Here is a 72,089-nt window from a genome sequence, read left to right as displayed (position 1 = left end):
ATTGTTCCATATGAATTTTGTTGTTATTTTTTCTAGATCAATAAAATATTTTCTTGGAAGTCTGATTGGTATAGCACTAAATAAATAGATTAGTTTAGGGAGTATTGTCATCTTTATTATGTTCGCTCAGCCGATCCAAGAGCACTTAATATTTTTCCAATTATTTAAGTCTGACTTTATTTGTGTGGAGACTTTTTTATAATTTTGCTCATATAATTCCTGACTTTCCTTTGGTAGATAGATTCCCAAATATTTTATGGTATCAACAGTTATTCTGAATGGAATTTCTCTTTGTATCTCTTGCTGTTGGGTTTTGTTGGTGATGTATAAAAATGCTGAGGATTTATGGGGATTTATTTTGTAGCCAGCTACTTTGCTAAAATTATGAATTATTTCTAATAGCTTTTTAGTAGAATCTCTGGGGTTCTCTAGGTATACCATCATATCATCTGCAAAGAGTGATAGTTTGGTTTCCTCATTGCCTACTCTAATTCCTTTAATATCTTTCTCGACTCTTATTGCCGAGGCTAGTGTTTCTAATACGATATTAAATAATAATGGTGATAGTGGGCAACCTTGCTTCACTCCAGATCTTACTGGGAAAGGTTCCAGTTTTTCCCCATTGCATATGATGCTTACTGATGGTTTTAAATATATGCTCCTGACTATTTTAAGGAAAAGTCCATTTATTCCTATGCTCTCAAGTGTTTTTATTAGGAATGGATGTTGGATTTTATCAAATGCTTTTTCTGCATCTATTGAGATGATCATATGGTTTTTGTTTGTTTGGTTATTGATATAGTCAATTATGCTAATAGTTTTCCTAATATTGAACCAGCCCTGCATTCCTGGTATAAATCCTACTTGGTCATAGTGTATTATCCTGGTGACGATTTTCTGTAATCTTTTTGCTAATGTTTTATTTAAGATTTTAGCATCAATATTCATTAGGGAGATTGGTCTATAATTTTCTTTCTCTGTTTTCAGCCTACCTGGTTTAGGTATCAGTACCATGTCTGTGTCATAAAAGGAGTTTGGTAGGACTCCTTCAATCCCTATTTTTTCAAATAGTTTATATAACATTGGAGTTAATTGTTCTTTAAATGTTTGGTAGAATTCACATGTAAATCCATCTGGTCCTGGGGATTTTTTCTTAGGGAGTTGATTGATAGTTTGTTCTATTTCTTTTTCTGAGATGGGACTGTTTAGGATATTTACTTCTTCCTCTGTTAGTTTGGGCAAGCTATATTTTTGGAGGTATTTTTCTATTTCAATAAGTTGTCGAATTTATTGGCATAAAGTTGGGCAAAGTAACTCCTAATTATTGCTCTAATTTCCTCTTTGTTAGTGGTGAGTTCTCCCTTTTCATTTTTAAGACTAACAATTTGATTTTCCTCTTTCCTTTTTTTAATCAGATTTACTAAGGGTTTGTCTATTTTGTTGGTTTTTTCATAGAACCAACTCTTAGTTTTATTAATCAATTCAATAGTTTTTTTACTTTCAATTTTATTGATCTCACCTTTTATTTTTAGAATTTCAAGTTTAGTGTTTGACTGGGGTTTTTAATTTGTTCCTTTTCTAGCATTTTTAATTGCAAACCCAATTCATTGACCTTCTCTTTCTCTATTTTATACAAATAGGCCTCTAGAGATATGAAATTTCCCCTTATTACCGCTTTGGCTGCATCCCATACATTTTGGTATGATGTCTCATTATTATCGTTTTCTTGGGTGAAGTTATTAATTATGTCTATGATTTGCTGTTTCACCCAATCATTCTTTAGTATGAGATTATTTAGTTTCCAATTATTTTTTGGTCTACTTCCCCCTGGTTTTTTGTTGAATGTAATTTTCATTGCATCGTGGTCTGAAAAGGATGCATTTACTATTTCTGCCTTACTGCATTTGAGTTTGAGGTTTTTATGTCCTAATATATGGTCAATTTTTGTATAGGTTCCATGAACTGCTGAAAAGAAAGTGTATTCCTTTCTGTCTCCATTACATTTTCTCCAGAGATCTATCATATCTAACTTTTCTAGTATTCTATTTACCTCTTTGACTTCTTTCTTATTTATTTTGTGGTTTGATTTATCTAATTCTGAGAGTGCAAGGTTAAGATCTCCCACTATTATAGTTTTACTGTCTATTTCTTCTTGCAGCTCTCTTAGTTTCTCTTTTAAGAATTTAGATGCTACCCCACTTGGTGCATATATGTTTAATATAGATAGTGCTTCATTATCCATGCTACCCTTTAGCAAGATATAGTGCCCTTCCTTATCTCTTTTAATTAGATCAATTTTTGCTTTAGCTTGATCTGAGATCAGGATGGCTACCCCTGCTTTTTTGACTTCACCTGAAGCATAGTAGATTTTGCTCCAACCTTTTACCTTTAACCTGCATGTATCTCCCCGCTTCAGGTGTGTTTCCTGTAAACAACATATTGTAGGATTCTGGCTTTTAATCCATTCTGATAACTGCTTCCTCTTTATGGGGGAGTTTACCCCGTTCACGTTTATGGTTAGAATGACCAATTCTGTATTACTTGCCATCTTGTTAACCCCGGTTTATGCTTTTCTCCCTTCTTTCCCCTTTCCCCCCCTTCCCAGTATTAAGCTTGTGAGCACCACTTGCTTCTCACAGCCCTCCCTTTTTAGTATCCCTCCCCCCGCCTTAGAGTTCTTCCCCCTATCTTACCCCTTTCCCTCCCAGTCCCCGTATTCCCTTCTGCTTAGCTTATTCCTTCCCTTTTCACTTTTCCCTTCTCACTTTTCAATGAGGTGGGAGAAGTTTCACCATAGATTGAATATGTCTTAAGATTTTTCACTTAAAGGCAATTCTGAAGGCAGTAAGATACCCACTATATTCATCCCTCTCCATTCTTTCTCTCAGATATAATAGGTTTCCTATGCCTCTTCATGAGATGTTCTACCCCCACTTTACCCTTTTTCTGATATAATGTCCTTTCCACATCAATTTCTAGAACAAGGTATACATGTATTCTTTATACATCTATATAGTCAAAATATAGTTCCCAAGATTAATCTTTACCTTTTTAGATTTCTCTTGAGTTCTATATTTGTAGATCAAACTTTTTGTTAAGTTCTGGTTTTTTCATCAGAAATAGATGAAATTCGCTTACTTCGTTGAATGTCCATCTTCTTCCCTGGAAAAAAATGCTCATTCTCGCTGGGTAAGTTATTTTTGGTTGCATACCAAGTTCCTTAGCCTTTCGGAATATCATATTCCAGGCCCTTCGATCTTTTAATGTGGATGCTGCCAGATCCTGGGTGATCCTTATTGTGGCTCCTTGATACTTGAATTGGGTTTTTCTAGCCGCTTGCAATATTTTTTCCTTCATCTGAGGGTTCTGGCATTTGACCACTATATTCCTTGGTGTTTTGATTTTAGGATCCCTTTCAGTGGGTGATCGATGCATCCTTTCAATGTTTATTTTTTCCTCTGTTCCTATGACTTCAGGGCAGTTCTCTTTGATAATTTCCTAGAAAATAGTATCCAGGCTCTTTTTTTCATCATGTTTTTCTGGAAGTCCAATGATTCTCAGATTGTCTCTCCTGGATCTGTTTTCCAGGTCTGTTGTCTTCCCCAGAAGGTATTTCACATTTTTCTCCATTGTTTGATTTTTTTGGATTTGCTTGACTGATTCTTCTTGTCTCCTCGAGTCATTCAATTCCACTTGTTCAATTCTGATTTTCAGTGAAGTATTCTCTTCACTCACTTTTTAAAAATCTTTTTCTAATTGTCCAATTGAGTTCTTTTGTTCTGTGGAATTTTTTTCCATTTCGCCAATTTTGTTTTTTAGAGAGCTGTTTTCTGTTTCCAGTTCACTAATCCTATTTTTCAAGGATTTTACTTCTTTATCCACTCTCTCTTTAACTTTCTCCAGGCTCTTTTGCCAAGCCTCCCTCTCCTTTTCCCAAGCTTCCCTCTCCTTTTGCCAAGCCTCACTCTGCTTTCCCCATTTTTCTTCTAGCTCCCTTGTGAGAGCCTTTTTAATCACTTCTATGAGGTTCATCTGTGCTGAGGAACAGATGATCTCCTCCTTTGGGGATTCACCTGGGGACTGTCTGTTTTTAGTCTCCTCAGGATTTAGAGTCTGCTCTCTATCTGTGTAGAAGCTGTCAAGGGTTAAAGTCCTCTTCAGCTTCTTGCTCATTCTGTCTAATAATCAAAGACAAACTACCAAAGAAAAACAGAAAAAACTGGAGCCTTTCTTTGGGGGAGGGGCTGTGTATGTTATCGAGCTTCCTCTACAGACTGCAGGGGGCAGCAGTGAGGCACTAGCAGGAATGTGTGCGCGTGCGCTCTGAGATCCCAAAGCGTGCTGAGTCACTGTGGTGGGGGGAAGGGGGGGACGGCCAGGTCCCGAGAGACTCCAGCTGTTTGGGGTTGTATTCTTCAACCCGGGTGTTTTTAGCTTCTCTGCTGGGTTGCTGACTTGCTGCCGGAGCAAAGTATCCAAACCTGTAGCGAAGCTCTCCCCTCAGAGATGGCTGCGATCACTCCCCACCCCCTCTCCAGTCTGCTCCCATGCTCTCACTGCCGCTGCCCTCAGCCTGCGCCGGATCTAAAACCGCCCCAGCCCTCCAGTAAAGACAGACCTTTCTTGGCGGATCTCAAGGATGGCTTCTCTTGGTAACTATTTGTGGGTTTTTTTCAGTCAAGCATTAATTCAGAGGCTTGTAATGAAATGGATAGTGAGAGAAAGCGTGGAGTTTATGCAGCTGTGAGCCTCCTCTCCGCCATCTTAACCAGAAGTCCCGCAAGAAATTGCAAAACTGCTAATTGTACCCACTACAGATTTCTCCATATACTCACAATTGGACTCTCATTATACCTGAGCAATCTTTCTACTGTTCTCTAATTATTCCACCTTTCTCAGAAGCTATTCCAAGTATTCTAATTTCTTCTCAAATCTTCTGGAAAATCTCTTGGCCTAGCTCTTCAGTTTTACCCCATACTTCTCATATTTCACAGAAAAAAAATGCAGTTGTTTTCCATGAGTTTCTTCTTCTTTCTTACCAACTTCACATTATTCAGATGTTTTCCAAAACTTTACCATTCTCTCCTACGTCAGTACAAATAGAAATGAATGATTGATTAGGACATCAAGAATTAGTCAAGCAAAAACCAAAGAAATGAAAAATTAGAAAAAAAAAAAGGTTAAATATCTACTTGGAAAAACAATGGACCTGGAAAATAGATCTAGGAGAGATAATCTGAGGATTATTGGACTTCCCAAAAATTATGATGAAAAAAAGAGCCTAGATACTATTTTACAGGAAATCATCAAAGAGAACTGCCCAAATGTAATAGAATCAGAAGGTAAAATAGGCATTGAAATAATTCATCCAACACCTTCTGAAAAAGACCCTAAAATAAAAACTCCAAGGAATATTGTGGCCAAATTTCAGAACTATCAGATTAAGGAAAAAATAGTACAAGAAGCCAGGAAAAAAAAAAAAAAACAATTCAGATACCTATGTGCCACAATAAGGATCACTCAAGATCTGGCTGCCTCCACATTAAAGGATCGAAGGGCCTGGAACCTGATATTCTGAAAGGCAAAATAACTTGGAATGCAGCCAATAATAAACTACCCAGCTAAATTGAGCATTTTCTTCCATGGAAGAAGATGGACATTCAAGGAAACAATTGAATTCCATTTGTTTCTAAGGATAAAACCAGATCTAAACAAAAAATTTCATCTTGAAACAAAGGACTCAAAAGAAACAGAAAAAAGTAAAAGGAACTCTTGAGAACTGTATTATGCCACATGCATAATCTGATTTTACTTATATAGTATAAAAAAGGGAATAGAAATGGAAAGGGGATAATGTCAGAAAAAAGGAAAAAAAGAGACAAAAAGAGGGAAACTACATCCCATGAAGAGACAAAGGAAAATTTTCATATCTGAAGGAACTGAGAGAGTGGGAGGAACATTGTGTGAATCTTACTTTCATCAGAGTTGGCTCAAAGAGAAAATAATTGACATATTTGTTTTACAGAAAATCTTCTCATCTCATTAAAAAGTAGTAGATGAAAAGGGAAAAGGAAAACAGTAATAAGGGAAAAGTACAAGAAAGGGAAAGGCATTCAAAGGAAGGAAGGAGGGATCCTAAAGAGGGAGAACTGTGTGATGCAAGTGGGGCCCATAAGTTTAATACTAGGAAAGGAGGTAAGAGGGAGCAAGAAAAAGAAAAGCATAATCTGGGTTAATAAGATAGCAGGAAATACAGAATTAGTAATTTTAACCATAAATGTGAATAGGAAGAACTCTCCCATAAAGTAGAGGTGGATAGCAGACTGGATCAAAAGTCAGAATCCTACAATATGTTGTTTACAGGAAACACATTTAAAGCAGGGAGATTCATACATAGTAAATGTAAAAGGCTGGAGCAAAATCTATTATAATTCAGGTGAAGTTAAAAAAGCAGGGGTAGCCATCCTTATCTCCGATCAAGCAAAAGCAAAAATTGATCTAATTAAAAGAGATAAAGAAGGAAACTATATCTTGCTAAAGGGTAGCATAGACAATGAAGCAATATCAATACTAAACATATATACACCAAGTGGCATAGCATCTAACATCCTAAAGGAGAAGTTGAGTTGCAAGAAGAAAAGGACAGCAAAAGTATAATAGTGGGAGATCTCAATCTTGCACTCTCAGAATTAGATAAACCAAACCACAAAACAAACAAGAAAGACATCAAAGAGGTAAGTAGAGTATTAGAAAAATTAGGTATGATAGATCTCTGGAGAAAACTGAATAGTGATAGAAAGGAGTATACTTTCTTCTTAGCAGTTCATGGAACCTATACAAAAAGTGACCATATAATAGGACATAAAGACCTGAAAATAAAAATGCAGGAAGGCAGAAATAGTAAATACTTTTTTTTTCACATAACAATGCAATAAAAAATACATTCAATAAAAAAAATTAGGGGTAAATAGACCAAAAAGTAATTGGAAATGAAATAATCTCATTTTAATGAATGATTGGGTGAAACAGCAAATTATAGACACAATAAATAATTTTACTCAAGATAATAACAGATACTGGAAACTGAGTGGATGCCCATCAATTGAAGAATGGCTAAATAAATTGTCACATATGAATATCATGGAATATTTTTGTGCTGTAAGAAATAACCAGCAGGATGGTTTCAGAAAGGCCTGGAGACACTTACATGAACTGATGCTGAGTGAAATGAGCAGGACCAGGAGATCATTATATACTTCAACTACACTACTCTATATTATCAATTATGATGAACGTGGTCCTCTTCAACAATGAGATGAACCAAATCAGGTCCAATAGAGCAGTAATGAATTGAACCAGCTACACTCAAGGAAAGATTTCTGGGAGATGACTATGAACCACTACATAAAATTCCCAATCCCTCTATTTTTGTCTGCCTGCCTTTTTTATTTCCTTCACAGGCTGTGCACTGTTTCAAAGTTCACTTCTTTTTGTACCACAAAATAACTGTTTGGACATGTATACATATATTGTATTTAATTTATACTTTAACATATTTAACATGTATTAGTCAACCTGCCATCTGGGGGAAGGGATGGGGGGGAAGTAGGCTAAAATTTGGAACAAAAGATTTTGCAATTGTCAATGCTGAAAAATTACCCATATATATCTTGTAAATAAAAAGCTATAATAAAAAAAATGATAGCCATTATTTGATTAAAGGCTAAGAAACCCTGTTCTGTAAAAGTTATTTTATTTTGTGATCTAATGAGTTTGAGGGGTTCAGGTATGATCTCCATGAAGTAATATACATATTCATATATCCAGTCACATCTCTCTTTGGAGCTTCTTGCAGTGTCTTTTGATCAACTTATTTTTTAAGGGAATGTCGACTATTTTGTTTATATTGAAAATATTTAAAGATTGTATCCGTTCAAGAAAAAATGAAAAATAAAGAAAAACCCTAACAGAAATCTATTTTTCCTCTAATTTTCTTAGCCAATTTAATAAAGAGAAAAGAAAAATAAATTTATTATATTAAATATACATAATTAAGCAAAACAAATTCACTCATTGTACACAAACATGTGTTTTATTCTTTTCATAAAATCTATTGCCTCTTTTTTAGAAGGTGAATAATATGCTTTTTCATTAATACTTTGGAATAATTGATTATCAGTGTTCTTACCCCTTTAAAACTTGTTTTTGTTTAATTTTTTGCTGGTATTGTATAAACTCTCCCAGTTCTACTAATTTAAGTCCTTATCAGTTTATAAAAGGATTGCCTATTTCCATTTTGTTTATATTGTTTTACTATTTTCTCACTTAATCAGCTCACATCTTGCTACTTCTCTTTGAAATCATCTATTGCCTTATAGCTTACGGAATAATAATACTGCAAACTATTCATATACCACAATTCCTCTTAAAATGGATGTCTTAAAGTAACCTCAAACTAATTTCGTATTTTCCCCCTTATTTTCATATTTTTTTTTCCCAAACCACCACCTTTTCTAAATATTCTTTTTTTCTGGAAAAATAGCAATTTCTTTTTGTTCTTTTTATTCTTATTTCCTGTATCTATTATCAATTCATTTTTTCTTATTTCTATTACTATCATAGAAATAACCATTCTCCCATTTATCCACATTTAGAAATTAAATATTTTCCATAATTTCTTACTCTCCCCTCACATATCTAATCTGTTGCCATATTTTGATATATTTAACTTCATGCTATCTTGAATATATTATGTTCTCTACACATATACAGCCCCAACTTTACTTCAGGCCTTCATCATTTCTTGTCTGAACTGAGGTTAATAATCTCCAAATTAGTCTCCATTTTTCAAGTATCCTTCACTCAGCTGCCAAAATGATTTTTTCTCAGTTCCCATCAAGACATCCTCCTTCTAAATGAAATCTGTCTCCTTAAAACTTTACAATCAAATATAAGATTTTTCTGTTAGACATTCATGTCTCTTCATAACTTAGTTCCTTCTTATATTTATAATCATTCTTTACTCCCTTACTAACACAAGGAGATTCAAAACAACCTACTCTAATTGTTCTTTATACATGGCACTCCCTTGTTTCCATATCTGCCCTTAACTGTCCGCTATTCCTAGAATGGTCTTCCTCTTCATCTCTGCCTTTCTATTTCCCAACTTGACCATTCTTCAAATCTTTCCCTCTTCAGGAGGTTGCCCTTGGTTTCTCAAATAATATGATTCTTTCTGTAATTACCTTCCATCTACTTTATAGATTTCATGCACACATAGTTCTTTTTACATGTTGTCTCTACAACTCTTAAAATTACAATTTGAGCTTTATGATGGGTGAAGTTTATTTTATCTTTGTTACTACCCAATTTACTATGTGAAATATGAGAAGCTTTTAGAAGTGGATCATTCTTTTCTTGCTGGAATTATTCTATATTTGCTATTTATGATTGTGTCGTATTCTTACAGTAGATTGTAAAACTTTTGAAAGTAAAGGCAATTTTATTTTTGTCTTTCTGTTCCCATAGCCTAAAACTTTGGCAAAAAAAAAAAAAAAAGAAAGTAGCTGTCAATAGTCAATTTAAGGTGGAAAATGGGGAGGACTTTAGGAAAAGATAAGAAATTCAATTTTCAACATTTTGAGTTTGAGAAGCATTTGGGATTGAAAATGACTTAGAATCTAGGTACCTTATAAATGCTTGTTGAATTGAATTAAAGATTAGTAAATAACTGCATTTGCAATCTATATGCAGGGTTATTTCAGTGCATAGAATGGTAACTTCTTCTTTCTAGAATTTATTTTCTTTATGAGTTGTGGTTGAGATAAACCTCTGGAGCATGACCACATCAGCAAAGACAAAAGACTGATCCAAAGACATTTTATTGTTGACCATTAACTCTTTTATATCTAGTTGCATAATGACAAAATGATAGTGAACAAAAGGGAAACAAGTAAATGATATTGAGTAACAAGTGAAGAGAATCTGAGAAGTAAAACACTGAGAATAGAAAAGAAGAAATAGATTGGGAGAATGAAGTAAAAGCAAATGTAACAACAAGAAAAAATGACTCATTTGGGCAGAATGAATAAGTGATTTAAAAAAAAATGAGGAGAGATTTCAGAGTTTATGATGAGATATGCAGAGATTGCTAACTTTTTATATATATCTATATATAAAATCTTCATGAAAAAGCCAGGTTACAGTTAATACAAGGAAACAAAAGGAATATTATAGGAAAAGACTAAAGATGGAGTGAATATTTTAATCTTAAAGTGAGTTTGCTGAAGTGGTAGGGAAAAGCAGAGGACAATAGGATCTGGAGAGAATTTTCAGGGTAAATGGAGACAAACATGGGGAACTGAGGGAACTTAGAGAAATGAGAAAGATTTTATGGATGATATGTCTGGACCACATGAAATAAATAGTTTAAAAGGTAAAAGGATGTATTCATTATAAAGGAAAGGAAGTACCAGAGTTAGAAAAAAAGATTATTAGAAAAAAGCCAAGGTATAAAAAGAGTAAAGGCAGAATCAAGGTGCATGTAACAAACAAACAAAGAAAAAAGATCACACAGACTGTGAATATCTAAAGAATTTTTAAAGCAATACTGATATAATTACTTATATGTCTTCATTGTTACTTAGCTCAGCTCCAAAATAATTACTGACAAGGGATCATTTCCTCAGTCTTAATTATAACTCTAGGCCATTGTTTTGCAAAGGCTAGACTTTATGCAGAGATTTAAAGATATGGCTGGTCAGAAACTGTTTAATGATTCATTTTGCTGAGATTTTCCATGGCAAAGGACCTCAGATTTTCAATTTATCCTATATGTGTGTTCACTTTGAATTTTCTTGATTTCTGCTAATGGCTTCTAATTTTATGTGGCATATATGGGTGTTAAAGATTTGATTTCTATTACCCATAAAATTATCATCATCACTAATGACATTTATGTACTGAATCAGGGTTGATTGGCAAACTGCTAAATAAGCATATTTGATGTTCATAACAGCTCTGCATGGAAAGTGGCAGATTTTATAAGTGTTATTGTTAAGATTACTATTTTATAGAACAGAAATGGAGGCCAAGAGAAGTAAAATGGCTTTCTCAGAGTCACATACCTGGTAAGATCTGATATGAGATCTGAATCTAGGTTTTAGTATCACAGAATCATGGATTTGGATCTTACCTATATCTTCAAGGCCATTGTCTTGAAGCCCTTCAATTTGAGCAAACTGAAATGCATAAAAATTAAATGACTTTTCCATGGTCACATAGTCAGTGATGAAGGTGGGCTTTGAACCGATGTTTTCCTGATTTGGAATCACAAATGTTATTCTGCTATGCCATACTGCTTCTATTATCTGAACAAAAATGAAGATGAGATAAACAATATTTTGTGAAATAGTGGGAGGTACTGCTTCTATGCTAATCCATGTGATGGCTTGTTTAATCATTAAATTAACTAATACTTGTTAAGCCCTACTCTGTGCCAACTGTTGTGTTAAGCAATGGAGATGCAAATCTCCCAAGTCTATTAAGTAAAAAAACAAACAATCCCTGTTCCAAAGGAACTCACAGTCTAATGATGCTTCCTGTCTTTGGGGCTTAGTTCATTAATCTAAAATAATGGGATTGGACTAAATACACTCAGTTGCCTCTGATTTTGTGATTGCTTCCTGCCATTTTAAGCTACTCATTAGATATTTAAAGGCTAGTTAAGATTTACAATTGAAAATATGTAGTAAACATATTGTTAATTATGCTAATTTTTATGATGATAAAGATCAGAATGAAAATATCAAAATGTAATATTAAAATTGACATCAGCAGAGTAAACTGTATCATTCTGATTTGTTCATTCTAATTATTAATGATATTATTTCACTTTATTATTACTAAAAATGGTAACCTGTTGGTAGGACAAAAAGCAAACTAAATTATATTCATGAGTTTGAGTTCTAAGTTCAGAACAGGAACACTATCATGAGAATGATATCATAAATATTCGGTCACTTCAGATGCATTTGTTAAATAAGTTGATTATATGTTGCTACTCCTCAATTTTATTCAATTTCTATAAGTCATCCATACAGCTACATACTTCTTTATTTTATCCAATCAAGCATTTTAGTATTTCAATTGTTTGCAAGTTATTTATCATCAGATTGTACTGTATTCTTATGTTTTGAGTCACTTAACTACTGGAGGACTAAATTTTCTTATCTGTAGCATGAGAAAGCTGAATTGGATAATCTTCAAAGTCTAAAAAGTTATAAAGTTATGTGTAATTTTTCCACTGACCAAGATTTGCATCATCTGTACATTTAAGTATTTATCTTGTATTCACCTTTTAATATATGTTTCAGAATATGTTGCAAGAAAGATAACTATTTCATGAGGACTTGAGAAAAAAATTAACATGGAAAATCAAAAACAATTAAATTTGAGGATATTATACTTACTAACAATAAAATCTAAAATAGACAAGTAGATATTTATGGACTCATCAATGTAAATGAATCATGGTACACAAATCACTTTGAAAACATTAAAATGTTAACGAAATATCAGCTATTTTAAAAATAGTAATAATATAGGAAAATTTGATGGAATTAGATTATTAGTTATGGTATAAGGTGGTTTTCCTTGTGAGACTCTCCAAACTAAAGGGGATGAAAAGAGAATACTAGTTATTGTTTCTCTCTTTGTTAAGAAAAGCCCCAATAGTTTCTATGTACTATCCAACATATTACAAAATGACAAACATTTCTGAAGAAAAGGATAGCTTACAAAATTATGTCCCTGTTATGTCCCTGTTACTTCCAATTGACTAAAATTATTTTCTTAGTATTCTGTACCCTGTTTCTTAGCATTTCATAATTGATGTAAATAACATTCCACATTCTATATTCTAAGAACTAGGACAAAGCACACACCTAGGGGAGAAAAGAACAAACATTATGTTGTTGTGAGAAATGAGTAAATGTTGCCATGAGTTGGTTGTGTCTTTGTAGTGGTAATTGATAGCAGCTATCATGATATTAGGTACTGGAGTGATGTGAATGACTATCCTAATCTTAAAGCTCAGGTAATGAATTTTAGGCCTGTACATGGTCTCTTAGAACTCTTTTATTTTTTTTAAATAAAAAAAAATGACTTACTGGAAAAGATTGCTCTCAAATTGAGATATTAACTGCAGTAGGGTTCCTATTTCTATTTCCAACTTTAAGGCTGTTTTCTTCTTTTTTTATATTATAGGCAATAATAGAAAGGAGAAACAGAGAAATCAAGATGCTCCTCCAAAATCAAAAGACAGTGGGAGATTTAGCTCTGTACATTATTAATTTTTTTTTTTTTGATTTTTGATAGATGCACTGCCTCCAGTAGACAGGTTTTATAACCCACCAGAAAGGCAGTGTCCAGTACAAGCATCTCCACTATTTTTAGATAATTGCCAGGTGATGTGAAGAGATCCAGATAGTGGTGAATGGAAGGGACCAAATAGGTTAACTCCCCCAAATAGAGGGAGAGGGTTTGCTTGTATCTCTACATTTGGAGAAGGAATCAGATGGGTGCCAATGAGCCATATTCACCTTGTCCATCAGAGAGATGAAAAAACCCTTGAAACGAAGGAGAAGAACCAAGAAACATCTGGTGGTTCCATCTCTGACTACATGTGCCTCTGAAAAAGCATGGCTGTTAACCCAATATCTATGACATCAAAATTTTTGATAAGAATGATGCAGGACTTCAAAATCTGCAGGACTCATTGAATTCTCTGACACATGATGAGAGTCTTGTAGAACTTCAAAACTTTTAGGAATCATTGGATTCCCTGACACGTGAAGTAATGGAAAATAGATTGGTTTTGGACTATTTCTTGTTTACTGAAGGAAGTGTATGTGTGATTGTTATTTATATGCCCTCTTTCTAGGACTTATGGACATATATAATTCCTTATGTTGATTCATGTTGTTTGTTACATCACTACTAGCCTGTGTTATATTACTATGTCTCATGCTGATGGATTTATGTATACCTGTTTCAATTATGACCCTTTAGCCCAGAGGAAATCTGATAACAATATCTGGTTTGGCTCCTCATTTCCCCTTGGTACCCACCTCCCTTCCTGAGAAGTCAGGTAGGGAATGACCACTTGTGTTCTAAAACAAAAGAAAGTGGGAGATGTAGAGGACCACAGATAGTGGGGAAATCTGGGAAAAGTATACTTGAAACAAGAATACTTACAATAAAATGTTTACTCAGTGTGACTGATGAGATAATGGTTCTCTAATTCATATATACTTAGTATGATATGATGTAAGCACTCGGGTTGGCATATACTTCGTATGATATGTTGATATAATGGTTCTACAATTCACACATGCTCAGTGTGCTGCAATTATATAATTGTACTAAGGTATTTAAGGGCTGAGATGATTGGAGAGCTCAAGCTCAAGCTCGGATTCAGACTTCAGACTCCACCCTTGGCCATCCTTGTGGTGGCTCTCTTGCATTTATCGCTTCTCCACCTAAAACCAATGCCCAGAAAGCTAGTCCTGGATATTACATATGGTGTAATGCCTGTTCTGATTATAGTTCTCTTCTTCATTTGAAAGTTCGCCTCCATGATGTCTCACAAGATCAACAACTGCTATAATTTTTCACCCTACAACCATCCAGAGCTGCTAGTGCTGCTTTTATTCCTTAGTGTGTGGACTCAGCTAATAGCAAATGCACAAACTTATTGACCATGCTGTGGTGGTGGGGAATATCCATAAAACAAAAAATGGGGAATTGTTAAGGACCATGGCTAGATGAAGGGGAAGATCAAGTCTCCAAGAGGCTCCACTTCTGTGAATCATAACAAATGAAGAAGTTGCAAAGCAGCCCTTAATGACACGTGTTGTTTGTGGACTAGGAATGAAATAAATTGAAGGAAGAGGACAGAGGAGAGAGGTCAGGTAATACAGCTGCCTCTCAGTGGAGAGTCAGAGAACAGCAACTTCCTCTCAGTCTCCTTGCATCATCGTCATCATCCTCTCACATGAAGAGATCCATTCTACAAGTCTGAGTTAGACTTTCAGCAGCCACTGGCAGGTGGCTCCCATGTCATAACAGGAATTGATTTGAATAACCTCATTGTTGAATAGAGAAATGTCCATCAAAATTAATCATCATATAATCATGTTATTGCTATGTACAGTGATTTCCTGGTTCTGCTCATTTATCTTAGCATCAGTTCATGTCTCTCCACGGCTATCTGAAATCATCCCTCTGGTCATTTCTTACAGAACAATAATATTCCATAACATACATATTCCATCATTTATTCAGCAATTCTCCAATTGATGGGCATTCATTCAGTTTCCAGATTCTTAGCACTACAAAAAGGGCTACCAGAAACCTTTTTGCACATGTGGGTCCCTTTTCCTCCTTTAAGATCTCTTTGGGATATAAGTCCAGTAGAAAGACTACTGGATCAAAGGGTTTGCAAAGTTTAATAACTTTTTGAACATAGTTCCAAATTGCTTTCCAGAATGGCTGGACCCATTCGCAGTTCCACCAACAATGTGTTAGTGTCCCAATTTTCCCACATCCCTTCCAACATTTGTCATTATCTTTTTTTGTCATCTTAACTAATCTGACAGAGTTGTCTTAATTTGCATTTCTCTGATCAATAGTGATTTGGATCATCTTTTCATATGACTAGTAATACTTTCAATTTCTTCATCTGAAAATTGTATGTTCATATCCTTTGGCCATTTATCAGTTGTGGAATGGCTTGAATTCTTATAAATTTGAGTCAATTCTCTATGTATTTTAAAAAATGAGGCCTTCATCAAAACCTTTGAATATAAAAATGTTTTCCCAGTTTATTCTTTCCCTTCTAATCTTGTCTGCATTAGTTTTGTTTGTACAAAAACGTTTTAACTCAATATAACTAAAATTATCTATTTTGTTATTAATAATGATCTCTGGGTCTTCTTTGGTCACAAATTCCTTTCTTCTCCACAAATCTGAGAAGTTAACTACCATATGTTCTTCTCATTTGTTTATATTACTCTTTATGAATAGAAAATGAACCATTTTAACTTTATTTTTGTATACAGTGTTATGTGTGGGTCAATGTCTAGTTTCAGCTATACTAGTATCCAGTTTTCCCAGCAGATTTTGTCAAATAGTGAATTCTATTCCAAAAGCTGGAGTCTTTGTGTTAAACAATGGATTGTGATAGTCATTAACTATTTTGTTCTGTGAACCTAATCTATTCTACTGATCAACTGCTCTATTTCTTAGCCAGTACCAAATGATTTTGATGACCACCGTTTTATAATACAGTTTTAGATCTGGTACAGCTAGGCCACCTTCATTTGATTTTTTTCCCCCATTAATTCTGTTGAAATTCTTTACCTACTGTTCTTCCAGATGAATTCTTTTGTGATTTTTTTCTAAATCAGTAAAACAATTTCTTGGAAGTTTGATTGGTATGGCACTAATTAAATAGATTAGTTTAGGTAGTATTGCCTCTTTCTTATATTTTCTCTCCCTGTCCAAGAGCACTTGAAATTTTTCCAATTGTTTAAATCTGACTTTATTTGTGTGGAAAGTGTTTTGTACTTTTGCTCAAGTACTTCCTGACTTTCCCTTGGGAGATAGATTCCCAAATATTTTATCCTATCAAGAGTTATTTTAAGTGGAATTTCTGTTTGTATCTCTTGTTGTTGGATTTTGTTAGTGATGCATAGAAATGCTAATTATTTATTTTGTATCCTGCAACTTTGCTAAAATTGTGGATTGTTCCTAATATATATATAATATATATATTTTAATTAACTTCCTAGGATTCTCTAAGTATACCATCATATCATCTACAAAGAGTGGCAATTTGGTTTCCTCATTGCCTGCTTGTGAATATCTTTGTTAATGCCCACTCAGCATTCACTATTGACAGTCTTTCCTAATTCCCAGGCCCTCAGAAAAATCTCTTGTCACTCTCTTTTGCAGTGTTTAATTTGATTTTACCAATTTTACCTCTATCTGAGGTCTTCGGAAATCTCTGCCCACCATTTCATGGAACAGTTGTTTAATGTACAATAGAGCACTCAAGAACAGTTTAATACAAGCTCAGGACCTTTTATTCACATGTTGACATCCTGCCCCTCTGACTTCCTGCACACTCTTAGTTACTCCTAGCAGGGCTCCCAGTAAAAAGGACCTACTTCCTTATCCCCACAGCTTAAATAGGGTCTATGAGCACATACACAGCCAATCAAAGAAGGAAATGCCTCTTGTTGATGATGCTGATCTCAATGCCACCAGAGTTCCCACCCATGAGGCAGTCCCTACTGATTCACAGAAATCACATCCAGGGAACTCAGGCTTCAATGCCTCAGTTACTTCCTCATTGTGCAGTGCCTAACTCCTCCCCAGATCCTTACACCTACTCTACTTCCTTTAATATCTTTTTCTTTTCTTATTGCCCAAGCTATCATTTCTAATACAATATTTAATACTTAAGGTAATAGTGGGCAACCTTGTTTCACCACTGATCTTATTGGGAGTGGTTCAGCTTATTCTAATTACATATGATGCTTGCTGATGGTTTTAAATAGATGCTACTGATTATTTTAAGGAAAAGTCCTTTTATTCCTATACTTTCTAGTGTTCTTGATAGGAATGTGAGTTGGGTTTTATCAAATGCTTTTTCTTTATCTATTGAGATAATCATATGTTTTTGTTTTTTTGTTAATTTGGTTAGTGATAAAATCAATTATGCTAATAGTTTTCCTATTATTGAATCAGCCCTGCATTCCTGGTATTAATTCTACTTGGTCATGGTGTATTATCCTTGGGATCATTTTCTGTCATCACTTTGCTAATATTTTATTATAGATTTTTGCATCAATAATTATTGGGGGGATTGGTCTATAATTTTCTTTCTCTGTTTTCATCCTATCTGGTTTAGGTATCAGTACCACATCTGTGTCATGAAAGGAATTTGGTAGAAGTCCTTGTTTCCCTATTTTACAAATGAAATCATTTGTAATATAGTATTAGAGTTAATTGTCCTTTGAATGTTTGGTAGAATTCACATGTAATTCTTTCTGGTCTTGGGGATTTTTTCTTAGGGAGTTGTTTAATAGCTTGTTATATATTTATTTTCTAAACTAGAACTATTTAAGCAATTTATTTCCTCTTCTATTAGTCTGAGCAATCTATATTGTTGTAGGTATTCTTCCATTTCACTTAGGGTATCAAATTTATTGGCATAAAGTTGGGCAAAATAACTCCTAATTATTGCTTTAATTTCCTCTTCATTAGTGGAAAATTCTCCCTTTTCATTTTTGATTTTTCTTTTTTTTTTCTTTTCTAATCAAATGAACTTAAGCTTTATCTATTTTGTTGTTTTTTCCATAAAACCAACTCTTAGTTTTATTTATTAATTCAATAGATTTTTTGCATTCATTTTTTTTAATCTCTCCTTTTATTTTTGGAATTTCAAGTTTAGTATTTGTTTGGGTTTTATTTGTTAATTTTTTTAATATAGTGTTTTATTTACAGGATATGTGCATAGGTAATTTTTCAGCATTGACAGTTGCAAATCCTTTTGTTCCAACTCTTTCCCTCCTTCCCCCCACCCCTTCCGCCAGATGTCAGATTAACCAATACATGTTAAATAGGTTAAAGTATGTTAAATACAATATATGTATACATGTCCAAACAGTAAATTTGTTGTATAAAAAGAGTTGGACTTTGAAATACTATACAATTAACCTGTGAAAAAAATCAAAAATGCACTCAGACAAAAATAGATGGATTGGGCATTCTATGTAGTGGTTCATAGTCATCTCCCAGAGTTCTTTTCCTGGGTATAGCTGGTTCAGTTCATTACTGCTCTATTGGAAGTGATTTGGTTCATCTTCATTGTTGAAGAGGGCCATGTCCATCATAATTGATCATCATATAGTATTGTTGTTGAAGTATATAATGATCTTCTGGTCCTGCTCATTTCACTCAGCCTCAGTTCATGTAAGTGTCTCCAGGCCTTTCTGAAATCATCCTGCTGGTCATTTCTTACAGCATAATAATATTCCATAATATTCATATGCCACAATTTATTCAGCCATTTTCCAGTTGATGGGCATCCACTCAGTTTCCAGTTTCTAGCCATTACAAAGAGGGTTGCCACAAACATTCTTGCACATACAGGCCTCTTTCCCTTCTTTAAAATCTCTTTGAATATCAGGCCAGTAGTAACACTGCTGGGTCAAAGGGTATGCACAGTTTGATAGCTTTTGAGCATAGTTTCAAATTGCTCTCCAGAATGGCTGTATGTATTCATAATTCCACCAATAATGTATCAGTGTGCCAGTTTTCCCACATCCCCTTCAGCATTCTGCATTATCTTTCTCTGTCATTCTAGCCAATCTGACACGTATGTAGTGGTATCTCAGAGTTGTCTTGATTTGCATTTCTCTGATTAATAATGACTTGGAGCATCTTTTCATATGGTTAGAAATAGTTTCAATTTTTTATCTGAGAATTTTCTATTCATATGTTTTGACCATTGATCAGTTAGAGAATGGCTTGATTTCTTATGAATTAGAATCAATTCTCTATATATTTTGGAAATGAGGCCTTTATCAGAACCTTTGACTATAAACATGTGTTCCCAGTTTATTGCTTCCCATCTAATCTTATCTACATTAGTTTTGCTAGTACAAAAACTTTTCAATCAAAATTTTTCTATTTTGTGATCAATAATGATCTTTAGTTCTTCTTTGCTCATAAATTCCTTCCTCTTCCACAGGTCTGAGAGGTAAATTACGCTATGCTCTTACAATTTATTTATAATCTCATTCTTTATGCCTAGGTCATGAACACATTTTGACCTTATCTTGGTGTACGGTGTTGTGTGGGTCAATGCCTAGTTTCTGCCATACTAATTTCCAATTTTCCCAGCAATTTTTGTCAAATAATGCATTCTTATCCCCAAAAATGGGGTCTTTGGGTTTGTCAAACACTAGATTATTAAAATTATTGTCTGTTTTGCCTTTGAACCTAACCTATTCCACTGATCAACTAGTCTATTTCTTAGCCAATACCAAATTGTTTGGGAAATCACTGCTTTATAATATGAATTTAGATCTGGTACAGCTAAGCTACCTTCATTTGATTTTTTTTCACATTAATTCCCTTGAATTCTTGACCTTTTGTTTTTTCCACATGAACTTTGTTGCTATTTTTTCTAGGTCATTAAAATAGTTTTTTGAGAGTCTGATTGGTATAGTGCCAAATAAATAGATTAGTTTAGGTAGTATTGTCATCTTTATTATATTTGCTTGCCGAATCCAAGAGCATTTAATATTTTTCCAATTGGTTAGATCTGACTTTATTTGTGTGGAAAGAGTTTTGTAGTTTTGCTCATAGAGTTCCTGATTTTCCCTTGGCAGATAGATTCCTAAATATTTTATACTGTCTGTAGTTATTTTAAATGAAATTTCTCTTTGTAACTCTAACTGTTGGATTTTGTAAGTGATATATAAGTATGCTGATGACTTAGGTGGGTTTATTTTGTATTCTGCAACTTTGCTAAAGGTGTGGATTATTTCTAATACCTTTTTGGTAGAATCTCTGTGGTTCTCTAAATATACCATCACATCACCAACAAAGAGTCATAATTTGTTTTCCGCATTATCTACTCTAATTCCTTTAATCCCTTTCTCAATTCTTATTACCAAAGCTAGCATTTCTAATACTGTATTGAATAGTAATGGTGATAGAGGGCAACCTTGTTTCACTCATGATCTTATTGGGGAGGATTCCAGTTTATCCCCATTACATATGATGCTTACTGATGTTTTTAAATAGATGCTATTGATTATTTTAAGGAAAAGTCCATTTATTCCTATATTCTCAACTGTTTTTAATAGGAATGGATCTGGATTTTATCAAAAGTCTCTTCTACATCTTTTGAGATGATCATATGGTTTTTGTTAGTTTGATTATTAATATGGTCAATTATACTAATAGTTTTCCTAATTTTGAACCAGCCCTGCATTCCTGATATAAATCCTACTTCATCATGGTGTGTTATCCTGGGGATGATTTTCTGTAGTCTTTTTTCTAATACCTTGTTTAAGATTTTAGTATCAATATTCATTAGGGAGATTGGTCTATAATTTTCTTTCTCTGTTTTCAACCTATCTGGTTTAGGTATCAGTACCATATCTGTGTCATAAAAGGAATTTGGTAGGACTCCTTCATTCTCTATTTTTTCAAGTAGTTAATATAACATCGGGGCTAATCATTATTTAACTGTTTGGTAGAATTCACATGTAAATCCATCTGGTCTGGGGGAGTTTTTCATAGAGTTGATTAATGGCTTGTTCTATTTCTTTTTCTGAGATGAGTCTATTTAAGCAATTTACTTCCTCTTCTTATAATCTGGGAAGCCTATATTTTTGGAGGTAGTCATCCATTTCACTTAGGTTATCAAATTTATTGGCATAAGTTGGGCAAAGTAACTCCTTATTATTGCTCTAATTTCCTCTTCATCGGTGGAAAGTTCCCCCTTTTCATTTTTAAGACTAACAGTTTGATTTTCTTCTTTCCTTTTTCTAATCATTTTTACCAAATGTTTATCTATTTTATTGGTTTTTTTTATAAAACCAACTCTTAGTTTTATTCATTAATTCAATAGTTTTTTTTTTTTTTGCTTTCAATATTATTTGTTTCTCCTTTTAAGTTTAGAATTTCAAGTTTAGTATTTGATTAGGTTTTTTAATTTGGTCTTTTTCTAGTTTTTTAAGTTGCAAGCCCAATTCAATGATCTTCTCTTTCTCTATTTTATTCAAGTAAGCCTCTAAAAGTATAACATTTCCCCTTATTACTGCTTTGGCTGCATCCCATAAATTTTGGTATGATGTCTCATCATTGTAATTATCTTTGAGTAAAATTATTGTGTCTATAATTTGCTGTTTCACCCAATCATCATTTAAGCTGAGATTATTTCATTTCCAATTACTTTTTGGTCTATTTACCCCTAACTTTTTGTTGAATGTAGTTTTTATTGCATTGTGATCTGAAAAGAAAGCATTTACTATGTTTGCCTTCCTGCATTCAATTTTGAGGTCTTTATGTCCTAATATATGGTCAATTTTTGTGTAGGTTCCATGAACTGCTGAGAAGAAAGTATATTCTTTTCTGGCACCATTCAGTTTTCTCCAAAGATCTATCATATCTAATTTTTATAATATTCTATTTACTTCTTTAATTTCTTTCTTATTTGTTTTGTGGTTTGATTTATTTAATTCTGAGAGTGCAAGATTGAGATCTCCCACTATTATGGTTTTGCTGTCTATTTCTTCTTGCAACTCTCTTAACTTCTCCTTTAGGAAGTTAGATGCTATGCTACTTGGTGCATACATGGTTAACATTGATATTGCTTCATTGTCTATACTACCCTTTAGCAAGATATAGTTTCATTCCTTATCTCTTTTAATTAGATCAGTTTTTGCTTTTGCTTGATCTGAGTTAAGGATGTCTATCCCTGCTTTTTTGACTTCACCTGAAGCATAATAGATTCTGCTCCAGTCTTTTATGTTTACTATGTATGTATCTCCCTGCTTTAAATGTGTTTCCTGTGAACAACATATTGTAGGGTTCTGACTTTTGATCCAGTCTACTATCCACCTCTGGTTAAAATTACTACTTCTGTGTTTCCTGTTATCATATTATCCCTGGATTGTGCTTTTCTTTTCTTGCCCCTGTTACCCCCTTCCTTAGTATTAAACTTATGGGCCCCACTTGTATCACATAGCTCTCCCTCTTTAGGATCCCTTCCTCCTCCCTTTGAATCCCTTCCCCTTTCTTGTGCCCTTCCCTTATTATTCTTTTTCCTTTTCACTTTTCCTCTCCCACTTTCTAATGAGGTGAGACAAGATTCTTTGTAAAATAAATATGTCAATAAATTTCTCTTTGAGCCAACTCTGATGAAAATAACATTCACACAATGTTTCTCCCTCTCTCTAAGTTCCCTCAAATATGATAGGTTTGCTTTGCCTTATTGTGGGATGTAGTTTTCCTCTTTTTACCTCCCCTTTTCCCTTTTTCTGACACTATCCCCTTCCCATTTCTACTTCCCTTTTTATGTTATATCAGCAAAATCAAATTATACATTTGGTTTTTATGTATGTCTGCAACAGAAATACAGTTCTCAAGAGTTCCTTTTACTTTTTTCCACTTCTCTTGAGTCCTATGGTTTGAGATCAAATTTTTTGTTTAGATCTGTTCTTTTTCCTTACAAACAAATGGAATTCCTGTTTCATTAAATGTCTATCTTCTGCCATGGAAGAAAATGCTCAACTTAGCTGGGTAGTTTACTCTTGGCTGCATTCCAAGTTATTTTGCCTGTTGGAATGTCAAGTTCCAGGCCCTTTGATCCGTTAATGTTGAGGCAGCCAGATCTTGAGTGACCCTTATTATGGCACCTCGGTATTTGAATTTTTTTTTTTCTGGCTGCTTGTAATATTTTTTCTTTAATCTGATAGTTCTGAAATTTGGCCACAATATTTCTTGGAGTTTTTATTTTATGCTCTTTTTCAGAAAGCGTTGGATGAATTCTTTCAATGCCTATTTACATTTGGGCAATTCTCTTTGATGATTTCCTGTAAAATAGTATCTAGGCTCTTTTATCATCAAAATTTTCAGGAAGTCCAATGATCCTCAGGGAATCTCTCCTAGATCTATTTTCCAGGTGTGTGTTTTTCCAAATAAATATTTGACTTTTTTTTTCCTATTCTTTCACTTTTTTTTTTTTTTTTGGTTTTGCTTGACAGATTCTTGATATCTCAATGAATCAGTCATTTCTATTTGTTCAGTTTTGAATTTTAGTGAGTTATTTTCTTCATTAGTTTTTTTTTTTTTTTTTTACTTCTTTTTGTATATGTCTAATTGAGTTTTTAAATGAGTTGTTTGGCTCTATGGAATTTTTTTTTTCCATTTTACTATTTTTTTTTCCTTTAGTGTGTTATTTTCTTTTTCCAATTCGTAAATCCTACTCTCTTCAGAATTCGTTACCTTTTCCAATTCATAAATTCTGTTTCCCTGCACTTCTTGTTTTTTTTTTTTTTTCCTTTTCCAATTCACATTTCAGGAAGTTGTTGCTCTCTTGCATAGCTTCTCTTTCCTTTCCCCATTTTTCTTCTAGTTTTCTTTTAAGGTTTTTAATAGTCTCATTTAGGACAGCCTTTTGTGTTGGGGACCAACAATTTTCTAGAGATTGTCTGATATTAGTCTCCTTGGGGTTGAAAACCTGCTCTCTTTCTGTATAGAAGCTATCAATTGTAGAAGCTATCAATTGTCCTTTTGATTTTTTTACTCATTTTTTAAATGCCTGAGGTTCTGCCTTCCAGACCAGGAGGTTACCAGCTTCCTGGGCAAAGCAAGGATTGGTGTATGGATGGGTAGCTATCTTGTCAACTGGCTACAAAGAGCAGGGAGGTACAGGAGTGCTCTGGGAAAGAATTCCCCACTAGAAGTAACTTAGACCTGCACTATGGAACTGTGGAAGTCCATGCAAAGAACCCTGCTGTATGGGTTAATGACTACCCTGGGGCTAGAAGGTAAGCAGTGAAAGTGTCACTGCCCCAGACCAGTGTGGGGGTGTGGGTATTAGTGGCTGACCAGTGAATAGTCCCGCAGGGACCAGAAGTATTCCTGCCCAGGGAAGCACAGTCAGCTGAGAAAGTTCTATTGCCCAGGCTGAGCCCCTCCACTGTGCAGGGTAGAGGCTGCCCTGGGTTGTGCCCCCCTGCCATACAGATTTGTAACTAGCCCTGCAAAGTCCCCTACTGCAGAATGTGACTTCAGGGCTGTGTTATAGTCTGGGCTGAGTCACTTGTGGTTTTAGGTACTTATAGCCAAATCTTGTTAGGTTCTGCCATTTTTTAGAAAGTACTTCTGGTTTTTGGTGATTATAGTCAGATCTTGTTAGATTCTGGCATTTTTTAGTAAGTACCCTCTGTTTTTGGCTTTAATTTCTCTGCCAGTTTACTGCTTTATAATTAAGGCAGAGCAGTCAGCTTATGGGATATTTGTCTCTAGCCACAGAAGTCATCCCCACCCCTGGTCTGCTCCAGATGCTAGTCTCTCCCTGCCTGCACTAGTTTATTTCTGGCCACTCGGAACAAACATTTCCTGGCAATCTTCCAGATTATCTTCTGCTGATAAGTTGTTGTGCTTCTAAACTTCATGGGTTTTTCCAGTCAAGTGCTATTTTTGAGGCTGAATTTAATTGTTGGTCATGAGGGCATGAGAAGAGCTTAGGAAATTGTGCATGCTTTCTCTGTCATTTTAGCTCCGTCCTCTGGGGGTTTTTTAATTTGTATTTTTTCTAGCTTTTTAGTTGCAAGTTCAATTCATCGATCTTTTCCTCTATTTTATGCAAGTAAGCTTCTAGAGATATAAAATTTCCCCTTAGTGAGACTTTGGGTTACATCCTACAAATTTTGGTATATTGTCTCTTTATTGTCATTCTCTTGGATGAAATTATTGGTTGTGTCTATGATTTGTTGTCTCACCCATTGATTATTGAGGATGAGATTATTTAGTTTCTAATTACTTTGGGGTCTATTTTTCCCTGACCTTTTATTAAATGTAATTTTTATTGCATTATGATCTGAAAAAAGAATTAATATTTCTGCCTTTATGCATTTAATTTTGAGGTTTTTGTGTCTTAATATGAGGTCAGTTTTTGTATATGTTCCATGAACAGCCGAAAAGAAAGCACAATCCTTTCTGTCTCCATTCAATTTTTTCCAAAGATCTATCATACTTTTCTAGTATTCTATTTATCTTTATCTTCCTATTTATCTTCTATTTATCTTTAACTTCCTTCTTATTTATTTTGTGCTTTGATTTATCTAGTTCTGAGAGAACATAAGCTTGGGATCTCCAAATATTATAGTTTTGCTGTCTTAGACCTCTTTTAATAATAGCTTCTCAATTCATCCAAGTAGCTACTTCTTTTTTCTATTTATTATTATTATAAGGCTAGAGCTGAAAAAGGAAAAGCCATATTGTTATGAACCTATTTCCAAATATCTATGATTCAAAATCTGAAATTTTGTACTATCACTAAGAGCAGCTGATTGGTTTGTTAGTTGGTTGTTATCCCTCATTCTTGAAAAGGACCAAAATGATATCACTACATTAGTCAGGTTACAGTGTGTCTAATTGTGGCTGATCAGACTAATATGATTTAGTAATACTTTTCCACAAGTTAGACACAAATAATCCATATGAATATTTGGGGTAGCTTCTCTTATTTTATCATCAGATTATACTGCATTTTTACATCTTCTTTGATGAGAGCACAACATGCTGGACAATCCTATGTCAGTTACCCCACGTCATACATTTTTTTTTCTAAAATTCTTTAGAGGTATATTGAAAATATTCTTCTATCTACCTGACCACCTTGTGAGCACTTACCCTGTGTAAGTTCTCCAGAAAATATTTTTTGGTAAGTTCATTTAACATTTGAACAATGTGGCCAGCCCAATGGAATTATACTTCCTGCAGTAGAGTTGAAGTGCTTGGCAGTTTAGTTTGATAAAAGAATTCACTGTCTGTTACTCATCCTGCCAGATGATTTTCAGAATTTTCTTAAGACAGTTCTAATAGAATCAATTCAGTTTCCTGGAGTGGTACTGATTTATGGTCCTGGTTTCATGGGCACACAACAATGAGGACAGCACAATAGCTCTGTACACCTTTATTTTGGTAGTCAATCTAGTACCTCTCCTCTCTCACACTTTCTTTCAGAGCCTTCCAAACACTGAACTAGCTCTGACAATGCATGTGTCATTCTCATTATGGACATCCCTAGAAAATATACTGCCAAGATAAGTGAACTTATCCACAGCATTCAAAACATCATCATTTACTGTAATTGATAGTTCTACATATGACTGGTGTCATGCTGGATGATGGAGGATCTCTGTTTTCTTGGTGTTAGTTGTTAGCCAAAATGAGCAAAAGCAGCAGAAAACTGATCCATATTTTCTTGCATCTCTGCTTTGGATGCTGCATTGAGTGCACAATCATCTGCAAACAAAAAAATCATGAACCAGCCTTTCCTTTGGTTTAGTCTTGGTTTGTAGCCTTTTGAAATTGAAAAATTTACCATCAGTGCAGTAGCCAAGTTGTTCTCTTTGAAGGCGTTTGACAACATGGCTGAAAACATTATGCTAAAAAGCATGTGAGCAAGCTACAATTGATGCTGAAATATGGACCTTTCTTTCAGGAGAGAATATTCTAATTGGCAAGAAATTGACAAATTAAGGAAATTTTTGTAGAAAGCATAAACCTATAGGCAAAATGTTTACCTCATATGTGATAGGGATTGAATCCATATATATTGATTTGATTTTTTGTAAAAGACAACTATCAACATGTGACATTTACTACTCCACATATCAATACAGATAAAGGATATACCAAATATATTTTTATTGACAGAATAGTTAAATTTGGAAGGGACCCAACACTCCATTTGTCCCAGATGTCTTATTTTTCAAATAAGGAAATGCACCTACAGAAGTAATAATGATAATATTAATAATAACCGTTATGTTATATTTACTATGTGCCAGACAGTGCTAAATTCATTTCAATTTTTACCTAATTTGATCCTCTTCATTATGTTGGAAAGAAAAGAAATACTTTATGAAATCTGAAGTACTATGTAAAGTGAGCTATTATTATTGCTATCATTCCACCTAGATATTAAATCTGGGAAAATAAAAACCTCATAAAGGGTAAAAATATCACACTATCATTGGGAATATTGATGGAAGAAGGCTCTACAAATTTTTGGACAATTAATTTTCAGTAGTAACAGTACGGTGTGCATTTTCAGCAAAATTATGAGATACAAATATAGATGCATGCTCCAAAAAAAAAAAGTTTGGTTGATCCCCCAAAGCCAAGAAGTAGTTCCTGCTATTACCCCAAGTTTACAAATCTTGGAAACTAAAATACAGAGATGTTAAGCTATTTTTCCAGATCTTATTTCTAGTAAGTTCAAACCTGAGATCAAGTTTGAATTTAGATCTTCCTGATTCCAAGCCTAGCTACTCTATTCATTGTGCCACCCCATTGCTTATGGTAGTTACTTACATACTGTAGCAAAGATAGATGATAAATAGTAGTGTGTGGATGTTAAACAAGATTTTCTTATTCTCAGTCTACTGTTACTGTCATTGTACTTTCTTGCCCTTTCTTTTCTTTTTGAGTAATCTTAGTTGGATCTAACAGCTAAGTGATGGAAGAGATTCTCCCAGGCCTGAAGTTATATCAAATCTAACCTTAAATACTTAAGTAGCTGTGGGATCCTGAAAAAAGTCATTTGATCTCTATTTTTTTCAGTTTCATCAACAATCAAATGAAGATAATGATTGCTAATAATAACCAGGGTTATAATAACAATATGATTTTAACATAATATCATACTGTAATATAAAAACATATTATTATAAATTATAATACAATAATAATACATGGTTGTTTTGAGGATCAGGCAAGACAATATTAATAATGCATGTAGTAATAAGGCCTGGCACATAATAGACAATAGATACTTGTTTCCTTCTCCCCTAACCTTCCTGGCCCTTTATGACCCACAAAACATGACAGTTATTTTGTGATCTCATAAAAGTGAATATTCCTTCCAATGATTCAGATTACAATCTATGTATGCATGACAATAGTTTGAGACTCTTGTCTATGTTTTATTACAAATTCATTTCACAGGATTCAGCTGCTATGCTTATATCCTGAGAGTTTTCTTGACATTGTAAATACCAATGTAGAATGATGTGATGAAAATGTGGCAACATCTCTTGCTTCATCAAGCTAAAATAAAAAGATGTTTTTTTTTAATTATGAAGTTAATAATCATCAAGGAATATGAAAAAGTTAATATCCTAAGATAAAGTGAAGGTTACATATGAACATATTATTTATTATATAATTTGCTTTTGTAAAAGCTCAGTTTATATTTAATACTATAGTAACAATATTATTTTATTTATTTTCCCTTTCAAACTTCTTTTTGGAGCATGCATCTGTATTTGATGGTATCTTATAATTTTACTTATAATTTGACCTTACTCAGTACTGAAAATTAATTGTCCAAAAGATTTGTTGAGGCTTCTTCCATCAGTATTTCCAATGACACTGTGTTTTTACCTTCTATGTGGTTTTAATTTTCCCAAATTTAATATCTTAGTAGAATGATAATGATAATAATAACTCATATTTATACTTTAGATTTCATAAAATTCTTTCTTTCCCACATTTTCAAGAGGTAGATAGTGCCAACAATCTAGTCTTTCAGTAATTAAAAAGAAAAATACTAAAGAGTCCAAAAGAACCAAAGTAATAAGGGGCAAATGCTGTACCAGCAGCTTTTTGTTCCTTCCCAATTACCTCTTTCACACATTGACTTTTTTTCTTTGCCCCCCTGAAATGTGATACAAACTATTTTCTGGGTATGCAGTTTTAAGCACAATCATTGTCCCATAAAGAGTTACTTTTTTATTGGAACATTAAAGTAGTGCTGTTTTGCATAGCAGGCTTTTGGGTGATTTCATGCTTTTCAGAATCTCCCAGCAGCGGCTGCTCCTATTTCCTGCTGAAATCTGCAATCCTTTGATAATCTTACATTCTACAGTGATTACCAGGCTCATCAGATTTAGTATTTAGACCTAAACTGATATAATGTAACTATTAAAATCTCTTATATGTGAGTTCTAGAGCAGATTGTCATCTTCTATTGATTTTTTAAGAAAAGGAAAATAAGCCCCCCCACACACACACCTGTCACCCCCATCCCCACATTTAAATAGCATTGTTCATATTCAGCAGCCTTCCAAATGAGTCAGGCTTATAAGATGTACAATTAGCTTTTGTAGCAAGGAGATTTTGATTTATGTGCTCTTCAAAAATGGAAGAAATCATTAGGAATAACAGCAACAACTTAGATTGGAGCTAAAACAGAGATCATCTCCTGCCAAATCAATTTTCTCAGTGCACATTCAAATCAGCAGATGCCGAAACAAACAGAAAAACATATAAGACACAGCTTCTGCAAAAATAATGACTCTATATGATATCTATCCACCTACAAGGTGAACTTTATCATTTTATTTTAGAAGGTCAAATTAGCTGTGAAATAATACACATCCCTACAACTACCACAGATGATGCTTTGAAATGAAAAGTGAATAGGTGTGAGTACTTCAGACATTTGTTTGTGATGCCTTTAATATAACTGGACAATTTCTGAGTTGACTTGTTAAAATAAAGTAGGAAATATGTGGGAAGAAAAAACTGCCCTATGTTGCTATGCCAATTCAGATGTTCTCATGAATACAAAATATATAAAATAAAATAACATTTCAATTAATTTTCACAAGCCAGTCATAACTAAGATGTGGTGATTTTCAAAATATGGTTTAGGATAAATGCAACATGTTTCATTTACAATAAATAACAATTATTTCAAATATTTCGTAATGGGCCTGTCATGTCAAAAGGGATTTGATTGGTTCTATTTGAATCCAGAAGACGGTACCGGTAAAGATGGCTGGAAATCAGAGGGAGATAGCTTTTTGCTTCATATAAAGAAATAGAAAATCCCTAGAAATCAAAGCTATCAAAAAGTAAAATGGAGGGCTTCAAATGATAGTTACTAGAATGCATTAATAGTAGCCTGAGCAATATCCGAGTTAGTTGGAAGAAATGATTATTAATAGCCAATGACTTGGTAAGATTTAAATCTCTCCTTTTTTTCTAAAGTCCGGATTTTAAAATTCATTCCGTTGAAGGACATTGTTGATTATAAGATTGGACTAACTTTCTTGTTCAGATCCCACCCAGCTATTGTGTTCTACTCAGATTTTGACGGAAATAAATTCTTTGAATAGATTGCCTAAGTATGGAGCTAACTTAGAAGTATTACACAATCAAAGTGCAGGTCCAGCCTCTCAAGGTACTATTTATTTTCTCATTAATTTTTAATTAATCAAAATTGGTAGCTATTTTGACACTGTGAAGATTAGGATTATTGAAAGCACACTCCAGTTTCACAAAGGCAATATGGTCTAATCTGCTGCTTAGTTCTGGGCTCAGTTCACTGTCCATTTTCAACATCTATCCAAGATATATATATAATGATAGAGTAATTGGACAGTCTGCCTATCTATTGCATTTTATGTTGTTTGTAATATTTCAATAATTCAATGGACTTATGAATCTATCAAAGTATGTATTTTCTTTAATGTTGTCTATTGCAACAGATCTGTACTTTCTCATCCTGAAAAAAATTTTTTGTCTCTGTTGTCTTATAAATTTTCCATCGAATTTTCTTCCAATATGATACAAGTCATCTAAATCTTTTAACATTCTAAAGATATTAGTATAGCTCTAAAATGGCACACTCTTACATGAACAGCACACTTCCTCTTCTAATCATACATTTCCTGGATTACTTTTAGACCCATGAGATGTCTTTTCCTTGCCTATTGAGTTACATTCAATTTTGGTTCTTTGAAGATTATGGACACCTATGATTTACAGCCTTATAAAAACCAGGAGAATAATGTCAGTATTTAAAAAATGAGGTTTTTGTTTTGTTTTATTTTGTTTCATTTTAAACATCTTGGAATCATTGAAAGTTCAGTATAATTTCCCAAATATAATCCAGCCTGCTCTCTTTCTCCCATTCAGTTCTGAGTTTAGGCCATTGCTAGTCTTTAGTGTATGGACAATTTATATATGCCAGGAGATTAACTTAAGGGGCTTCACAACAACTTTGCATCATAGAACAAACATTCTTCATTGGCTTATTTGTTTGTTGTTGTTTTTCTCTATGAACTGTTCAACCAACCTCTTTTAAGTAGCACTGGGTCTTGGTGAGTAGGCTCTGGCAGCTATATGCATGATGGATAGAATGTTGACCTTGGGAATAGGAAGATCTGAGTTAAAATCCTACTTCAGATACTAGCCACTGGGCAAGTCACTTAATTTTTCGATGCTTCAGTTTTCCAATCTATTAACAGAAAGGTTAGAAATGATTGTCCTTGGTCTAAGAGGGAGATAGCCAAATGACCTTCCTTTTATTAAAATGCTATCACTATTAATAAAATTAAAATGATTAAATTACCCCAAAGTTATGTCTCTCAAACCTTTATAAATGCCACAGAAGACTAAGGAATGATTGGGTCATTATATTTAAGTGTTTGAAAGTCTCATATAGAAGATGAATTAGAGTTGTTCTTTTTAGCCTCGGAGACAATTAATGGTAACCAGAAATAAAGTTGCTGAGAAACAGATTTAGAATTAAAGAAAACAGTCCTAACAATTGTTGTTTTGTTGTTCGGTCCATTCAGTCATGTCAATAAAGTCTGTCCCATTTGGGAAGTTGTTGTATATGAACAGTGATATATATATATATGTAAACATAGTATTCATACACATAATGTAATAAAGCTTGTAAGGGAGACCAGAATGATTTGCAGTCACTTGATTTTAGGAGGGCTTCTGTTCTAATAATAAGTCATTAATCCTAAATCTTCTGCTTCAGGGACTTCCCATGCTCCCAATATAAGAACAACAATCTGTCTATTTGTGAATAGACCACTCCTCAATTCATTGCTGATTGATAATCTGGTCAATGAAAATCAAATTCAAGACTATTCCCTGGCCCTACCTATGGGCCATGGAATTAGCATGTCAATGATAGGAAGCTAGAGAAATGTGTCTCCTTGCTTCTGTTTCCTTGCTAATTTATTTTCAAACTTAGAACACTTGTAATGGCATCACAATTACAATAAAACTTTGCCCCTTGACGAGGAAATGGTTTCAAAGCCTGCAAAGCCTTTTTTTCCCTTCAGTTTTATTTATTTATTTTTAATTTTTTTATTGACAGAACATATGCCTGGGTAATTTTTTACAATATTATACCTTGCACTCACTTCTGTTCCAACTTTTCCCTTCCCTCCCTCCACCCTCTCCCCTAGATGGCAAGCAGTCTTATACATGTTGAATATATTACAGTATATCCTAGATACAATATATGTGTGCAGAACCGAATAGGTCTCTTGCTGCACAGGGAGAATTGGATTCAGAAGGTAAAAATAACCTGGGTAAAAAATGCAAACAGTTTATACTCATTTCCCAGTGTTCTTTCTTTGGATGTAGCTGCTTCTGTCCATCATTGATTAATTGGAACTGAGTTAGATCTTCTCTTTGTCGAAGAAATCCACTTCCATCAGAATATATGCTCACACAGTATTGTGGTTGAAGTATATAATGATATCCTGGTTCTGTTCATTTCACTTAGCTTTAGTTCATGTAAGTCTCTCCAAGCCATTCTGTATTCATCCTGCTGGTCATTTCTTATACAACAATAATATTCCATAATTCACATACCACAATTTACCCAACCATTCTCCAATTGATGGGCATTCATTCTTTTTTAGTTTCTAGCCACAACAAAAAGGGCTGCCACAAACATTTTTGCACATACACGTCCTTTTCCCTTCTTTAAAATCTCTTTGGGATATAAGCCCAGTAGTAGCACTGCTGGATCAAAGGATATGCAGAGTTTGATAACTTATGGGGCATATTTCCAGATTGCTCTCCATAAAGATTGGATTCGTTCACAACTCCACCAACAATGTATCAATGTCCCAGTTTTCCCACATCCCCTCCAACATTCATCATTATTTTTTCCTGTCATCTTAGCCAATCTGACAGGTGTGTAGTGGTATTTCAGAGTTGTCTTAATTTGCATTTCTCTGATCAATAGTGATTTGGAACACTCTTTCATATGAGTAGAAATAGTTTCAATTTCATCATCTGAAAATTTTTCATATCCTTTGACCATTTATCAATTGGAGAACGGTTTGATTTCTTATAAATTAGAGTCAGTTCTCTATATATTTTGTAAATGAGGCCTTTATCAGAACTTTTAACTGTAAAAAGTCTGCAAAGTCTTTTGAGACAACTTACAACCCCATCTGTAATCGCAAACTTTTGGGGTCCCTTTCCCAACCTCAACAGTTGATGGCCTAATACAGGGACTTTTCACTTTCTCTGGGAGAAGACAAAGTGCTACAGGATAGCTTTTTGGCAAAATTTTATGGCTTTTGGCACAGATTGGACAGTTCTCTTTCATGTCATTTTGTCTGTGTCTGTGTCTCTGTGCAGAATGTCTGTGTTAGATTTGTTAGCTAGATTTAGTAACCTAGAAAGATTTAAAACACAACCTGCAAGAAAATAAAAAGATCTCTATGCTGTAGTTAGAATGCTGGGAAAATTTCTTTAAATGCCTATCTTTTTTTCTGTGGAATTCATTCAGCTCTGGCCAAGGGAGGGTTACACAAAAACCATTAGCTAATTAAAATTAAAATAACATCTTAGTTTCTCAAAATTTTGAAAGCAATGATTAAGAAATTTGACAATTAGTCATTTTAAGATTGCAAGAAAAATTCCTGAAACACTGGAGATGATTCCAGGAATTTACCTATTTCTGAAAGAAAAGAAAAAAAAAAAACAATCAGATAAATAGTAACTTTTTGCTAATCCCTTCTTGACGCCTATCTTGTCTGACATCTCCTCTTCTGCTCTTTTGGGAAAGCACCCCAGAAGATATTAAGGGACCTCTTCACTCCACTTGTCAGAGTAGTCCTGAGTGTATCGCAGTTTTAGGGATTGCTAACAAAATCAATACAGCCCAAGTACCTATGTTTGCTAACCCCTCTCATTTCAGATCAGATTAAAACTCAAATCCTGCCTCTCTTGTAGAAATATGGGAAACAAAACCACGGGAACCCCACACAACTCCCCAACCCAGCTTGGGGGAATGGAAATGAAGTGGGGAGGGTCACATTCCATGGTCAGCAATCACTGAGTCCTGGAACCTGAAACTATCATCAAAGGGATGTACTGGTACCACTCACCCCAGCTCTCAGCAAGTTCTGTCCAGGAATTGCCTGGGAAGAATTTGGGTACCTCTGACACCACTCAGCATGGTAGTATGAGATGAGACAGCCTGTCAGCCTCTGCATTGTTTGTTTCAGTGGTGGATATTTATTAGCTATGTAATTTATGGAAATTATTTTATCTTTGCCCATTTTTGCAAAGAGAAATAAGAGCTGTTGTGAATATCACATGATGGCAAAAGTGCTTAGCATAAAATGTGCTATATGAATGTTAACTGCTTTATTGAATATAATTGCTTTATATTTGATAACTTTATGTTGTTTTTTTTTAATGTGATCAACAAATAAATGATTTCTATGTGTGTGTAAAATAATTTGGAAATTTGTCTGAGATATGATTGTAAAAGCAATTTTAAAGGAGTTCTAATTAAAGTTCGCTAAAGTGATATTGTAATCTATTTGTACTGATAGTAATAACAGAAGAGTTTTAGAACTTTAGAAAAACAAAAAAGCAGTTTGTCATGCTTTAAAAACTCTATTTATCTAGAATCAGGTTTCTGAGGGTCCTGTAAGTAAAAACTGGCACCTTAAACCCTTTCCTGGCTCACAATAGAGAAATGATTTGCATGAATTGGAAAATAACCAAATTGCAATTCAATTTGTGTAGGACATTTAATCAGAATCTAAGGAATCTCATTAACTAAAGTTGTCAATTTTAAAATCTGTTCTATTTAGATTTAAGAATTGTTTTGTTTTTACCCTAAAACAAAAGGGAAATTTATTTAAGGGAATAGAAAATAAAGCTGAGATTATTTGGTTATTACTTAGGAAAATTATAAAATTGTTAAGTTACTTAACTTAACTTAACTATTGGAGTTATTTTTGTCATGTTAAAAATATTAGTTTACCTTGAAAGATAAGGGTGCAATACCTTTCCCCCTTCACAGAGTGGGGGGAGGGATCAAACAGCACAGTGCATGAAAACACTAAGAATAACTGGGTGAGCAACAGCAAGTTTAGCCCCTTCCCTGGGGTCTCTGTCAATTCCCCTTAATTTGTAAGCTTACTAGTCAGGATAAACAAGGTTATTAGCCCTGAGAAATAAACTTGTTTAGGATTTATAGTTTCTAATCAAGGAATGTGTTTACTAAGAATCTATAACCTTGTTTAATGATTGATCCTTTGCACCAGGATAAGTTTAAACATATAAAACATGTTAAACAAAATCTCTTATGGGCTTAAGTTCTGGTAAAGTTTTAAAATAATGTATCTAGGCCCTAAATTGCAACTGGTAGAATTTGCTATTAGAGATAAAATCACTTGGGACTATAACTGATATTCTTTTGAGTTCTGGATTTAATTGCCTGATCATTAAATCAGTAGCTCACTATTTGAGAGAGAAATGCTATAAATTTCTAAGTGAATGTCTTATCTGGGCAAAACTTGAGAATAAACTTAGCTTCTGATTAAGGTGGACTCCTTCTGACTCAGTTTCCCAGTTCCATTTCTTTGTTTCTCACCTGATTATTTCTGTCTGGCTAATTATTATTGTGTGTTCAACTGTCAAATAGATCTAAGAATGTTTTATAATGTTATGTATGTGCTCTCAAGCTGAAGCCTGAAGGACTTATTTTGATGCTATTATTATCATGTCCCTGTTTTTTTCTCTTGCAGAAATTTTCTATAATCAGAGCAAGTGGTCAGTAGAAGCCATGAGCCCAATACAAGTATTCTGGGTTAGACAATAATGGTTTTTTATCTTAGATCTTAAAGATGTTTTCTTTTGCATAACATTGCATAAAGATTCATAATTTATTGTTTGCCCTTGAAGGGAAAAATCCAGAATGTAATCTTCCCACCAATGAACATGACTAGTATGGTTAGATGATATCTTGATCTGCAGCCCCATCCAGTAAGCTTCTCTGGCTGCAGCCACACAAACCCTTAACTTCCAGTCCTCCTCCCCCACACAGAGTATGAAGTTCTCCTTTTGGGTAGTTTCAGAAACCCTCAGCTTAGTTTCTAATTTCAGAAACAAGCCAGTGGAAACTTCTTTTTAGCTTGCCTAGCTCTTTATAGAGTGGCAATGGCCCAGTCTTCACTTTTCAAATAACTCAAAAGGTGGCTGAGACACTGAAGATTAGCTTTCTTTCTTTTGTTATTTTCTACTTTTCCCAGGTGTACCTTTAACAGTATTCTAAGAATGAGAGCTTTGCTCTTAGTATTTTTTCCTCTAGCTCTCTCAGTGTCACTCTGTGGGCCCCCACCAGAGGGGAGATAACTTCTTAGTCTTTAGTCAGGCTAGGGAACTCTATGGGCAGTGGGGACATTCAGGATTGTTGTGTGTGCCCTTAGCATCTTCAAGGCAGCCCACAAATGCAATCTGATACATTATTTGCAAAGGCCCCATTCCCAAATATCATTATTCTTACCCTGGATGACACCCCATTTGTACTAGCTACAAGCCATAAGAATAACTTTAATTTGACCATCCCCTGTTTTTTCACCAGAAAGGATCTCTTACCCACATAATAATTGTAGGATATCCATTCCGAAATTCTGGCAAACTCCTTCATAATGCTTTTATACCACCTTCCTTGAAGCCTCTTCATAAACTTCTGAGAATTAATATTCTAATTGATATAATGTCATGTAATTATAATCATCCTTGGGAACAACTAACTAAGAAGCAACTATAAAACTTGACCCCAGGTACCATCTATGCATCTAAGGAATATATTTTTCTTTGTAAAATGGATTTTGCATTGTACTTTGATGTTTCTGAGGGACCTGTTATAGTTCTTGTACCCCAGATCATCTGAGTGCTCCTTTCATTGTGTATAATGCCACTGCTTCAGACACTGCCTTCTCCTCTTCAAGCAGAGAAAAGTGGGAATGTGGATGATTTTTATCCTAGGAAAAGCTGTTTGGATGAGAAGCATTGATGATAGCCTCCTCTTACTTCTTTCCCCCCAGTCTTCCTCTGGATAAGTTTGTGGTTATTGTTTCTACCAATGCCTATACTAACTCCACTATTAATTAGTCCTTTTGCTCATATTGGGCCCCTGCATTATTAACCTACTTGTGAGATTTGTTTTCTCCAGGCTCCAAGCTATGAACGTCCAACTACTCATTCACTCTGAACATCATGGGCTGACTGACTCAGACACTCAACATCCCTTAGATGTCACTGCTGTCATCTTCAAGTTATGCCTTTTTCCTGCATGTCTGAACCCCAGTAAGTAGGGCCAACTCTATGTCCCTTATCACTTTGAAGCAGCTTCAGAACATGAGATCTCCATCCCTTTGTCCCAAATGTATTTGAGGCATGACTGCTTGAGAGGAGGAAATGATGTAATATAACTTCTAGTAGAGACAACAATGATTTTGTAGTCACCTGATTTTAGGGGCTTTCTGTTTTAACAATAAGTTAGTAATCCTAAATCGTCTGGCTTTGGAGTCTGCCTCAGGTACTTCCCACATTCCCAGTATAAGAACAATAATCTGTTTGATTCTAAATAGATCACTCCTCAAATCATTGCTGACTGATAATCTGATTAGAAAGAACCAAATTCTAGAGACTACTCCCTGGACCTACCCATGGGCCATAGAATTAACATATCAATGATAGAAAGCTGGATAAATGTGTCTCCTTGCTTCTGTTTCTTTGATAATTTCTTTTGGAACTTAGCCCACTTGTAATGGCATTATAATTACAATAAAACTTTGCCCCTTGACTAAGAAATGGGTTCAAACCTGGGAATTCTTTTGAGACCTCATGACACTAGTCTATGACCCCAAACTTTTGGGGTCTCCTTCCCATCCTCAACACTCACACACACGCACACACACACATGCACACACACACACACATACCACACACATATATTATGAGATATATGTGTGTTGAGGTGTGTGTGTGCGTGTGTGTGTGTATACACACAGATAGAGGGATAGATAGAGATAGATGGGATGGGCTTATTTTCCATTTCTTATGAATCAATAAAGGTGACAATCTGCTCAAAAACCCATATATGGCATATTTTCATAGTTCCAATATATCATTTTATATTCTAAGAAAGAAGACAACATTTAAAAGAGATGAAAATGGAAGTGGACAAGCCAAAGAAAGGAAAATATTATACAAAATCCTGTGGTGAGGTCACCAATAAAGTGTGGAGTGCCATGAAGACATCTTTGGTCTGACACATAAACTGGAGCTTGTTAAGAGGAACCAGCTATTGATAAGATGAGACCTTAGGGGAAGACCATATATCCAATGTGAGAATTAGTTGATGGAAAAGGGGATTCTATTTTATTATAGACAAAGTCTCATGGAGATGAAACTCCGTGGAGATGATTTAACAATGTAGTTTGAAGAAAGTATATTATTTCCTCATGGGGACTTAGAGAGCTTAAAGTAATTCACCATTTATTCCATAATTAGTAAATGTCAAAGAAAGTATTGGAGCAAAGTTCTTCATTAATTTAGTTCCAGCATTCTACCCACTTACTTGTATTTACTGCCCAACCTCCCATACATTGAGTTTTCAAATCCTAATCCCATTTGACTTTGCATTAAACATCAAAATAACAGTATATCACCATTACCATGATGATTAATTAATCAATGTTATGTGATTTCTGTAACGTTCTTCAAATTTATCTGAATGAATTCAATCTAATAGTCTAAAAGCATTTCACTTCTACCACTAGAATAAAGGATTTGGCTAAAATCACATGCTTTACCATTTACTTACAATGCATGACAAATACTTGACAAGTAGTTCTTGATGCTGTTTGGCAAAAGTATGCATTAGAAGGATTCCGGAGTACCAAAAGGAAGGAAAAAAATCAAATAGTGTGTATTCTAATCTCAGCATCATTTCAATATGTCTTCTAATCTCTATTTTGAAATGACTATTGCCATTGCATATTACAAGCAGAAAAGTTAGTTTTTGATAACAAGATTTTTTAAGTGGACACAATGTCATAAAATTCTTAGTAAAATTAAAGCTTTAAACCTCATGAAGACTTCTGAGGCTCCTTTTATGTTGAAAATATGAGAGAAAAATTCCTTCACTTCTGACTAATATGTAGATCCTAAGAAACCAGATTGTTTATAAAAATGGATGAATAGGCTAAATACAAGAACTTTCAAGGCACATTTGTCCATCATTTCAAGTCACTATCCTATGAGAAAACCTACAGAGAACTAAATTCAAGGGTGGGGTGGATGTGTTTTTAATGATATGGGGAAGGAGTATGAATTTGAAGTGGTGAATGTTTATGCCAAAAACCAATGGGAATGGGGTGAATGGAACTTACTTGACTCAGTACAGAAAAATGACAAGCAAACAAAGTTAACACATTTTCTCTCAATAATGTTTAAAATATAATGTAATATAATGTAAAATATAATGTTAGGGGAGCCTTTCCTCAGATGATATTTGAAAAGTAAAGAAGTGGTATAGAACCAGCAAACTATAGCCTGATTTTGCCCTTTCTACCCATGTACCCTTGTTCCATTAAATAAATCTCACCCTTTTTCTATCCTCCCTCAGGCCTTCCCCTTTCCTATTCTTTTTGAAGCAAACCTCCATCTGTCCAGCCATTTCAGCAGTGACACTTTCTTTCAGCAGTTATGAATAAACCTGGTGCCTTGCCTTCCTTTCTTTATGTTTGAAAAAGAATACCCTTTAAACTTTTCTCTAGAATAAAAGGATCATGATTCCTCAATTTCTGCGGACCATACTAAATTACTTCAAAAAGTCTATTCCAGCTTTAAGATTCTGTCCCCTAACCACTATTGTAACTAATTATTCCTCCTACTTTACTGAATTTGTCTTAATAGTTTCTGGAATTGTTTTTATTTCATGAATCACAAAATTATTCCAAGGATATAGTTCATGGTAATGGTGCTTGCCCCAGTTGGCTGTGCTTGTCCCAAGAGTGCTTCCCTCAGGCACTGAAATGACTAATTTCAATTCTGGTCAAGTCATTTTGACAGTTTTCCTATGACTGACTCATTTATTTTGAATGAAAATAGTTGAGACATTGTAATAAACAAGAAATTTCTAGTTGTACTGTTTATTCACTTCCAAAAAGTTTTGTAGCTTTTTCAATGGCATTGACTAAAACCTAGGAAATTTCTTTCACTGTGTAACAAGGTTGACTCTGTGTCTTTTTTTTTTTTTCTGAAGGACAAGTCTACTCTATTTTATATTTCTCATGGGTCTCAGGAATCCTAAGAATGTTGGTACTCTTTATTCCTGCTCATCAAATCAAGTCACAATTGATTTGTCTCCTCTTGTTTCAGGAGTCCAGTAACTTGTCTAGGAGTGTGTAGCCAGCCACAATTGGTTCCAATGAACCAACTTAAATTTGGGGCAAGAGTATTTAGACCAGAAATAAACAAATGCTACAGATCATAGCTTGATTTGTCATTTAATTAATTCCACTTACTTAGTAAATTTATGGGGAAAATATAATAATACAGATTAAATTTTAAAATTGTTGTGAGCAAAATTTTTCAACTATTATTATTTACCTGTATATTATTGCTAGTATTCTAGTTCCATTAAGACATAATATCAGACAACTTTTACCAAGTAATATTTATTGAAAAGACATAGTTGTCTCTAGGAGAGAGTCAGTGAGAAGGAAGGAAGTAAAAAAAAAATTACATAATAATATTGTTGTATATTTGAGACTAATAGCAAGGCATAATAGATTTTCAGCTTTATGGACAATCATCTTTTTATTCTACTGTTGTAAAAATGCTTGTTTTAATCCATAAGTTTACAATAAAATAAAATAAAAAGGTATGGCATAATCCTTACTACACCACATCAGTCTCTGGGGAAAGGATTAGGTCCAACATTTAGTTCAGTTGTTACATAGCATTTATCTTACCAAGTTCACATGAAGAGCTGGCATTAATTAGAGCCCGAAGACCTTTGTTTCTCAAGACCTTAAGCTACTGGACTGGTGCAACAGCAGGATTATTTTTTTTTAATTTAAATTTTATTTTATTTAATAATAACTTTGTATTGACAGAATCCATGCCAGGGTAATTTTTTACAACATTATTCCTTGCACTCGCTTATGTTTTGTTTTTTTTCCCCTCCCTCCCTCCACCCCCCCCCAAGATGGCAAGCAGTCCTATATATGTTAAATATGTTGCAGTATATCCTAGATATAATACATATTTGCAGAACCGAACAGTTCTCCTGTTGCACAGGGAGAATTGGATTCAGAAGGTAAAAATAACTCGGGAAGAAAATCAAAAATGCAAATAGTTAATATTCGTTTCCCAGTGTTCCTTCTTTGGATGTAGCTGTTTCTGTCCATCATTTATCCATTGAAACTCAGTTAGGTCTCTTTGTCATAGAAATCCCCTTTCATCAGAATACATCCTCATACAATATCGTTGTCGAAGTGTATAATGATCTCCTGGTTCTGCTCATCTCACTTAGCATCAGTCCATATAGGTCTCTCCAAGCCTCTCTGTATTCATCCTGAACAGCAGGATTAGATTCCTGGATTCCTGGATCCACATGGCTTGACATCTTTGGGTGGCTCAGAGATTCTATTATTTTCACTAAGAACAAAAACGATTTAAGAAAAAGCTCAATACTTGGGTTCATTTCTGCGGACCATGTGTTCTAATGGAAAGGGAAATATAACAACATTAAGATCATCCTTACATATTCTATGTTTTGAGTAGTGTCTCCTTATGTCTTAGATGAAAATGCCTCAAAAAGCCATGGAAAGGTAGTTTTTAAGTCCTAAAACTTCTTGAAATGCAGCCAAATGAAAAAAACAAAACTTTTCCCCAGTACCTAGGAGACCAGCACAAAATGTGCACCTAGATTCTATTCTTCACACTCCAGGATGCAGTTTAATACAATCTTTCTTTAGATAATAAATACTTACTGACTGAATATTAATTGTGGATGATATCATCCAATATGATCTGGGCACATGCTAAATCTCCATTAAAATTTTCTTATCAAAGAATATCAGGATGATTTGAAAAAAAAAAAAAAAACAGCCACTGAAATGAAGATGAAATAGCTGCGATTCTTCTGTTGTCCATATATGACATGAGTTATTCTCTTTGTTTTTTGAAATATCAGGGAATTCTCATCTTTTTTCTTTTACATAATTGACTTCATTTGCTGATTCTTCTTTAGTACTTGTTATATTTGACAAAGAGAGAGTGTAAATGTAGGGCTGAAGATGTTGAGAGAAAAGATGTAATCCATTTAATCAAAAGAATGTCATTTCTACATTCCTCTTAGTAATACTGTTAACAAATGAGATTACAGAAAAGCATAAAATGCAGCTAATTTTGCAATTTAAAACAATCACAAAGTGACATAATTAATAGAATAATTTTCCTATAAATCTATATATAATTTCTATAAATCTAACTAATGGAATCTTTCCTCAACAATGACAACAGCTCTTTAAAAAAACATGAAGAGATCACACCAAAATTCAGCAACAATTTCAACAAAATGTTTTAGAAAAAATAAAGTCTTAAGAGCTAAATTTGAGAGGGATGAGGAGACTGAGTTGGAGTAGCATTATTTTTAGGCAGATAGGTGACATAGCAGATAAGACATGGATCTTGGAATCATGGTATATCTGAATTCCAGTCCTGAGACATTTTGTGACCTGAGACAAATCACTTAATTTCTTTCTACTTAAATTCCTCCATTTATAAAATAAATGTAATAATATCATATACAAAGGTGTTTGTGGATTAAAGTATGATGATATTTATAAGCTTTTTTCAAAACTTATAGTGCCATAGAAGTTCTACTGATTGTTATTATTATACATATTGTAACCGTTTTTTTTTTTTTTTTTCCATTCTCATAAATGGGGAGAGTGGGACAGTAGAGGTACAGATCTGAAAATAAATTTTAATTTAATTGTAGTTTCATTTTATATTCTATTAAATAAAGACTAGTTGTTTTTTGTTTGTTTGTTTGTTTGTTTAGCAAGCAGTGACAGTTCCTAGAGAACTTAGAAGATTCAAGGGTAAACTGCAAAAGATCACATCCTAGTTGAATTTCTTTAGGAATTTAGGCACTAGTCAAGAGTGTAATCCCATTTCATGGCCTCTTTCTTTCTTCCTTTCCTTCCTCCTTCTTTTTTTTTTTTTTTGTTGAGGCAATTAGGGTTAAGTAACTCACCCAGAGTCACACAACTAGAAAATGTTAAATATCGGAGACCAGATTTGAACCCCAGGTCCTCCTGACTTCAGAACTGGTACTCTACCCACTGAATTTCATAGCAACTTTCCTGGTTATGGAAAACTAGTCTGCTTGCTAAGCATCATGATACCTAACTGTTTTTAGGGTGCTAAATCTCTTTGGGAATTAGTCCAGTAGTCAACAGCATAATCCCCCTACTTATTATGTCATCCCCCTGAAAGGCATATTGCCCCTTGGTTAACTGTGAATGTAACTAGGGAATGTGTCTTTCACTTTGTTAATTGCTAAAAACCTCCTTTCTTGATAAAAATATCTTATGGAACTAGCCTAATGTGAGTAGCATAATAAATCTTTGCCTCTTAATAGTGAAAAAAAAAGGATCATATTCTATTTTCTTGCAGTTTCTTTAAGTGGGGAGGATAGCAAAGCAATGTTTAGAAGTTTTCCCCAAAGACGACTGATTGAGGATGTTTAAAAGCAAGAACATTTTATGCAATGCTTTAATTGATACAACAGAAGATATAAAGTCTAACTTGAATTTGAAACATACAGGCTCATGAAGTATGGGAGCAAAGATACATCTTTATCACAGTCATAAGAGAGCCATGGTTGATTACTGTCCATTCTAAAAGAGTACCAAAATGACACCACTATGTTAGAATCAAGTTATTATTTTTGACTGTGGCTGATCAGAGCAATATGAACTCAGTATTCTCTGCCACAGGTTGGACACAAATAGTTCCCATGAATATTTAGGGTGGCTTCTCTAATTCTGAGAATCTCATACTTCTTCTGATCTAATTCAATTCTACTTTGCTCATAGAGCACAGTACCTTCTTTGATGAGAGCACACCATACCAAATGGTCCTGTGCCAATATCTCCCATGTCATACAATCAATTCCAAAGCTATTGAGAGTCCTTGAGATGACCTTTTAGTGCTTTTTCTGATCAGATAGTGAGCTCTTACCCTGGGTGAATTTTTCATAAGAAATTCTCCATAAAATAGTCTTTTGGGAAAGCCTATATTTAGCATTTGAACTATATGGCCAGGCCAGCAGAAATGAACTCTTTGTTGTAAAGTATGAATTCTTGGCAGTTTACTTTAAGAAAGGACATGAGTGTCTGGCATTTTATCCTATCAGGTGATCTTCAGAATTTTCTTAAGACAATTCAAATGGGAAAAAAAAATTAGGTTCCTAGAATGAAGCTGGCATACTGTTCAGGTTTCACAGGCATATAGCAATAAGACCATCACAATGGCTCTATCAGCCTTCAGTTAGTTATTCAGTTCAATACCTCTCCTCTTCCACACTTTCCTTTGAAGTCTCCCAAATACTGAGCTATCTCTAGCAAAACATGTCAGCCTCATTATCAATGTGCACATCTCTAGAAAGTATATTGCCAGAGTAAGTGAACATATCCATAACATAAAAAAAAACTTTTGTATTTGCTGAAACTGATGGTTCCACATATGGATGATGTGGTCTGAGTTGATGGAGTAATTGTGTTTTCTTAGTGTTAATTGAAAGTCCAAATTTAGTACAAGTGACAGAGAATAGATCTGTTGAATCTCAGTTTTGGAAGCTGCACTGAGTCCACAATCATTTGCAAACAAACAAATATATATATTCCCTCCATTTTTGTTTTGGCTTATAACCTTTTCAAATTGTTTTTACCGTCAGTGTTGTAGCTGATTTTGATAACATGTTTTTCCTCATTGAAAGCATTTCACAATATAGTTAATACAACCTTGTTTTATGCCATTGGTAACTGGGAAAGTTGCAGAACATTGTCCATTGTCTAGAACCAAGACAAAATTGACATACTGCACTGATGAAATTCTCTGGTGTCTGGATCTACTATCCTACAAAATAGGATGAAATTTAAACATAATTTTCATAAGCCCTTGCAATTGACAGTAAAGATCCTCAAATGTTGTTTACAGAACCCTCTTCTGCACTTGGCATTTCTCTTCCAGTTGTCAGGGGCAAACTATTCCTTAGTCTTTCTGAAACCACACTGGCTTTAGGTAAATGACAGTCTTTCAGGTGTAAGATCAGTCTACTAAAGAGGAATCTGGCAAGAATCTTGCCAGCAATGACTAAGAAAAACATCATCTTGTGATTGTCAAAGGGCAATCTATTCCCTTTACCTATATAAAGCTGGGCAATACAGACGTTCTTGAACTCCTAGGCCTTATAATCTGGAAAATATCAATCAAGTTTTGTATTGGGAATAGACTGCCTCCCTGCCTGAATCTCAGCTGAAGTAGAATCAGCACCAGGTGCTAAACCACACAAAAGAAGCCTAATGGCATTCAAAATCTTTTCAAATGGAACTTAAGCTAAATAACCTGAAGTAAATGGTCAATAGCTGAAGCACTGATTGGTCATGATCTGTTAATAACACTATGGAAATGTTTAGCCCAACCCTCTAGAATCATGTCCTTATCACTGATCAATATGGTTCCATCAGCACTGAGTAGTTGAGATGCATCATAGATCTTTGGCTCATTAATAGCCTTCATTGAATTATAATTATATGTATAATTATATAAAGTGTTTTGTATTTGTACTATCAACATGAAGCTGAATTACTGAGCCAAGACTCCTTGGCTAAGTTTCTATTGTACTTTACTTTTGATAGAATTGAATGCTATCTTCTTAGATATGGACAAACTGTCCTGCTGGTATATCATGTAGAGTTCTTATTTTGCACTTAGCAGCTTCTGAATTTCTCTATCACTTTCATTAAACTGGTTTTGATGTTTGTGAATGTTCTGAGCCAGATGACCAAATACAGTGTTGTACACCAGATCTCTAAAAGCTGCCTATTCCTTTTCAGCTCTATTGAATACAACTGTGCATTGGCTCAACTTACCCTCCAAGTTAGCAAGAAAGAGTTTCCTCTCAGAGAAGCATTGTAATCAGTTTACATTTTTTTTCGTCTTCTTTTTGTCCTTAAAGCAGCTACTTTTGTTGAATGCAAATAAGGATTATATTTGGATAAGTTTATGATCAGTTCAGCACTCTGTACAACATATTACCTTAGTCACTCTCACAACCTGTCTGTCTCTTCTATTTATAATCACATACTCTATTAAATGCCAACATTTGCTACAAGGATGCATCCATGAAGTTTTATTACATTTAGGTAAACAATGTAGGCAATGAGAACATTATGAGATGCACAAGTCTTCAGTAGTAACTGATTATGCCTGTGGCTATTTCCAACTCTATCCCTCTCAAAGACTCCCTGTCATGAATAGTAGACTGAGCTTAATCTATCATTAAAGTCACCCAGAATGATAACTTTGTCCTCTTTTGACTCATTGATGAGAAGAATCTCCAGGTCTTCATAATGTTTTTCTTTGATGTCATCAGGGTTTGTTAAGGTAGAAGCATAGTCACTGATAATAGTAACATGGAGTTTTCCTGCAAGTGGCAAGCCTTCTCCTGTGTGTGGTAGTATAAGTCTTGTGATTAGTGGAGGTTTGGGTTGTGCGATTATTGTAAGTCTAAATAGTACTTTTTAGGGATTGATTGTATTTTTGATTTATCTGGGAGGAATGTTAGTGGTGTTTGGCTATACTGTGGCTATGGCTACTAAGGATTATCTGGAGAGTTGGGTAGGTAATTTGGTGGCTTTTAGTATGTTGTTACATTATCATGAGCCTGTTACTCACTCCTTTTGGAAATCATACAAGATTATTTACTAGATGAGCTTTAATTACTTCACTGAACTCCTCTTCACTATAGGGACTCCAGAAAAATGTGTATACAGCTCCAACATTAGTAAGTTGCCTTTTATTTGCCAACTTTATTTCACTCAAGGTTGCTATTTGTATGGCATAATTACTGAGTTCTCTCACAATAATGACTACTCATCTTTGAGGCCTACTGGATTTTGTGTTGTCTATAAGGGTGTACACATTCCATGTACCAATGATGAGCTGAATTATCTTTGCAAATTTTTTTGTACTTTTTTGTGTTTTGATTTAATTGTATCTCTGCCTGCCATGGTAATAACGTCAGGATTGGGTAAACAGTTGATTTGTGGCACCTTTTCCAGCCCCTTTCTCATACCAGGAATGAATGATGCAGTGGACAACCTGTGTGCAGGGTTGTGATTATAGTCCCTAATGTGTCTGGATCTACTATTTTGTCACTTCCCCATCACCACAGATATGGTATGATGATGTCTTTTGACTCATATGTAAATCGGATTCAATTGAGGCACTGTTGCACAAAGTTAAGAGCTTCACACTCTTTCAGTCATCACTGTTCAGTGGTACAACAGAGTCAAGATGACTGGAGAAGACGCAACAGACAATGCATGAAGTTGTTGTCTTTGGTCCTTAATTAAGCTCTAAGCATTCCACAGCATGGCTATTAGAACAAATCATTCTCATCCACCTATTCTACCAGGGAAAGTCTTCATATACTTGAAGTATATACCTTAATTCACCATAGGATTTAAGATTCTTTGGTTATCCTCAACCTGATGTAGCTTGTTAGCTGAAACGGTTTACCAGTGTAGCTATTGTGCATACCATAGCTTCTTGGAGCCACAGGTAAGAGTTTGATGGATCAGGCAGACACCCAAACTGAATAACAGTTCTATAAAGGGCTTGGGAGCCCCTACAATCCAGAAAAACTAGTCTTTCCTGAACATACCCTACATCCCTACTAGATGCATAGGGAATAAATCATTGAATAAAGGTGTTCCCAGAACAACTGGTTGATTTGGACTTCAGGTCATACCGCCAGCAGGTAGAAGAGAATTAGTGATTCAATGAGAGCCAAATTCTTTTCTCAGCATCCAGATTATTGCAGTGTTCTTCTTCTCTCTTCCTTCTTTCTCGCTCTCTCAACATTGAATCATTTCTCAGAGGGAATGAGTGGAAGAATAAGAAATTTTGTAGACACAATTTCTTCCCATATATTAGAATTAGTTTTTCAAACCTCATTAAACAGCACAAATGTACACAAAAAGATTTGAAGTTTCCAGTGCTAACAGTCACAAATATCATTGTAGGAGGCAGAAGAAAGTGATATAAAGTAGAAGCATTAAAAAGAAGGTTGGGGATGTATTTAATGCAGATGCCCTAATGGAATAAGTTAGCCCAGAAAACTAAAGGGATTTTGGGGGGAAAATAGGAAGTGTCCATTTTGATTTTGACTATTGTAGAAGCTCACCAGGATTGTTTAAATTGCCATAGGAGGGATAGGCACCACAATTATATATTTTGTAAATTATTTTATATCTTTCTTCTTTCCAGTCCCCTTGTGCTTAAAGGATAATAGATAAAGTTGGTCTGCTTGAATCGTTCTACCATTGGTTTGATATGTTTTTGCAAAAGATAGTTTTGAGTATGAAATCAAACCACTATTAATTCTGAATACTAAAGAAGAAAATTGACATTGAACTAATGAATAATGTGGGCATAGGAAGTGTTATAAATATTCAAAATAGGACTATGATTAAAAGAGTAAATAAGATAATGCCTTGATAAAATTTTGACTTACATGGCTTTGAGACTAATGTTATATTATCGCAAGGGGTTAAAGAAGTGATTTCCTTTTATTGGTTATTTCTAAATTATAGGTCAAACCTTTTGAAAAAAAAACTATTACTACATATTGAAAGCATCTATTTCTTATTACAAAGGAGTCTAAATTGACAAAAATAGTGCATTTCAGGACAGGAAATACAAATGTATAGAGGTAATAAATGAATTTTTTTTTCAAAAAACAGCAAAAAGACCAATCTTGTCAGAATGCAGAGGACATGAATAATATGAAATTAATGAAAAAATATGTGTTTTGGGATTGGGAAGGGATCTAAATGTCAAAGAGATGAACTTGTATTTTATCCTGGACAAAACAGAAACTATTGTAGCTTCTTAAGCAGGAATGTGATGTGACCGAATCATTGCTTTAGACAGGTGCAGCTATGGGTAAGAAATCTGGGTGAAGGAAGAAGCTGAAGAAAGAAGAACAATTAAAAAGCTATTATAATTATATAGGCAAGAGATAATGAAGATCTGAACAAGAGTAAGATCTGGGTAAATAGACAAAAGAGTACTGATCTGAGAAATGGAAAAGAAGTACAATCAACAAGACCAGGCAATAAATTTGGATATGAGGGAAAGAATTCAGAATGATTCAGAAATTACTGAGCAGAAGAATAGAGGAAGCTCTACTAAAATAAGCATAGTAAGAAAAATGGTTGGTAATAGAAAAATATACAATAGTTATCGAATTTTATGTATTATATTTGACTTGTTCCTTGCTGCAAATGAATTTGTATTTAAGTACATACCACAATATTTAGGATGCAGCCAAAGTAATTATTAAGGGAAATTCCACATCTCTAGATGATTACTTGCCTAAATTAGAGAAAGAGAAGATCAGTGAATTGGACTTGCAACTAAAAAAGCTAAAAAAGGAACAATTGAAAAGCCCACAATCAAATACCAAATTTGAAATACTGAAAATAAAAAAGGAGATTAATAACATTGAAAGTAAGAAAATTATTGAATTAATAAATAAAACTAAGAATTGCTTTTATGGAAAAACTAACAAAATAGATAAACCTTTGGTTAATTTGGTTAGAAAAGGAGAGAAGAAAATCAAATTGTTAATCTCAAAAATGAAAAGTGAAACTTTCCATCAATGAAGGAATTAGAGCAATAATTAGAAGTTATTTTGCCCAACTATTGATTTTTTAAATGTCAATAAATATGATAATCTAAATGAAATGGAGGAATAATTACAAAAATATAGATTTCCCAGATAAACAGAAGAGGAAATAAATTGCTTAAATAGTCCCGTTTTAGAAAAAAGAAATAGAATAAGCTATTGATCAGCTCCCTAAGAAAAAATCTCTTAGACGAGATGGATATACATGTGAATTCTATCAAACATTTAAAGAGCAATTGGTTTAAATACTATACAAACTATTTGAAAAATAGGGAAAGCAGGAATCCTATCAAATTTCTTTTATAACACAAATATGGTGCTGATACCTAAACCAGGTAGGCTGAAAACAGAGAAAGAAAATTATAGACATATTTACCTAATGAATATTGATGTAAAAATTTAAATAAAATATTAATAAAGAGATTTTACAAAGTCATCTATAGGATAATACACTATGACTAAGTAGGACTTATACCAAGAATGAAGGACTGGCTCAATGTTAGGAAAACTATAAGCATAATTGACTATATCAATAACCAAACTAACAAAAATCACATGACTCTCTCAATAGATGCAGAAAAAGCATGTAAAAAACATATTTATTCTTATTAAAAACATTAGAGAGTATAATAATAAATGGAGCATTACTTTAAATGATCAGTAGTGTCTATTTAAAACCATCAGCATGCATCATATATAATGGAGATAAACAGAAACCATTCCCAATAAGCTCAGGAATGAAAAAGGGTTTCTCAATATCACCATTACTATTCAATATTGTATTAGCAATGTTAGATTTTTCAATAAGAGAAGAAAAATAGATTAAAGGAATTAGGGTAAGTAATAAGAAAACCAAATTATCCCTCTTTGCAGATGATATGACAGTATACTTAGAGAACCTTAGAGAATCAATTAAAAAACCACTAGAAATAATTCACAACTAACAATGTTTCAGGATGTAAAATAAGTCCACATAAATCATAATTTTTATATACCAACAAAGTTGAACATCAAGAGATACAAAGAATAGTTCCATTTAAAATAATTGTAGATAATATAAAATATTTGGAAGTCTACCTGGCAAGGCAAAATCAGGAGCTATATGAATACAACTACAAAACACTTTCTACACAAATAAAGTCAGATCTCATCAATTGGAAAAATATCAAGTGCTCTTGGGTAGACTGAGCTAATATAATAAAAATGGCAATACTATTTAAATTAATCTACTTATTCAGTGCCATACTAATCAATCTCCCAAGAAATTATTTTAGACATCTAGAAAAAAAATAATAACAAAGTTCATCTGGAAGAAAAAAAGGTCAAGAATTTCAAGGGAATTAGTGAAAAAAAAATAAAAATGAAGGTGGCCTATCTGTGCCAGATCTAAAACTATATTAAAAAGCAATGGTCATCAAAACCATTTGGTACTCGCTAAGAAACAAAGTACTTAAGCAGGGGTATAGCTTAGGTTCACAGGATAAAAATAGTCAATAACTATTGACTATAGATATCTTGTGTTTCACCAATTCCAAACCTCTAGCTTTTAGGATTAAAAACTCATTATTTGACAAAAAAAAAAAACTGCTGAGAAAATTGGAAACTAGTATGACAGAAACTAGGCACTGACCCACACCCAACATGCTATAACAAGATAAGGTCAAAATGGGTGGTGGTTTAGACATAAAGAATATTACAAGCAAATTGGAAAAACAAAGCATAGTTTACCTCTCAAATTTGTGGAGAAGGAACAAATTGGTGGCCAAAAAAGAACTGGAAATCATTATTGAACAAAAAATAGATAATTTTGATTATATTAAATAAAATTATGTTTGTATAAACAAAACTAATGCAGACAAGATTAGAAGCAAATCAAAAATCTAGAAAACATTTTTATATTCAAAGGTTATGCTAAAGGCTTCATTTCTAAAATTTAGAGAATTGACTCAAATTTATAACAATTCAAGTCATTGTCCAGTTGATAAATGAACAAAGGATAAGAACAGATAATTGTTAGAGGAAGAAATTAAAATCATTTCTTGTAATATAAAAAGGTGATCTAAGTCATTATTGATCAGAGAAATGCAAATTAATACAACTCTAAGGTACCACTACATACCTCTCAGATTGGCTAAGATGACAGGAAAAGACAATGGAGAAAGTTGAAGGGGATGTGGGAAAACTGGGATACTAATACATTGTTAGTGAAATTCTGAATTGATCCAACCATTCTGGAGAGTAATTTGGAACCATGCCCAAAGGGCTGTGAAACTCTGCATATTCTGATGCAGCAGTGTTTCTATTGAGCTTTTATCCCAAAGAGATCTTAAAGAGGGAAAGGGACTTACATGTTCAAAAATGTTTGTGGAAGCCCTTTTTGTGGTGGCAAGGAACTGGAAACTAAGTGGATACTCATCAGCTGGAGACTGGTTGAATAAGTTATGATTTATGAATGTTATGGAATTTTGTTATTCTATAAGAAATGTTCAGCAGAATGATTTCAGAGAGGCCTAGAAAGACCCACATGAACCGATGCTACGTCAAATGAGCAGAATCAGGAGATCGTTGTACAAGGCAACAAGAAGATTATACAATGGTCAATTCTGATGGATGTGGCTCTTTTCAACAATGAGATGATTCAGACCAGTTCCAATGATTTTGTGATGATGAGAATCATCTACATCCAGAAGACTGTGGGAATTGAGTGTGAATCATAACATAACATTTTCACTCTTTTTGTTGTTGTTTACTTGAATTTTATTTTCTTTCTCATTTTTTTCTTTTTTATTTGATTTCTTTGTGCAGCAAGATAATTGTATAAATATCAATGCATATAATGGATTTAACATATATTTTTATCATGTTTAACATATATTGGGTTACTTGCTATCTAGGGATGGGGTGGAAGGAAGGGGAGGAAATTGAAAAATAAGATTTTACAAAGATAAGTATTGAAAACTTATCTATGCATATTTAATTTTTAATTAAAAACCTGCAATAAAAATAAATTTAAAAAATGAGAGAATCTGCAACTCAAAAGTTTTTTTTTAAAAATGTTAAAAGTGTTTTAAATGTAACTAGGGAAAATATTACATAAAAATAAATAAATATTATTAAAATTTAAAAAAAGAATTTTGCATTTAAGTATTCAGCTATATACACAGATTACCAAAATGAAATAAAATTTGGAATAGGTTTAGTATATAATAAAAGGACCAAAGGCAAGTAGATAAAACATTAGAGAATAACTTGCAGCAGTGAAGGCTTTGCAGCAATGTTATTTAAGCTATTCCTCAAAGGAGGAAATAAGAAGGTTGAAAGTAAATATAAGATGGGGTTATAGAGCAAAATCAAGAAAGAAGTGCCCTGAAAGAAATTTGCTTAAGTGTTACTATAGATCAATGTAAGGCGTTTAGCCAATAGTTAATTTTGAATGAGCAATTAGTGTGAAATATACCAATATATGGCCTTAGAGTTTGATTTTGCTCATCAAAAAATTGCATCAGCTAATTTAATAGATATTAAATATGCATCTGATGAAGAAATGAATATTTAAATGAATGTGGTTAAACACCATGTGTGTCAATTCAGAAAAAAAAAAAAAGTAATGTAGAGCAGAGTTTCGTTATCTCCATTGGGTCCAAATAGTATGACAGAGACTTTCCCCTAGATATTGATATTGCCTTCATACTAAGTTAACATATAAATTATAATCCATATGATTATATTATCCTTAGATCTCCATACATAACTTAGGTCTTTTTATTTTACTCGATACATAACTTGTAGTTTACTATTCTTTTTATTTATTCTTATTTTATTTTCCTCTTTCTCATAAATTTTCCTTTAAACATTTAGGATAGGATATTTATTGTGTAAGATAGTGCCCTATTCCACTTCCTTGCTCATTTATTTCATTGTTATATTATTTTCTTATCTGAAACATCTCTTTCGAAGTCATTCAATTGGTTCTTCCTTGCTTCCTCCCTTCCTTTTTCCTTTGCCTTTTTCTCTTTCCTTCTTTCCTTCTTCCCTTCCTTCCTTCCCTTTTTCCTTCCTTCCTTCCTTCCTGTCTGTCATTCTTTCTTCCTTCTTTCCTTTCTCCTTTCCTTTCTTGCTTCATTCATTCTTCTTTCCTTTTTTTCAATGTTTTTCTTTCCTCCTTTCCTCCTCCTCATTATTCCCTTACTTAGTTATTTATTCAAAAATATATCTATTCATTTGGGACAATGAAGCACTGCACTTTTTATGATCTCTCACTCCACCATCTTGCCAGAAGTCCTGTTCATAATGTTAAATGTGTGCAAATGAGTGTATAATACAGGTTTGGGAATTTGAAGATAATTACGCCATTTCCTTGATAGGATTTTCTATATATAATAGTACTCATGCCTGAGTTAATTATAATTGCTCACTTCATAAAATTCCTACTCTCTTCTCTAGCTTATTTAAATGCAAGTCAAAATGCCCCAAGAGACATACTGCATGCAGGCAGTATCTATCATGTCTGACCATGATAATTTTAGGCATTTATGAATCAGGGGTTGACTGCTGTTTTCATTACTTGATTTGGATACATTATCATATGAAATGGAAAATTCTGGATTTTGATTTTGGAAGCCTGAGTTCAAATTCTTGCTATAAAAATAGAGGTAGTATAAGAAAAAAAGAGAGAAATTGAATTTGAAATTATAAAGCCTGGTTATATGTCACAGTTTTTGACATTTATTAGGTGTGTGACATTGGAAATATTATGTCCTTCCTTGTATGTCAGCTTCTTTATTTGTAAAATTGAACTCATAATACTTTTATTACTATCCCTTCAACAATCAATTTTGTGAATCATATTAAATTATATATGTGAATGTATTTATTTTATAAATGTTAATTTTTGTTATTTTTTACATGTAATATATTAACAAAAGGTTTTTTCTCTTTCTGATTTTTGGATGAATAATTTGGTTTAGTTAGAAGAAATGCAAAATTATAATTTCATTATTATTACTATAACTTTTTCTTTTTTTTTTAACAGTTATTTCTCCCTTACTACCAATCTATCTTCAGTTACTGTAGTATTGATCTATATCTCTCAGCCATACTCCCTTCTCTCTCTGTATACAGCCCTCACTCTAATTCAGATCCCCTTTTTTAATAATTGAGTTCATATACTGCTGTGGTTTGACTAGAGAAGTAAAATCTCAAATATTTTATATTGTTTACAGTTATTTAAAATATAACTTCTCTTTCTATCTCTTGCTGCTGGAGTTTTTTGATAGTTTATAGAAAGATTATTAATTTATGTGGATTTATTTTATATGTTCCAACTTTGATGAAATTATTTATTTAAACAATTTTTTAATTGAATCTCTAAGTATATAATTTTATCATCTTTAAATGATAATAATTTTCTTTTTTCATTGCCTATTTTTTATTTCTTCAATTTATTTATTTATTTTTTGCCTTACTGTCATAGCTAGAATTTCTGATAGAGTAGTATATAATAATGGTGATAATTGATATCCTTACTTTCCTTGTAGTCTTATTGAAAAGGCTTCAAATTTATCTCCATTAGAGATAATTCTTACTCTTGGTTTTAGTTAGATAATACTTATCATTTTAAGAAAAACTTCATTAATTCCTTTGCTTTCTAAGGTGTTTTTAGTAGAAATGGCTATTATACTTATCAAAGATATCTCAATACCTGTTGATATCATAATTTTTGCTTATTGTTATTGATATGGTCAATTGTGTTAATATTTTACTAATATTGAATCATTCCATCATTCCTAATACAATGTCCACATGATTATAGAGTATGATTTGACTTGGTGATGAATTGCTGTAATCTGCTTGCTAGCATTTTACTTAAAATATTTCCTTTAATATTTATCAAGGTAATTGGACTTTAGTTTTCTTTCCCTTTTTACACTTTTCCTGCTTTAGGTATCAAAACTATATTAGTATGATAAAAGGATTTTGATATGACTGCCTCCACTGCTAGTACAGGACTTTTGTAATCCCATTGAGAAAAGTTGCTAAGTCCTCTTATTATTTCTAGCTTGAGAGCTCTATAATTATTGCTATTTCTCTTAACAATATCTAGTCCCAATATTAGTGTTTGATCCATGTGGGTTTTGAACCAGTCTCCTACTGTGAAAGATATTTCATAGATCTTTCCTTATGATTTCCTATCTTGCCTTGTGTTAGAAGAATGTCTCTGCCACATCAGATTTTGAGTTGATGTGTTAATTTTTTTAAATAATAGTTTTCTTTTTTATCAAAATATATACAAAGATAATATTCAACATTCACCTTGCAAAACCTTGTATTCTAAATTTTTCTTTCTTCTTTACCTTCATTCCCTCACCTAGACAGCAAGTAATCCAATATATGACAAACATGAACAATTCTTCTATACATATTTCCATGTTTATCTTGTTGTACAAGAAAAATCAGATCAAAAAGAAACAAAGGAAAAAACAAAATGGAAGAAAACAACAAGAAGGAAATCGAAAGCACTATGTTGTGATTCACATTTGGTCCCAACAATCTCCTTTCTGGATTGCTTTTTCCATTAAAAGTCTATTGAGTGGGGCAACTAGGTGGCATAGTGAATAGAGCACCAGCCCTAAAGTCAGGAGGACCTGAGTTTAAATCTGGTTTCAGACACTTAACACTTCCTAGCTCTGTGACCTTGGGCCTAGTCACTTGGGCAAGTCACTTAACCCCAATTGCCTCAGTCCAAAAAACAAGCCTATTGAAATGTTCCATTACAATTGATCATCACATAAGCTTGTTGTTGCGATGTACAATGTTCCCTTGGTTCTACTCACTTCACTTAGCATCAGTTCATGTAAGACTCTTCAAATCTTACTGAAATCATCCTGCTCATAATTTCTTATAGAATAATAATATTCCATAAATTCATATACCATAACTTCTTCAGATATTCCCCAATTGATATGATTCCACTCCATTTCCAGTTCCTTGCCAATAAAAAAGGCCTTCTATAAACATTTTTTGCATGTGTCGGTCCTTTCTCTTATTTTATTTTACTTTAGGATAGAGGCCCAATAGAAACACTGCTAGATCAAAGAGTCTGGACAATTTGATAATCCTTTGAGCAAAGTTCCAAATTGCTATCCATAATGGTTGGATCACTTCACAACTCCACCAACAATATATTACTGTCCCAATTTTCCCACATTTCCTCCAACATTTAACATTATTGTTTCCTGTCATTTTAGTCAGTCTGAGAGGTGTGTCGTGGGACCTCTGAGTAGTCTTAATTTGGATTTTTCCAATCAATAGTGATTTAAAGCATTTTCCATGTGATTATAAATTATTTTAATTACATCAGGAAATTGTGTATTCATATCTTTTGATCATTTATCAATTGGAAAATGGTTTATATTCTTATAAATTTGCATCAATACTCTATATATTTTAGAAATGCGGTCTTTATCAGAACACTTGGATCTAAAATTTTTCCTCAGTGTTCTTCTCTTCTAATTTTGTCTGCATTGGTTTTGTTTGTACAAAAACTTTTAAACTTAATATAATCAAAATTACCCATTTTACATTTCATAATGTACTCTACTCCTTTAGCCACAAATTCCTTCCTTACCCACAGATCTGGGGATTCTTTGCTCTTCTAATTTGCTTAAAGTGTCACTCTTTAGATCTCAATTATGAAAATATTTTGACCTTATCTTGGTAAAAGGTGTTAGGTGTTGGTCAATGCTTAGTTTCTGCCATAATATTTTCCAATTTCCCCAGCAATTTTTGTTGAATTATTCATTCTTGTCCTAGAAGCTGGGGTCTCTGTGTTTATCAAACACTAGACTAAATAGTCACTGACTATTGTGTCTTGTGAATCTGAGCTGTTCCACTGATGACTACTCTATTTCTCAGCCAATACCAAATAGTCTTGATGACCACTACTTTATACTATTGTTTTAGGTCTAGTCTACAGCTAGGTTTCCTTCATTTGCTTTTTTTCATTAATTCCCTTGAAAATCTTGCCATTTTGTTCTTCAAGATGAACTTTGTTATTATTTTTTTCTAGCTCTGTAGAGTTATTTCTTTGCAATTTGATTAGTATGGTACTGAATAAGTAGAATAATTTAGGTAGAATTGTCATTCTTGTTACATTAGCTCAGCTTATGTATGACCATTGATATTCTTCCAGTTCTTTAGATTTAACTTTATCTGTGTGAAAAGTGTGTTGTAATTGTGTTCATACAGTTCCTGACGTTTTCTTGACAGGTAAGCTTCCAGGTATTGTATATTATCTACAATTTACAGTTACTATAAATTGAATTTCTTTTCATATCTTTTGCTGAAGAGCTTTGTTGGTAATGTATAGAAATGTTTGATTTATTTTATTTTATTTATGTTGATTTATTTAGTATCCTGAAACTTTGCTAAAGTTTTGAATTGTTTTTTAGTAGCATTTAGTTAATTCTTTAATATTCTCTTTACCATTATATCATCTGCAAAGAGTGATCATTTGGTTTTCTCATTAGCTACTCTAATCCCTTCATTTTTTCTTCTCTTATTTCTAAAGGTAACATTTCTAATACAATATTGAATAAAAATAGTGATAGTAAACGACTTGCTTTCAACCTTGATATTATTGGTAATGCTTCTAGTTTAACCCCATTAAATATGATTTTACATGGTTTTACATAGATGCTCCTGATCATTTTAAGGAAAATTCCATATATTCCTATGCTCTCTATTATTTTTAATAGGCATGGGGGCTGGGTTTTGCCAAATGCTTTTTTTTTTTTTGCACCTATTGAAACAATCATAATATTTCTGTTAGTTTGATTTCTGCTATAGGAATTATGGTAATAGTTTTCCTAATATTGAATCAGCCTTTCATTCCTCATCCAATTCTTCCTGGATCATTGTATAATATTCTGGTGAAAATTTGCTGTAATCTCTTTGCTAATATTTTATTTAATATTTTTGCAGTAATATTCATTAGGGAAATTGATCTATGATTATCTTTGTGGCCCTACCTGGTTTAGGTATCAGTACCATATTTGTATCCTTTTTTCCCAATTTTTCCAAATAATTTGCATAGAATAAATTGCATGGAATTATTTCTTTAAATGTTTGGTAGAATAAACATGTAAATCCATATGACCCTGAAGATTTTTCCTTAGGGACTTGATTAATAGCTTATTCAATTTCTTTCTTCTAAAATGGGATTTACTTTCTCTTCTGTTAATCTGGGCAATCTATATTTTGTAAGTATTCATCCATTTAACTTAGATTATCAGATTTACTGGCATACATTGAGCAAAATAACTCCAAATTATTGTTCTAACTTTTTCTTCATTGGTGGAAAGTCCATCTTTTTTCATTTTTGATGCTGTCAATTTGATTTTCTTATTTACTTTTTCAAATAAAATTAAGTTAATGTTTATCTATTTTATTAGTTTTCTCATAAAACTTAGGTCTTTTATTCTTTCATTAGTTTTCTTGCTTTCAATTTTATTAATATTCTATTTTATTTTCAAAATTTAAAATTTGGTATTTAGTTATGGGATTTTATTTTTTTTCAGATTTTTTACTTGCATACCCAATTCATTGATCTTCTCTTTTTATATTTTATTTAAATAAGCATTTAGAAATATATTTCCCCAAAGGACTACTTTGTCTGCATCCCATAAATTTTGATGTGTTGCTTCGTTAATTTCATTCTCTTGGCAGAAATTCTCAAATGTTTCTAAGATTCATTATTTCCTTCACTTATTCTTTAGGATTATATTATTTTGTTTCCAATTAATTTTGGTTTATTTTTCCCTCTTTATTACATGTGATTTTTATTGTATTATGATCTGATCTGGAAAAGGTATATTTATTATTTCTGTCCTTCTGCATTTTATTTTGAGGTTTTTAATGCTGTAATATATGGTTAATTTTTTGTTTAGTTTCCATGTACTGCCCAAGAAAAAAAATATATTCCTTTCTGTACTCATCCAGTTTTCTCCAAAGGTGTATCATATATAACTTTTCTAAAGTTCTATTTACCGCCTTAATTTCTGTCTTAATTGTTTTGTGGTTTGATTTATTTATTTCTGATAGAGTGAGGTTGAGATACCTCATCAATATAACCTTGTTGTTTATGCCTTATTGCAACTCTCTTAACTCCTCCTCTAGGAATTTGGATGCTATAACACTTGGTACATATATGCTTAGTATTGATTATGCTTGCATCTATATTTGCTCGTTTGATCTGAGATCAAAATATCTATTACCACTTTTTGTACTTCCACTGAAGCACAATTGATTCTGCTCTAGTCTTTTTTTTCCTTTACTCTGTATTACTTGTACTGCTTTAAATCTGTTTCTTCTGAGCAACATATTAAAAGATTCTGTTTTTAAAATCCAGTCTGCGGTTCATTCTGATTTATGGGAGAATTCATTATATTCACATTCATATTTAAAATTACTAACTTCGTATTTCCCACCATCTTAGTTTTTCCCTAGTTTTATTTTTCTCCTTACTTTATCCCTTTCCCTCCTTCCCAGTATCTTGCTTGTGACCACCACATACTCCAATCTGCCCTTCCCTTTTATAGCCTCTTTCCACTTTTTTATCCCTTGCCCCTTCTACTTCTTTTACCTCCTCCTTTCCTTTCCCCTTTCTGCTCTTACTTTCCTATAGGAAGAGACAAGTTTCTATATCAAACATAAATATGTGTGTGTGTGTGTGTGTGTGTGTGTGTGTGTGTAGACATATATATATATATATATAGTTTGATATAGAATATATATATATATATTGTGTATATTCAGAACAGAAGTGAGTGCAAGAGATAATGTTGTAAAAAAATTACCCTGGCATGGGTTCTGTCAATAAAAAAAGTTATTTAAAATAAAATACAAAAAAAAATTCTAACAACAACAAAAAAAAAAAAAAGAAAAAGAAAAAGAAAAAAAATTGGTTCATGATCTAGGTATAAAAATGATATTATAAATACATTAGGATAACATAGGATAATTTACCTCTCAGATCTGTAGAGGAGAAAGGAATTTGTGACCAGGGAAAACTAGAGATCATTATTGATCACAAAATAGATAATTTTGATTACATTAAGTTAAAGAATGTTTGTACAAACAAAACTAATTCAGACAAGATTGGAAGGGAAGCAATAAACTGGGAAAACGTTTTTACATTCAAAGGTTCTGATAAAGGCCTCATTTCCAAAATAGATTGAGAATTGACTCAAGTTTTAAGAAATCAAGCCATTCGCAATTGATCAATTGATCAATGATCAAAGGATATGAACAGACAATTTTCAGATGAAGAAATTGAAACTATTTCTAGTCACATGAAAAGTTGTGCCACATCACTGTTGATCAGAGAAATGCCAATTAAGATAACCCTGTGATACCACTACACACCTGTCAGATTGGCTAAGATAACAGAAAAGATAATGATGAATATTGGAGGGGATGTGGGAAAAACTGGGACACATACATTGTTAGTGGAATTGTGAATAGATCTACTCATTCTGGAGAGCAATTTGGAACTATGTTCAAAAAGTTACCAAATTGTGCATATCCTTTGATCCAGCAGTGCTACTACTGGCCTTATGTCCCAAAAAGAAAGGAGGAAAAGGGACCCATGTGTGCAGAAATGTTTGTGGCAGCCCTCTTCATAGTGACTAGAAACTGGAAACTGAATGGATGCCCATTAATTGGGGAATGGCTGAATAAATTATGGTTTGTGAAAGTTATGGAATATTATTTATCTGTAAGAAATGACCAACAGGATGATTTCAGAGATGCCTGGAGAGACTTACATGAACTGATGCTAAGTGAAATGAGCACAGCCAAGAGATCATTATACACAGCAACAAGAAGACTAAACAAGGATCAATTTGGTTCTCTTCAATAATGAGTTGAGTTCTAATTGTCCAATAATGAAAAGAGACATCTCCACCCAGAGAGAGGACTATGGGAACAGAGTGTGGACCACAACATAGCATTTTCACTCTTTCTGATATTATTTATTTACATTTTTGTTTTCATTCTCAGGTTTTTTTCTTTCTAAATTTGATTTTTCTTGTGCAGCAAGACAACTTAATAAATATGTTATATATAAATATATTGGACTTAACATATAATTTAACCTATTTGCTAAGTATTGGAGTAACTGACATCTAGGGGAGGAGGTGGGTGAAGGGAAGGGAAAATTTGCAGCAGAAGGTTTTATAAGGATCAATGTTGAAAAAATCATCCATGCATATGTTTTATAAATAAAAGTATATAATAATAAAAAATTTTAAGTTCCATAACACAAGAATTTCTGTATTTAAACTAGTGTGTGAATATCCACATTACTGATATCACAGATCTATTTTAAAAATTAAAATATAATGCAAGCATTGGCTAATTCCCAATTTAAAGTATGCTCTATCTTTCCTAAATTTGAAACCTGGGGGAGGCAAAGCATTCAATTATTTACATTTACATTATCTTTGAGTACACCAAATTGACAATACACTGAATATATCAAGAATCACAAAATTATAGAGTTAGAGCTGAAAGGGACCTTTGGTCATCTAATCCATACCCTAGTCCATCATATTAGAAATGAAGCAACTTGTGGGCCACATGTAAAAAAGTGACTTTCTTAAGGTTCCCCACTAACTGAATCTTCTAAGCCTTGTCTCAACTTCTATATAGCAAGTGAAATAAAGAAAAAATAAACATTATTGCTTAAAGTTTCTTAATGAATGAAATGATTTCTGTTTTAGTAAATGTATGAAGTCCACAAAGACTTTCATTTAGTCATCTCCATAGTTCTCTGAGACTTTCATTTAATAATGTCTTTGATAGCCAACTTATTTAAGTTTTATAATGTATATTTAGGCATCAATTAACTTATTAAGTAATTTGTTTTAAGGTCAAATGAAGGTGAAATCCAGAGCACCAAGAGTGCCCAAGTGAATTTATATTCACCAATGCCTTTTTTTTTTCAATTACTCCCTGTTTAGCCATTCTCTAGGGGAATGACTCATTGGTACAAATATTCCATTTGAAAAATCTAATGTGACAGCATGATTACCAGGCAAAGATGTTAATGGTTCATTAAAATGGCTTAATGCCAAAAATTGTCTTAAGGTCTCATTCAGAACTACCTAGAAAATAGCATAGCCTTTCACTTCACAGAAAATGCAGATACTCTACTCCTGACTACTTTTTCATCTGCTTGTCATATATTTGGGCATGTTAGGTTGGAGAGGGAGCAGTTTGAATTTCCATAGATAATTCATTACATCTATGCATTTCTTTTCATGGTGTTTGTTCAGTCTGCCAATTAAAATCATTTTAAATGTTGATATTTACTTAGTAATGAAGACATTTCAAAAATAGAAAGGAATAAGAATATTTGATTTTTATTTTATAATAAAAATATTTCTAAAAATCTTTTTTCTAAGCTAATGAAATATATGTGCAAATGTAAGTGTATATGTCTGTGGGGAGGTTATAATATTATACTGATCATGAAGGAACCTTAGAGATCATCTAGTCAAAGAACTTTTCCATTGAGGAAAAGTGACTTTTACACAAGGTAACAGAGCTAGTAAGTTATTCAATATGCCTTATATAGTTTTATCTTAATGAATAGAAAACTGACCTCAGGAAAATTTGAGTTCATTTCCTGATACAGACATGTTCTGAATCTATGACTTTTTTACTATATTGCTCAATCTCTTGTTGTCCCCAAGAGCTTTCTTAAAGCTAGAAATTATGATATAGGTGTCAGATCACATCTCTGAAGTTTACTTCTTAATTGATAATTCTCTATAGAGACAAAAATCTAAAATTTCACTCATTCTCCTACCCCCAAAAAAATACACATATAAACATAAACATACCTAAGCATATTAACAATCTGAGAATTTGCCATATTTGCAACACAATCTAAGATTTATATTTGATGTTAAAATGGTCAGAATTCCCTTGTGTGTATCACATTAGTTTCTTTGTTGTCCTACAAGAAAAGAATAGTAACATCAGTATTAGAGCAGGTATTTTCTGTGTGTCAGCAACAGAAGGACAAATAGTACATGTAGAAATAATTTGGGATCAAATACAAAGTATGTTCAGATTAGTTCTAGAATGCCTCAAAATAACCCCTCCTTATTTACTATTATGGAAGCTTCTGATCTTATCATTCACAGCTTTATTTCTTTAAAGAATGTTCTGGTTCCAACTAAATAGAAGTATCTTAAGAAGTGATAACAAAATAAATATTGTTTATACTAATTCAATTTTGCGTGAATTAATTTATCAGAACTTATCTTGATTAACTTAAATGGTAGTGGCTTTTTCCTGTAAGTCACTCAGGTTCTGTCCTGGACCCTCTTCTCTTTAATCAATACTGCTTCTTCCAGTGAACTCATCAGTTACCATGGATTTGATTATCATCTCTATGTTTATAATTCTTGATTTATCTACTCTGACCCAAATTATGTTATAACCCATAATCTTGATGTTTAACAATGTTTCAGACAGCATAAATTGGATTTCTAGGAGACATCTTAAAATATGCCCAAAACCCAACTCATTATCTTTCATCCTAAGTCATTTTCTTCTCCTTTCCACTTAATTTAGAGGGCAGAACCATTCTCAGTCTCATAATTAGAGTCATCCTAAACCCCTCACTATACCACCAGTTTCCCCAGGTCCATATCCAAACTATTGCTCATGCATGTCAATTTCACCTACACATACATAATTTTCTGTCCTCTGACACTACCAACACTTTAGTATAAGCTTTCAGTCTGCTAGATTATTACAACAGCCTGGTGGTACATCTGCCTGACTCAAGTCACTCCCCTCCAAATTAGCCACTGAAATGCTTTCATATAATGTAGGTTTGATTCACATCACACTCATACTCAATTAACTTTAATGTTTCCATTGCCTCAAAAATTAAATATAAAATGATTTACTTAGCATTCAAAGTCCTTCGTAACCTAACCACTGCCTACTTTTCAAATCGTCTTAATATCTTACTCCTTCCAATATATATTCTTTGATCCCCTGAAATTAGCCTGTTTTCTGATCCATGAACAAGAAACTGGATCTCTCAGGTTCAGTCATTTTCTCTGGTTGACTGAAGCCTTGAAAGCTCTTCTCGTGTTAAAATTAGTTATCTCCCTGGTTTCCATGAAGTTCCTACTAAGATATTATTGGGGGGCTGAGCCAAGATGACAGAGAAGACACACGCATCATTCTAAGCTCCTCTTCTACTCTCACTACTTATTACCAAAATCAGCCTCAGAAATAGTGCTTGACTGGTAAAATTCATGGATATTGGAAGTACAACAAATTACCAGCTGAAGATAATCTGGAAAATCATAAGAAAAGGTTTGCCCTGATCAGTGGGAGCAGACCAGCATAGGCAGGGAGGTAGAACATAGAGGCTAGTACACTGAGTGGACCAGGGTGGGGCCAATCTCCATGGGTGGAGATTTTGCAGGGAGGACTCTAGCACAGGTTGACTGCTCTGCTTTGGTTGCGAAGCAGTATATTGGCAGAGAAGTAACACAAACGCCAAAGGTAGAATATACTGCAAAAAACACCAGAATCTAACAGGATCTGGCTACACTCACCCAGCACCGGGAGCAATTCAGCACAGATCACAGTTCAGATGTTCAACCCCATTCTACAGCATGGGGCAGCCTGGGGCAGCCAAACATCTACACGGCAGAGGAGCTCTGCCTGGGGCACCCCCAAATCTGCTCTGAGGTAGTGGGGAGGGAGGAGAAGGAGGGGTCTTCCCAGGGAAGTAGAACTTCTGGCAGCATGGACTCGGCTGCTCTTAGCAGTCCATTTGCAGGACAGCTACTGTCCATATATGCATCCCTATTCTACAGAAGAAGTTGGTAACCTATTTGTCCTAAAGGCAGACCCAAAGGACCTTGAAAAAAATGAGTAAAAAATTCAAGCATACACAAACCATCAATACTTTCTATACAGAAAGAGAGTAGGTTTTCAACTCCAAGGAGACTAATAGAAGACAGTCTCCAGACAAAACCACAAAGGAGGATGTAACCTGGCCCCCATCACACAAGGCTCTCCTAGAAGAAATAATAAAAGATCTTTAAAAAGAGCTAGAAGAAAATTGGGGAAAGGAAAGAGAAGCTCTTCAAGAGAATATGGAAAAAGGCATATAATTCACTCAAAGAAAAATTTGAAAAAGTGGAAAAAGAAAACAACTTCCTAAAATATGAATTGGAAATGGTAAAAAATCTCTCAGGAAAACAGAATTTGTAAATTAGAAAAGATAAAGAACTCCCAGGAAAGTCAAATTGGAAAAAGAAAATGACTCATTAAAAAAAAATTAAAGAAATGGAAAAAAATTCCATAGAGTAAGGCAACTCATTTAAACAATCTATTGGACATATAGAAAAAGAAGTAAAAAAGCTAATGAAGAAAATAACTCATTAAAAATCATAACTGAACAAATAGAAATGAATGATTCATTGAGACATCAAGAATCAGTCAAATAAACCCCCCCCCAAAAAAAAAAAACCCGAAAAAAAATAGAAAGAAATGTTAAATACCTATTTGGAAAAACAAGAGACCCAGAAAATAGATATAGGAGACATAAGCTGAGGATTATTGGACTTCCCAAAAATTATGATGAAAAAAAGAGTCTAGACACTATTTTACAAGAAATCATCAAAGAGAACTGCCCAGATGTAATATAATCAGAAGGCAAAATAGGGATTGAAAGAATTCATCCAACATCTTCTGAAAGAGACCCTAAAATAAAAACTCCAAGGAATATTGTGGCTAAATTTCGTAACTATCACACTAAGAAAAAACTATTACAATCAGCCAGAAAAAAAAAAATTCAAATACTGAGGAGCCACAATAAAGATCACTCAGGATCTATATGCTTCAACATGAAAGGATCTAAGTGCCTAGAATCTGATATTTTGAAAGGCAAAAGAACTTAAAATGTAAACAAGAATAAATTACCCAGGTAGGCTGAGCATTTTCTTCCAGGGAAGAAGATGGACATTTAATGAAATAGGTGAATCCCATTAGTTTATAATGAAAAAAAAAAAAATGACCTCCAACAATAGGACTCAAGAGAAGCAGAAAAAGGTAAAAAGAACTTTTGAGAACTGTATATCTGTTGTGGATATACATAAAGAGTACATGTATAATATGATTTTACTCAGCACTCTTATATCACTAACAGAATCCAACAGTTAGAATTACAAATAGAAATTCCATTTAAAGTAACTGCGAATAGTATAAAATATTTGGGAATCTATCTGCCAAGGGAAAGTCAGGAACTATAAGAGAAAAACTACAAAACACTTTCCACATAAATAAAGTCAGATCTAACCAATTGGAAAGTATTGGATAGGCTGAGAAAATATAATAAAGATGATAATACTACCTAAACAAATATATCTATTTAGTGCTATACCAATCAGTTTCCCAAAAAAACTATTTTAATTATCTAGAAAAAATAACAACAAAATTTATCTGGAAGAACAAAAGGCCAAAACTTTCAAGGGAACTAATGGGAAAAAAAAACAAATGAAGGCATTCTAGCAATACCACATCCAAAACTATATTATAAAGTAGTGGTTACCAAAACCATTTGTTATTAGCTAAGAAATAGAGTAGTTGAGCAGTGGGATAAATTAGGTTAAAAGGACAAAATACTCAATAACTTTAATAATCTAGTGTTTGATAAAACCAAAGACTACACCTTTGGTGATAAGAATTCACTGTTTGACAAAAACTACTGGGAAAATTGGAAATTAGTATGGCATAAACTAGTCATTGACCCACACTTAACAGCGTACACCAAGATAAGGTCAAAATGGGTTCATGATGTAGACATAAAGAATGAGATTATATATAAATTAGAAGAACATAAGATAGTTTACCGTGAAGACCTGTGGAGGAGGAAAGAATTTGTGACAAAAAAGAACTAGAGATCATTATAGATCACAAAGAAGAAAATTTTGATTATATCAACTGAAAAGCTTTTGTAAAAACAAAACTAATGCAGTCAATAATAAAAGGGAAACAATAAACTGGGGATACATTTTTACTGTCAAAGATTCTGATAAAGGCCTTATTTCCAAAATATATAGAGAATTGACTCTAATTTATAAAAAAATCAAGCCATTCTCAAATTGATAAATGATCAAAGGACATGAACAGACAATTTTCAGATGATGAAATTGAAACTATTTCTAGTTATATGAAAAGATGCTCCAAGGCATTATTAATCAGAAAAATGCAAATTAAAGCAACTCTGAGATACCACTACACACCTGTCAGATAATGCAGAATGTTGGAGGGGATGTAGGAAAACTGGGACACTGATACATTGTTGGTGCAATTGTGAATATTTCCAGCCATTCTGGAGAGCGATTTGGAACTATGCTCAAAAAGTTATCATACTGTGCATATCCTTTGATCTAGCAGTGTTAGTATTGGGCTTATATCCTAAAGCAATCTTAAAGAAGGGAAAGGCACCTATATGTTCAAGAATGCTTGTGACAGCTCTCTTTGTAGTGGCCAGAAACTGGAAACTGAGTGGATGCCCATCAATTGGCAAATGGCTGAATAAATTATGCCATATGTATGTTATGGAATATTATTGTTCTGTAAGAAATGACTAGCATGATGATTTCAGGAAGGCCTGGAGAGACTTACATAAACTGATGCTAAGTGAAAGGAGCAGGTCCCAGAGATCATTAAATACTTCAACAACAATACTATATAATGATTAATTGTGAATTTGGCTCTCTTCAACAATGAGATGAACCAAATCAGTTCCATTTGTTCGATAATGAATAGAACCAGCTACACCCAGCAAAAGAACTCTGGGAAATGTGTGTGAACTACTACATAACATTTCTGATGCCTCTGTTTGGTCCGCCTGCATTTTTTATCTCCTTCATAATTAATTGTACATTATTTCAAAGTCTGATTTTCCTGTGCAGCAAAATAACTGTATGGATATGTATACATATATTGCATCTAATATATACTTTAACATATTTATCATGTATTTTTCTACCTGCTATCTAGAGCATGGAGTGGGGGGAAGGAAGGAAAAAATTGGAACAAAAGATTTTGCAATTTTAATTGCTTAAAAATTACCTATGCATATATCATGTAAATAAAAAGCTATAATAAAAAAGGTATTACTTTCTATAGTAAGCATTTTCCAACCCCTTTTAATTTTAGTATTATTTCTTATTTATACCTTATATAGACTGCTTTGAATATATTTGTGTTTAACTAATTTTTCTAGTAAATTAATTTATTTTGATATACATTATTTTATGAACCATGTTTGGAGAGAAAAATCAGAGCAAAAGGGAAAAAACAGATGAGAGATTTAAAAAATTTTAAAAAATAAATATAACAAGTATTGAATTATATTCCACATCCTTGTTTCATTTTCTGTATGCAGATGACATTTTTTTTTCTAAAATCTACTGAGATTGCTTTGTATCACTGAACCATTGAGAAGAACCAAATATGTCATACTTAATCATCACACATACTTGCTGTTGACTTCCGGTTAAGATGGCGGAGAGGAGGCTCACAGTTGCATAAGCTCCGCGCTTTCTCTCACTATCCACTTCATTACAAGCCTCTGAATCAATGCTTGACTGAAAAAAACCCACAAATAGTTACCAAGTGAAGCCATCCTTGAGATCTGCCAAGAAAGGTCTGTCTTTACTGGAGGGCTGGGGCGGTTTTAGATCGGGCGCAGGCGGCGGGCAGCGGCAGTGAGAGCACGGGAGCAGAGCTGAGAGGGGGTGGGGAGTGATCATAGCCGTCTCTGCGGGGAGAGCTTCGCTACAGGTTTGGAACCTGCAGCAAGTCAACAGCCCAGCAGAGAAGCTAAAAACACCGGGGCTGAAGAACACAACCGCAAACAGCTGGAGTCTCTCAGGACCTGGCCGCCCCCCCCTTCCCCCCCCTCAGTGACTCAGCACGCTTTGGGATCTCAGAGCGCAGGCGCAGCACAGTCCTGCTAGTGCCTCACTGCTGCCCCCTGCAGTCTGTAGAGGAAGCTCGATAACACACCCAGCCCCCCCCCCCCCCAAAGAAAGACTCCAGTTTTTTCTGTTTTTCTTTGGTAGTTTGTCTCTGATTAATAGACAGAATGAGCAAGAAGCTGAAGAGGACTTTAACCCTTGACAGCTTCTATACAGATAGAGAGCAGACTCTAAATCCTGAGGAGACTAAAAACAGGCAGTCCCCAGGTGATTCCCCAAAGGAGGAGATCGTCTGTTCCTTAGCACAGATGAACCTCATAGAAGTGATTAAAAAGGCTCTCACAAGGGAGCTAGAAGAAAAATGGGGAAAGCAGAGTGAGGCTTGGCAAAAGGAGAGGGAAGCTTGGGAAAAGGAGAGGGAGGCTTGGCAAAAGAGCCTGGAGAAAGTTAAAGAGAGAGTGGATAAAGAAGTAAAATCCTTGAAAAATAGGATTAGTGAACTGGAAACAGAAAACAGCTCTCTAAAAAACAAAATTGGTGAAATGGAAAAAAATTCCACAGAACAAAAGAACTCAATTGGACAATTAGAAAAAGATTTTAAAAAAGTGAGTGAAGAGAATACTTCACTGAAAATCAGAATTGAACAAGTGGAATTGAATGACTCGAGGAGACAAGAAGAATCAGTCAAGCAAATCCAAAAAAATCAAACAATGGAGAAAAATGTGAAATACCTTCTGGGGAAGACAACAGACCTGGAAAACAGATCCAGGAGAGACAATCTGAGAATCATTGGACTCCCAGAAAAACATGATGAAAAAAAGAGCCTGGACACTGTCTTCCACGAAATTATCAAAGAGAACTGCCCAGAAGTCATAGGAACAGAGGAAAAAATAAACATTGAAAGGATTCATCGATCACCCACTGAAAGGGATCCTAAAATCAAAACACCAAGGAATATAGTGGCCAAATGTCAGAACCCTCAGATGAAAGAAAAAATATTGCAAGCGGCTAGAAAAACCCAATTCAAGTATCAAGGAGCCACAATAAGGATCACCCAGGATCTGGCAGCATCCACATTAAAAGATCGAAGGGCC

The sequence above is a fragment of the Antechinus flavipes genome, chromosome 1 (genome assembly GCF_016432865.1).
Source record: "Antechinus flavipes isolate AdamAnt ecotype Samford, QLD, Australia chromosome 1, AdamAnt_v2, whole genome shotgun sequence".
Lineage (NCBI taxonomy): Eukaryota > Metazoa > Chordata > Mammalia > Dasyuromorphia > Dasyuridae > Antechinus > Antechinus flavipes.
The sequence above is the reverse complement of the archived record's forward strand: the minus strand, read 5'-3'. Positions refer to the sequence as shown.